At 36.1% G+C, this 72,089-nt stretch overlaps 1 non-coding gene across 1 annotated transcript; it reads left to right on the top strand.

Annotated features, from left to right (window-relative positions):
* The first annotated feature begins 35,868 nt into the window (after positions 1 to 35,868).
* On the top strand, positions 35,869 to 35,975 carry LOC121228536 (small nucleolar RNA R71). The gene has a single exon (XR_005926112.1). It is a non-coding gene; the product is annotated as a small nucleolar RNA R71 (small nucleolar RNA).
* Positions 35,976 to 72,089: the final 36,114 nt, after the last annotated feature.

Below are 72,089 nucleotides of genomic sequence, written 5' to 3'. Positions count from 1 at the left end.
CGTCGTGAATCTTTTCAAGTTCAGGGGGCAAAATCAATCGATACGCAACTGGACCAACTCGTTCGGAGATTTCGTACGGCCCAATGAATCTCGGACTCAACTTGCCCTTACAGCCAAATCTGAGTACCTTTTTCCAAGGCGAAACTTTAAGAAAGACTTTATCTCCCACCTGATATTCAATGTCTTTTCGTTTCAAATCCGCATACGATTTCTGACGATCTGTGGCTACCTTCAGACTTTCACGGATTACCTTTACTTTTTGTTCGGCATCTTTAATCAAATCAACTCCAAAAATTTTACTTTCACCGAGCTCGGTCCAAAACAATGGTGTATGGCATTTACGCCCGTACAAGGCCTCGTAAGGTGCCATCTTAATACTTGATTGAAAACTATTGTTGTAAGCGAATTCAATCAAAGGTAAATACCGTTCCCATGAACCACTAAACTCGAGGATGCAACATCTCAACATATCCTCAAGTATCTGAATTATCCGCTCGGATTGACCATCAGTTTGTGGATGAAAAGCGGTGCTAAAATGCAGCTTGGTACCCAAAGCTTCTTGCAATTTCTTCCAAAATCGCGAGGTGAATCTCGGATCTCTATCCGACACGATAGAAATAGGTACCCCGTGTAATCTCACAATCTGAGAAATATACAATTCAGCTAGTTTATCCAATGAAAAATCCGTATGTACGGGGATAAAGTGAGCCGACTTAGTCAGTCTCTCCACAACAATCCAAATCGCATCTTTCTTACTTGCCGATACTGGCAACCCAGATACGAAATCCATCGTGACTCGATCCCATTTCCATTCAGGTACCATGATTGGCTGGAGTAAACCCGTAGGCACTTGATGTTCCGCTTTTACTTGCTGACATATTAAACACTTCGAAACAAAATCGGAAATGTCTCGTTTCATACCATGCCACCAAAACTGGCGTCTCAGATCGTTGTACATTTTCGTACTCCCCGGGTGAATTGAAATTCGGCTACAATGGGCTTCGTTCAGAATCATCGAAATGAGTTCTGAATTTCTTGGAACACACAACCGACTTCTGAACCTCAAACAATCGTCATCATCAATTTGAAATTCGGATTCCATATTCGGAACACATTCAGCCCGTTTTGCAACCAATTCATCGTCGACTTTCTGAGCTTCACGAATTTGATGAATCAATAATGGTTTGGCCTTTAATTCAGCTACTAACACATTGTCGGGTAGAACAGACAAGTGTACATTCATCGCTCGTAAAGCAAACAGTGATTTCCGGCTTAAGGCGTCCGCAACCACATTAGCCTTTCCCGGGTGGTAATCAATGACAAGCTCATAATCTTTCAACAACTCAAGCCAACGTCTTTGTCGTAGATTTAAGTCTCTTTGAGTCATCAAATATTTGAGACTTTTGTGATCTGAAAATACATGGCACTTCTCACCAAATAAGTAATGTCGCCATATTTTCAAGGCGAATACGATGGCAGCTAATTCGAGATCATGGGTCGGATAATTTTTCTCATGTGGCTTTAATTGTCTCGACGCATAGGCCACAACTCGACCTTCTTGCATCAACACGCAACCTAACCCAAGTAGGGAGGCGTCACTATAGATGACAAACTCTTTGCCTGATTCGGGCTGCACTAAAATTGGGGCTTCAGTCAAATAAGTTTTCAGTTGATCAAAACTTTTCTGACATTTTTCCGTCCATTCGAACTTAATATCTTTTTGAAGTAGCTTCGTCATGGGTGTGGCTATCATCGAGAAACCTTTTACAAACCGTCGGTAGTAACCGGCAAGTCCCAAAAAGCTCCGAACCTCAGTAATATTTCTTGGAGGCTTCCAGTTAAGTATGGCTGAAATTTTGTTCGGGTCAACTCGAATACCCGATGCGGATACCACGTGGCCCAAGAAGCTAACCTCTCTTAACAAGAACTCACACTTACTGAACTTAGCATATAACTGCTTATCCCGTAAAATTTGCAACACTAATCTCAGGTGCTCAGCATGTTCGGTCTCATCTCTTGAATAGACCAAGATGTCATCAATAAACACAACTACGAACCGGTCCAAATACTGTCTGAAGATCCGATTCATCAAATCCATAAATACCGCAGGGGCATTAGTGAGCCCAAACGGCATCACTAAGAACTCGTAGTGGCCGTATCTCGTTCTGAAAGCAATTTTGGGTATATCCGAATCTCGAATTCGCAACTGATAATAACCCGATCTTAAATCTGTCTTTGAAAACACTGAGGCTCCCTTTAGTTGATCAAACAAATCATCAATACGCGGTAACGGATATTTATTCTTTATCGTCACTTTATTCAGCTGACGATAGTCAATGCACAACCTCATGGTTCCGTCCTTCTTTTTCACGAACAATGCTGGTGCACCCCAAGGTGAGAAACTTGGTCGAGCGAAACCTCTATCCGTCAACTCTTGCAACTGAGCTTTCAATTCTTTTAACTCGGTTAGTGCCATACGATACGGAGCTATCGAAATTGGCGTAGTTCCAGGTACAAGCTCAATACCAAACTCTACCTCCCGAACAGGTGGTAAACCCGGTAATTCTTCAGGAAAAATATCCAGGTATTCACAAACCACCGGCACAGATTCGGGTTTCTTTTCTAATTCTTTGTCATCAAGTACATACGCAAGGTATGCTTCGCACCCTTTTCTTACATATTTCTGGGCCAACATTGCTGATATTACAGCTGGCAACCCCTTTAAGTCCGTAGACTCAACTCAGATTATCTCGTTATTTGCGCACCTCAAATCAATAGTCTTGCTTTTGCAATTCACAACCGTATCATGCACGATCAACCAATCCAAACCAAGAATAACATCAAATTCATCAAACGACAAAAGCATCAAGTCCGCCAGAAAATAGGAATCTCGAATTACTAGGGGGCATTTCTTACACACTTTGTCGACAAGCACGTAACGACCCAAGGGATTTGACACCCGAATTACGAACTCAGTAGACTCAATAGGTAAAGTCTTACTGGATGCTAAGGTTTCGTATATATAAGAATGAGTAGAACCAGGGTCAATCAAAGCAATCACATTAGTATCAAAGAGAGTAAAAGTACCGGTAATAACATCTGGCGGGGAAGCATCCTCGCGTGCGCGTATAGCATAAGCTCTAGCAGGAGCACGAGCCTCAGATCTGGTCGTAGCATCTCTGGATCCTCTCTGACCACCACTAGCATTGCCCGTATTTCTGGATGGTCTACCTCGAGCAGTGGTAGCACCCGGTTTCCCGCTTTGATTTATATTCTGTTCAGACAACCTCGGGCAATCTTTAATGAAGTGGTCAACTGATCCGCACCTGTAACAGGAGCGATCATGGAATCTACAACTCCCCGAATGCCATTTACCACAATACTGGCACTCCGCTCTGTCCCGACGATCATTTCCAGCACTAGCGACCGAAGTGACTCGTGCACCCACAGGGGGTCGATCGCGATCTCGTCTAGAAAAGCCTGAAGTGTCTCTATATCGGCCTAAGCCATCTCTAAATTTCTTCGATGACTGTGGGAAGGGCTTCCCCGAAGACCTCTTACGAAACTCCCTTGCTCCCACCTTAGCTTTTCTTTTCTCCATACTGAGCTCCTCGGCCTTGCAAGCTCGCTCGACAAGTGCCACAAATTCTCGGATTTCCAAAATGCCTACATACAGCTTTATATCGTCATTCAGCCCATCCTCGAAACGTTTACACATCACGGCTTCTGAGGAAATGCATTCTCGTGCGTACCGGCTAAGCCTCACAAATTTTCGTTCATAGTCGATAACCGACATGGAACCTTGTTTGAGTTCAAGAAATTCCTTCCGTTTTTGGTCAATGAATCTCTGACTGATATACTTCTTTCGAAACTCGGTTTGGAAAAACTCCCAAGTTACTGGCTCTCTAGGCACAATAGAAGTCAACGTATTCCACCAATAGTAGGCAGAATCATGTAGTAAGGAGATAGTACACTTTCGGCACTCATCGGGTGTGCAAGATAGCTCGTCGAGTACCCAGATAGTGTTGTCCAACCAAAATTCAGCTTGCTCGGCATCATCGCTGTCCGTAGCTTTAAATTCAGTAGCCCCGTGTTTTCAGATTCTGTCAACTGGGGGCTTATTTGACCTTATTTGGTCAGTTGCTGGAGGTATTGTAGGTGCGGGGGTGGCATTAGTTGGGAATGGAGGTTGTGGAACAGCCGTATTAGTTCGAATGTATTGGTTGAACCAATCATTCATTACGCTATAGAAAGCTTGTCTAGCTTCATCATTTGGGTTACTAGCATTAGGTTGAGAGTCTGCCGGCGCTGTCCCTTGCGCGGGAGCAGGCGCTACACTATCAAGATCATCAGCTACCGCTCGATCGGGATCGGGATCCATTACTATAAATAAACACATTTGCAAATGTCAGAAATCACCACACTATCAAATAATCACATAAAATGGCATGTATAGCTAAACCCAACGCATTACGGTAGTCCTAGAATCGACTAAACCGTAGCTCTGATACCAATAAAATTGTAACACCCCGTACCCGAGTCCGTCGCCGGAGTCGGACACGAGGGGTTTGCAGACTTAAATCACTTCTTTGCACAATCCATTTTAAATTTTCCAGGCAAGCTGGCTAACTGCGTCACTGTCACCTTAAAAATCATATCTTGAGTTTCACAACTCGAAAATCAGCTTCGTTATTTTTCCCTGAAACTAGACTCATATATACATCTACAAATTTTTTTCTAGAATTTTTGGTAGGGCCAATTAGTACATTTTATTAGTTAAATCTCCCCTGTTACAGGGTGCGACTACACTGACCTTCATGCATTACGATTTGGATATCTCCCTGTACAGGGCTTCAATACTGATGCCGTTTGTTTCTATAGAAACTAGACTCAAAGAGAAATCTATAAATATATGGCATGACTTCTAAATGTCTCTGTTTAATTTATAATGAATTTCCAAAGTCAGATCAGGGGATCCAGAAACCGTTCTGATCCTGTCTCACAAAAACTTTAGCATCTCATAATATACTGTTCATATGAATGTTTCGTTACTTTCCTATGAAAATAGATTCATCAAGGTTCGATTACATAATTTATTCACTATTTAATTCCATTCCTACTATTTTTAGTGATTTTTCACATCCACATCACTGCTGCTGCCAGCATCTATTTTTAAGGTAAACTTTACCTATTTCATGATCCTCCATGGATCAACTAGAGTTTGTCATACATATTCCAAAGGTGATCAAGAATAACCCTTCCCATGGCTAACCGTTACCAACATTTCCATACCTCTCGACGGACAACATACAAAACAATTATAATGCTAGGATCAAAGTATATTTAAGCCATTTTCGCATGGCTATCCAAATTTACAATAAACCGAAGGGTACATGACCAACAACAAAAGGGTAGTCCTATACATGCCATTTCAAAGTTCAACCAAAATTGTACCAAAAGAGGGCTTTGATAGTGTGGGCGACTTCGACTTCAAAATCCCGAGTCCGATAGCTGAAGAACCAAAATCTATAAAACAGAGAATCAAAGAAACGGAGTAAGCATTAAATGCTTAGTAAGTTTTGAGCAAAGAATTTAGACACAACCAAAGTATAGCATTCATGAAGCTAAACAGATAATTTCATATGCACAAATTTTCAATATCATACTTACTTCACATTACCAACCCTTATATTCATACACAAAGATTAACTTAGCCAAAGGCCGGTAGCTCATTTATCAACTGAGCGAATACTTATTTGTAAGGGCTCAACTAATTCAAAGCACATACGAAACATACCTCAATGTTGGGATGTTACAAGCGTATTAAGTGAAATTTTTACAGCAAGATCGTTCATTCCCGAATCACGTACCTTTGGAATTTAACCGGATATAGCTACTCGTTCAAATGCCTTCGGGACATAGCCCGGTTATAGTAACTCGCACAAATGCCTTCGGGACTTAACCCAGATTTAGTAACTCGCACCAATGCCTTCGGGCTTAGCCCGGAATTAGTATCTGGCACAAATGCCTTCGGATCTTAGTCCGGATATGGTCACTTAGCACAAAGCCTTCGGGACTTAGCCCGGACATCATTCGAATAACCATGCACATTTAACAATAAATCATGACACATTCGTATTTCATTTTCATTAGCAAAACTCAAACACAAGACACTTATCACTCTTGCAATTTCGGCTCAATAGCCACACACAAAGAGCATGATTTTGATTTGCTTAAAACATGATCTAATCAAATCATAATTTAAGCTCTATTACTCAAGAACTTACCTCGGATGTTGTCGAACGATTTCGATGGCTATTCGACCACTTTTTCCTTCCCTTTATCGGATTTAGATCCCCTTTGCTCTTGAGCTTAATTAAACAAATAAATTGATTTAATCATTTGAGCATCGAAAAGAGGAACACAAGGCACTTAGCCCATATTTATACATTAGACATTAAAGTCACATACATGTGAAATCATGCATCAACTCAACATATTAACCCACACTCCCTTTTAGCCGATTGTCCTAACCAAGATAAAGGCATCAATATGCTTGCCTCTAACCGAATGCATGCAACACAAATCTTCTCATGTGGCCGAGTATGCATGTATATGTTGAGGCCAATTATATTCTTAATACTTCCCACAAGTATGGTTACTTGTATTGGTTATATACCGTTTCGTTTCAAATTCAAAACTCGGCTAATACGCATTTATACACTAGTAATCAAATACTAACATTTTGCATTTTATCTTACTACCATTTCACATCAACTTTCTACCATGGCCGAATGCATCAAGACACCATTTACCCTTATATTTACCATAGCTGAAAACCTTACTCATTCCAAAAATTCAAATCTCAACTTGGTCACAAAAATAACTTGATATCTCACCAACACAACATCAACACCAAGCAAGAATGATGCATCCATGGCCGAGTGTCATTTCCATCACATAGCAAGATTTAGACCATAGGCTAGGTAGAACTCAAGCTAACAACTAAAACATGCATGCATCTCATGGAACATCATCAAACATACCTAAGCCTAGTTACATGCATGGCCGAACCTCTTCAACCTTTCTTCTTCCTTCCTCCTTAAAATTTTCGGCCAAGGATGAACCAAAGGATGAACACTTTTTTTTGTTTTTCTTTCCTTCAACTCACGGCAATGGGGGGACAATCACACACATCCTTTCTTTTCTTTTTTTTGTTTCTCATCCTACTAACACTAATATTTTATTGCCCATGCTCTTTATTTTATTAATCCTTACATAATGCACTACCCCAACATGTTTATGACATGTTTTTAGCCATAACATCTTGTCCACCCATGCTCTTTATTTTATTAATCCTTACATAATGCACTACCCCAACATGTTTATGACATGTTTTTAGCCATAATATCTTGTCCACCCATGCTCATGGCTGGCCACTACATATTAGGGGGGAAATTGACATGCAAGTCCTCCCTTTTGATTACATGCACTATTAGGTCCTTGTAGATTAGCCTATCACATTTCAAAAATGTCACCCATAAGTCCTTTTGACTAAATTCACATGCAATTTACTAAATCGAAGCCTAAAACTTTCACACCTTCATAATCACATATTTTAGACAATAAATATCACATTCAAATAATTTGGTGACTCGGTTTAGCGGTCCCGAAACCTCTTTCTGACTAGGGTCACTTTAGGGCTGTCACAGAGTGATCTTGCTGTAATAATTTAAATTGATACGCTCGTAAAACCCAACGATGAGGTGCGTTTCGTATATGCATTAGGGTGGTGATTCCGTTTAAATAATATTCGCTCAGTAAATTAATGAGCTTCCGGCCTTGGCTAAGTTGATCTTTTGTGTATGAATATAAGGATTGGTAATGTGAAGAAAGTATGATATTGAGAATTTGTGCATATGAGATTATCCGTTTAGCCATATGATTGCTATACTTTGGTTGTGTCTAATTTCATGGCTCAATCTTACTAAGCATTAAATGCTTACTCCGTTTCTTTGATTCTCTGTTTTATAGATTTTGGGTTCGTCAGCTATCGGACTCGGGATTATTGAAGTTGAAGTCTCCCACACTATCAAAGCCCCTTTTTGGTACACTTTTGGTTGAACTTTGAAATGGCATGTATAGGACTACCCTTTTTGTTGTTGGTCATGGACCCTTTGGTTTTGTATAAATTTGGATAGCCATGCGAAAATGGCTTATATACACTTTGAGCTTAATATTATAATCGTCTTGTATGATGTTCATTAAGAGGTATGGAAATGTTTGGGAACGATTAGCCATTGGAATGGTTAATCATGATCATATTTTGTGCTATATATGCTAAAGGGCTAGTTGAATCATGGAAACTATGTAATAGGTAAAGTTTACCCTAAAGGCTGATGCTGGTAGCAGCAGTGATGTGGATGTGAAAAATCACTAAAAATAGTAGGAATGGAATTAAATAGTGAATAAATTATTTAATCGAACCTTGATGAATCTATTTTCATATGAAAGTAACGGAACGGTCATATGAACAGTATATTATGAGATGTTAAAGTTTTCGTGAAACAGGGCCAGAACTGTTTCTGGATTCCCTGTTCCGACTTTGGAAATTCATTATAAATTAACCAGAGATAATTAGAAGTCATGCCTTACATTTATAGATTCCTTGTTGAGTCTAATTTCATTATAAACAAACGGCATCAGTATTGAAGCCCTGTACAGGGAGATATCCAAGTCGTAATGCGCAAAGATCAGTGTAGTCGAACCCTAAAACAGGGGGGATTTTAACTAATAAACTGTACTAATTGGCTCGACCAAAAATTCTAGAAAACAATTTGTAGATGAACATATGAGTCTAGTTTTAGGAAAAATTTACGAAACTGGTTTTCGAGTTTTGAAACTCAAGATATGATTTTTAAGGCGACAGTGATGCAGTAACCAGCTTGTCTGGAAAATTTTCAAATGGACTGTGAAAATAAATGTATTCTGTCTGTTAGCACCTCGTGTTCGACTCCGGAAACGGTCTCGGGTACGGGGTGTTACATGGGTTTTCAAAAGGTAAATGGTTTTCAATTGCTATGCCACGTAACTGGTTTCAAAAGCTTCCGCAACGAACAATGTTTTAAAGCGCAATAATGATTTTGTACAAGACATGTTTTGCTGAATGAACCTGTAATTTAACAAATAAATTAAATAAGATAGCTTTTCATAAAGTTCACAAACAAGGTTTTAACACAAGCGAACTTTTCTAATAGAACTACATTTTTCAAAACTCACTCCAACGCAACATCACAGATGCAACCGAGTTTGGGGTGTTACATAATCGAAATCAGGGAAAGAATTTGTGATTTACAGTGATGTATCCTTAAGTGGATTGGGTTACGTACTTCTGCAATAAGGCAAGGTAGTAGCTTACGCTTCGCGACAACTGAATCCCCATGAGAAGAATTATCCAATGCATGATCTAGAATTGGCTGCCATTGTATTTGCTTTAAAGATTTGGCGACATTATCTGTTTGGGGAGAAATGCCATGTTTATACAGACCATAAAAGTCTTAAGTATATGATGACCCAAAAGGAGTCGAATTTGAGGCAGCGAAGATGGCTTGAATTGTTAAAAGACTATGAGCTTGTGATAGATTATCACCCGGGAAAGACAAATGTGGTCGCTGATGCCCTGAGCAGGAGGTCTTTATTTTCCTTGAGAGCTATGAACACACAGCTAACCTTGTTTAATGACGGTGTAATTCTAGCAAAGGTGAGGGCTAGACTGTCTTTTCTACAACAAATTTATGATGCTCAGAAAACTGATAAAGAGTTACAAGAAAAGAAAGCTCAATGTGAGTTGAACAGTGAACTAGATTTTCGGAAAGATTCTGATGGTTGTCTGAGGTTCCGTGGTAGAATTTGTGTTTCGAAGAATACTAATTTGATTCAGAATATTTTATATGAGGCTCATAACGGATGTATGTCAATTCACCTGGGTAGCACGAAAATGTACAATGATTTAAAGAAAATGTATTGGTGGAATAGTATGAAAAAAGATATATTCGAGTTTGTATCGAGGTGCTTAATTTGTCAGCAAGTAAAGGTCAAACACCAGGTACCTTCAGGTTTGCTTCAACCTATTTTGCTTCCCGAATGGAAATGGGACCGAATTACCATGGATTTTGGGATAGGTTTACCATTGACACCAAGAAAGAAAGATGTCGTTTGGGTGGTAGTTGACAAGTTGACTAAATCGGCTCATTTTATACCAGTACGCATTGATTATTCTTGATAAGTTGGTTGAATTGTATGTTTCTGAATTTGTAAGACTTCACAGAGTACCTTTGTCAATTATTTCGGGTAGAGATCTGAGGTTCACGTCATGATTTTGGAAACAATTACAAAAGGCTTTGGGCACGAAACTAAACTTTAGTATCGCTTTTCACCCGTAGATTGATTGACAAACTAAATGAGTAATTCAAACCTTGGAAGACATGCTCCGATGCTATGTATTGGAATTCCAAGGTAGTTGGGAAAAGTACTTACCGCTAGTTGAATTTGCCTACAACAACAGTTATTAATCAAGCTTGAAAATGGCACCTTATGAGGCATTCTATGGACGTAAATGTCATACACCTTTGCATTGGACTGAACTTAAGGAGAATAAGATTCATTGAGTTGATTTGGCTAAAGAAATCGAAGAAAAGGTGAAGGTAATTCGTGATTGTTTTAAAGTGGCATCGGATAGACAAAAGTAGTATACGAATTTGAAAATAAAAGAAATTGAGTATCAAGTCAGTGATAAAGTATTCTTGAAAGTATCTCCATGGAAAAAGGTTTTGAGATTTGGCAAAAAAGGGCAAGTTGATTTAGCAAAAAGGGCAAGTTGAGTCCTTGTTTTATAGGACTGTATCAGATTATCGAAAGGATAGGTCCGGGCATATCGATTGGCTTTGCCGTCTCAGATAGAAAAGATTCACTATGTATTTCACGTGTCCATGTTGCGTCGATATTGATCTGATCCCTCACATGTGATCGCTCCAACAGAGGTTGAAATTTGACCAGATATGACTTATGGTAAGGAGCCGGTTAAGATCTTGGCTCGAGAAGTCAAGCAATTAAGAAACAAAAGTATTGCTCTTATGAAGGTCTTGCGGGAAAAAATAGGGTTGAAGAAGCTACATGGGAGTCAGAAGAGGCAATGAGGAAACAATTACCGGTAAGATTTCCGGGGACGAAAATCCCTAAAAGGGGAGAGTTGTAACATCTCGAATTAGGGCCTAGTCAGAATAGTGGTTTCGAGACCACAAATTCGATATAGAAATAATGATTTTATGATTATTATGAGGTCTATGATATGTATGCATGCTTGTGTAAAAGTTTCAGGAAGAAATTTTATGCATAAAACGTCTAATTGAACTTTAAAGACCAAATTGAATAAGATGAAAAACTTGTGTTCTAGAAGCTTTTAGCATGAAATTTCTTTATATTATAATTTGACCAATTTCTAAAAGTTTGGACAAAAATGGACATGTATAGGAAAAAATTGAAAGAAAGGCCTTAAGGACATTTTGGTCATTTGGTAAATAAAAGAATAAAAAGGGAAAATAAGTCAAAATTTGTGTCCATCTTCCTCCCCCATTATCGAAAATTTCAAGGAGTCATAGCTAGGGTTTTGTTCATCTTTTCAAGCTCAATAGTAAGTGTTCCCTAGCCTGTTTTTGATGTTCTTTACGTTTTTGAAGTCCTCATAGCTTGATTTACCTATTTTCGCCCTTATTTTGAAATAGGGTTTATGTATGAAAATTTACCCATGTCTGACATGCATGTATTTTGATGATTTATAGAGGAATATGAGAGTTTGGTGTGTGATAAACATCTTTTATAGGATGATTTTTCATGAAAACCACTAAAAATGACTAAATTGAAAAAGGTGTAGAATAAGTGATAAACATCTAATTTTGATGAAAATATGGGTTGTTATGAGTATAATGAAAATTCTGCTAGGCTTGGGTAACAAAGAAAATGCATGCATTTCATTTTACGAGCCTAGGGAATAAATTGTAAATAAGTTAAAAGTTACGGGTAAAAGAGTAATTTTGTTAAAGTATGAATTATGAATCGATTTGAACAATTTGATTATTAAACAAGTTACATTTGGCATTATAGATCAAAAAAACATGATTCGGGTCTTGACCAAGGGAAGAATAAAGTTTTTGACGAATAGGGTCGTTTATCATCATTTTGTATCGAGGTAAGTACATGGGCAAATAATGTGACAATATATTATGTTTCGATGTGTTGATATTATGTAGAAAATATTTCATTATTGTTATGTATGTTATGCCTAATGATGGTGTTGTAAGCACGAATGATATTATGGTCGTTATCCACGACATCACGAGTAACTGTAATGGAGACGTTATGTACACGTGAGAAAGAATCTCGTTTGAACCTTAGGAATAGTTTAGGATACAAGTGACATGTCACTAAAAATTTAGAAATTCGAACTCATTGAGTTGGTCTGGGTTCGTGATATATATATGGCATCTGAACTCATTGAGTTGGTCTGAGTTCATGATGGATGCAATACATGTAATTGTGTTTTGGACGCTTGTCTTGTACGTGTTCTACCGGTGGCTAGGTAGTCTTGAGTGCGTCAGATACCTGACAACTTGTGTGAGCAGTCCGTGTAGTTACACCTTGACCGATAGCTTATGTAAGCAGGCCCGTGAGTAGCTCCATTGCAAGCGTTACATATTATGAGGTAGCTTTGACTACATATGTATATGTGGCACTTCTGTGCAAGTTTTCTGTATATCCAATTGTATTCTGAGTGTTCAATAGGTAATGCAATGGATGAGGTGATGAAAGTCCCAATGAGGGCATGTTAAAAAGGTATGATCATATGATATATTACGGGTAAGTACAGGTATGTACACTAAACTATCGAGCAATGCCTTGATAAAGGATAAATTGTGATGAGCAAGTATATATATATGAACACATGATAAATAAGTCAAAATGCTTGAACGATGAGTGATCTTTATGGTTATGTTATTATGTCTTGGTATGATAATTTCTTACAAACATTGCATATTATTTATATGTGGGCTTAGTAAGCTTTAATGCCTACCCCCTTTCCTTTCCATCCGTTGTCGTTCCACCAAGCTAGCTCGGGGATCAGAAGCTGTCGAAGTATTCGATCACACTATCAAAAGAATATTGGGTATAGTGAATTTTATAACTTGATTATGGCATATATAGGGGACTTGGTTTTTTTGTGATATGTGTCATGCTAATTTGGCCAAGTGTAAAGGCCTCTAATATTGATGATTCATTTTGTAATGGCCATGTGACATGGCTTATATTTGATTATTGGGTTCTAATCTAATTACCCATGCATGCATGTGCTGGTGTCTTTATGATGTGATAGGTTATTGCTTGGTGAATGAATGATGAAGTATGAATTAGATGCTAGAAGATAAGAAATGACTTAATAGCTTAAGATGATCATGGTTATGAAGATGTATTATAGAAATTGGATAACAAATTTGGTTATGCATGAATTTGTGTGGAATGCCTTTAAATGGTGTGACTAATTGCATGTGCTTTAGGATGATATTTTGAAGGCATGAAAATGCCATGGCATTGAATATTGAGTGTTTAAATATGATATGTTGCATGCTATGAAACATGTTGAGTATGTGCATGAGTGAGGGTGGAAATTGGCTTAGAAACTAGCCTCTAAATTGTCCACACGGGGTAGACACACGGGCATGTGTCTAGGCCGTGTGTGACACACGGTCTGCCCCCATAGGCGTGTTGCATTGTCGTTTGTCCCCTGCACCCTAGTTTTACAAGTCAGTATGCCTAGTAGTAAACACACGGGCTAAGACACGGGCATGTGTCTTGGCTGTGTGAGAAACTCGGCCTACCCATACGGGCATGTGCTCTGGCGATGTGAAATCTACACCATTTTATGAAAAATTCATTTATTTTTAATGTACCACATAGTCTGGACACATGGGCGTGTGATACGGTCGTGTGACCCTATTTTGATGATAACGTCATAGTCAGAGAGTTAAACGGGTTGAGGACACGGGCGTGTCCCAAGCCACAAGGGTGTGTATGACCACAGGGCCTACCCCCACGGGCGTGTGACTCTACAAAATATGGAAATTGTTAAGTTGCCCAAAGTTTTTGAAAGTTCTCGGTTTAGTCCGGAACCACCCCTAATGTATTTAGACCTCATAGGCCCATGTAAGGGACAAATTGCATATGTATGAACGAAATGGATTTGAAGAAAAATTTTATAGTTCGATTTTGCATGAATATCTGAGTACAAGTCTGGTAATGCCTCGTTCCCTGTCCCGACGTTAGACACGAGTAAGGGGTGTTACACCATACCTCGGGGTGCATGTTTGTCTAAAATTAAATGGAAATTAATTTTGTAAAATGTAAATGATGGTTAGATCATTTAAAAGTGTTGGATATTAAGAAATTGATACTAATATAATGGGTGCATAGATTTCAGGATGAAAATTTTGAGGCATAAATTGTTTAAGATCATAAATTGTTTAGGATGTAATTGGAGTAGATTCGATGTACATAAAGTTGTTCAGATTGTTGTTGCATTTGATACGTGGGATTGACGATTGGATCAGGTATAGGATGCTACAAATATAGTCCAACAACTAAAACTAAAATTTGATAATTTTACTGTATAATGTAAAAAGAAGAAGAAAAGAGGAAGAAAGGTTCATTTATGTGCCAACATGGAAATCTTTTGGATTTTTTCTTTTTAATTTGTATTTTCATTTTATATGTAGTTATATGGATCACTAGTCGTTATACTGATATATACTTGGACAGGAGATATTTATTAGTGTTGGTAACTTCTCCTCAGAACTTCGAAAGAGGAATAGAGAAGTATATGGGTACATTGGTAGAAGGAAACAAGATCTTGCAAGGCGTATTGGCAAAATCCAAGTCGCACTTGATAGGAAGTGTTCAAGATTTCTATTAGAGCTAGAATTGAAGCTAAAAATTGCGTATGAAAAGGTCATTGATGATGAAGAATCTTTATGGCAGCAAAAATAAAAAATTGAATGGATTCAACAAGGAGACTGGAATACTAATTATTTTGACACTAAAACTTTGAGAATGAGGAATTTCAAAAAAATTTCTACTTTAAAAGTTAACAGTGATTAGTGTTTTAAGGATGAGGCCCTTTAACAGGAAGCGATTTGGTTTCATAAATCACTCTATTCTCTAGATAATCAAAGCCAAGTATTTTTTTCCCTTGCCTAGGCTTTCCCAAGGATCGATATGGAGGATTTGGAGATTATGACTAGGGAGGTGACCATTAAAGAGATTCATAGCATTCTTTTTAATATGGGTCCACTGAAGGCCCCAAGTTCAAATAGCTTTCATGCGTTATTCTACCAGAATCAGTGGGAGTCTATTGGGCAGGATGTGTTCTCTTGGGTTTAGGGAATTTTTGTGGGTGGTTCTATTAATTGTTCAATTAATAAAACCTTGTTGGTATTTATTCCAAAATTCAAAAGCTCGGAATCCTTACCCAATCCTTACTCAATTTTTTTCCCATTAACCTTTTTAATGGTTTGTACAAGATAACCACTAAGATTATTGCTACCTGATTTAAGCATGTGTTTCCTAGACTTATTGCTCAGAAGTCAGTTTTTGCTATAGGGAGACAAATTATTGATAATATTATTATTGCCCAATAGGTAGTTCATTCTATGAAGAATAAGAGAGGAGCAAAAGGGTGAATGGAAATCAAGGTTGATCTAGAAAAGGCTTATGACAGACTAAAATGGGACTTCATCGAAGACACTTTAACTGGTGCAGGTATTCCTTACTCCTTGTCTAGGATTATTATGGAATGCATTTCTACTATTTCTATATAGATTGTCTAGAATGAAACCCTTACGGAGGAATTTATATCGAAAAGAGGAATCCGTTAGGGATGCCCTGTTTCCCTGTATTTGTTTGTTCTTTGCATGGAGAGATTGGATCAACTTATCCATAAAGAATTTAAGGATAATTCTTGTAGGCCTATTTCCCTTATTAAAAATGGCCTAGATTTGTCACACCTATTCTTTGCTGATGACCTTTTGCTATTTATAGAAGTGGATGTGAATCAGGCTCAGATGGTGAGAAAAGTTCTTGATTTGTTCGAGGCAGCTTCGGGTCACAAAGTAAATTCTAGTAAGAAAAAGGTTTTCTTTTCTAATAATATTCGACCTCTTGTTAAAGGTGAAATTTTTAGAACTCTTGGTTTTGCTGAGATGAATGACTTGAAGTCTTACTTGGGCATGCTATTGCTACATCAAAAGGTTACAACTAGCACTTTTAAGTTTATAGTTGATAAAATCAGGGGAAAGTTAGACAATTGGAATGCGTAAATGTTGTCCATGGCATAGAGAGTCACTCTGGCAAGGCCGGTCCTCATGGCGAACCCCAACTATTTTTGTAAATTGTTAGAATCCTTGTTAGTATTTATGCTAAGATTGAAAGAATTACAAGGGGCTTTATTTGGAGAAAAGATCTAGAAAGGTATGGGATGTCCTTAGTAAAATGGTCGGATTATTGTCAACCCCTCAATAATGGAGTCTTGGACATCAGAATCTTAAGGAGCAAAATGAATCATTTTTGCTTAAGTTGGGTTTTAATCTGCTCACTAATAAGTAAGCACTGTGGGTTAAGATCCGTAGAACGAAATATAAGTTTATGGAGGTTTGCCCTAATGATATATCAAGAAGATTATGTTCCTTTGTTTGGAGATCCTTATACAAAGTCTGGCAAATCCTTCGACAGAACCTTACTTGGTCAGTGGGAGATGGTAGTCTTATAAAGGTTTGGACCGACAATTGGGTCCTAGAGATAAGGCCTTTAATTAATTTCTATCACAGCATTGGAAATTTGGAAATGAATACAATGTTAAAGGAGATCTCTTTTAACTAATTGTAGCTGGGATTGGAATTTTCCTAGCCTATTTTTGGATAACAGTATCTTGCCTTATATTGCGGCAGTTCAACCGCCAAACCCTTTAATTGGTAATAATGAGTTGATATCTACATAGTCTGACCATGGTAAGCTTACTGTTAAATCTACTTATATTTTTCTCAAGCAAAATTATCTCAATCCGAAAGATAGCAAATGGAAGCTCATTTGGTCTTTTATTGGACCCCAAAGAGTAAGACATTTTTTATAGTTAGATCATAAAGAACGGCTAATGACCAATGCTAAACGATGTAGGAGAGGGCTTGTAAGTGACCCATAATATGCAAGTTGTAAAAATGTTGAAGAATCTATTACTCATGTTCAACGGATTGTGACAATGCACAATAAGTATGGAAATAGGTAGTCTCTTCAAGATTTTTGGGGCAATTTTTTGTCACTCATTTGGTGGAGTGGATTTCGATGAACTTGAAAAATGAATTGGGCTTGGTGATTACAGAAGTTGACTGGCAATCCTTTTTATGAAAAGCAAAGGAATCTATAGGTGTTTTAAGGGGAAAGTTTTAATAGCACTTATATTCTTCATTCAGCGTGGTCTTGGGCAAGCACTATTAAACATATTTCTAAAACCCCCGTGAGTGGTTCTAAGATGCAGAGATGAGATCAAGGTTGGAAACCCCTCTAGGGGGCTTCAAAAAGATAATCATTAAATAGGTCGTGTGGGCAATTGTATAGGGACCTCACTTTGAGAATTCTTGAGCTTTATGGAAGGCCGTAGAGGGCAATCATTAAATAGATTCCAATAGAAGTTAATGTAGCTACTCATATGCTAGCAGGGAGGATGAAAGCATACCTTTATATCCCCATAGTTTGCTAGGAACCCCATGAAGTGATTCTTGATCACTTAAAGACAGATAGTTATTTTATGCATAATGATGCTGAAATAATGATGCAATTATTTTGGGTGTTCTCTACCAAAAAAAAATAGATTAATTATATTATAATCATCGTACAAATGAACTCTTTCCCTATTTTTGTCTAACAATTTAGAAAACATCAATTTAATCGATTCCTTCTTGTATATTCAAATAAGATTTGCTATCTTTTAATAATTTAACTTTTTTTTCTTCAAAAGGCTTCAGGGACACCCTTAGTAAAAAATAAAAAGTAATAATTGAGCCCTTTAAAAATAGGTTTTAATGATGCAAAAAATTAATTAGATTATTCTGTTAATAAAAGTTGTTCATTGTTTGATATGACAATTAATGGTAGTGACCAGATTGGTGGTAACTATTAGAAGATGACACATGGTATGTCACTTGGAAGGTTGCTGACGAGGCATGCCTCCTTAGCAAAAATAAAAATAAATTTATTTTTTAAAAATAAAAATAAATTTATTTTTTAAAAATAAAAATATTAATAAAAATATGTACTTGTAATAAACTTCGACAAATGGTTGTTTAGATATCATTTGTCTAGATTTATTCTATATGAGTGTAAAACTATAAAAAAAAATATAAAAATCTTAAAACTTGTTAACAATTATTTGAAAAATGTAAAAAATTCCAAAAAATTCAAATATGAGAAAATTAAAATTTAAAAATATATTTTTATTCTAATTTCAATGATATTAACATAAAGATATCATTTAATTTTTACAATATTTAAAAGTGAAATGAGTTTATAATTTTTTCGTTTACAATTATTAATCTTTTTATAATTTTTAAAATTATAATTTTGCATTTATCTAAAATGAATTTAGACAAATGGTTGTCCTAATTCAATAAACATGGGCAACCATGTGTCCACATTATTTCCAAATATATATTTTTATTATTTTTAAAACATAATTTTTTAAAATTTTGCTAACGTGACATGTCATGTTTTGTCTCCTGGTAGTTATCTTTATTAACGGTCAAATAAGTCAACTAACAATTTTCGATAATGAAAAGACTTATTTAATTTTTTTATTCATTAAACACTCAACAAAGCACACTTTTTTTTTAAAGTTGAATTGATTTTTTTTTTCAATTTTTACTAATGACTTTACTGTTAGATTTTAAGTGTCATCTTTTACTTGGCATCGGTTTCTACACACAATTTTATACCAACACTTGAAAAAACTTGCATGGCAAAATGAAATTGTTGCACACTGAAATCGGAAGTTTGGTTTATGAAATGTAAACTTCAATATGTTCGATTGATATTATTTATTAGTTTATGTTTATTTTTATTTATCAAGTATTATGTTTTTAAACTGAGTGTATTTAATATCATCTATCATTTTTTAAAATTAAATTGATATTGTATTATGTTTAAACTTTGTAAAATTAAATGGATACACTATTATGTTTAAACTTTGTAATCATAATATTTGGGAAACCCTATAGTTTTTTAATAAATTATCAGAAATAATTTAATGTAATTAAATTGATACATTGATGCAGGGTAAAACAATTAATTTATAATTAAACAGACATTAATAATTAATATAATTATACCATAATATTGAAATATAAATTAAAAATAATAATTCTTTAATTTATGAAAATGTATTTTAAATATTATATAATTATATTAAAATTTTATAAATTGATAATAATTTTTTTGTTAAAGTTTAAATTAAAATTTATTTTCAAAAATTAATTATGAGTATAAAAATACTTTTGAAAGTATATAAAAATAAATTCTAATACAACTGCTATTATTCAAATTTAATAATTAATACGTGTATAATAAACATACAAAGTTAATAATTATTGAAATTTATAAAATTTAAATTTAATGATTATATAAAATATATAGTGATATAATATATTAATTTAGTTATGTTATATACAATATTTCTATTAAAAGAAAATATCTATATCAAATTTTTGCTTTACATGAAACATATCATTGTGTAAAACTAAATTAATGATTAAGTTGAAGATAAAAATATTTATAACTTACAAAACATTAAAATTATTTGAATTCATCTAAGCCCAGCCAATCAAACGGATCAAAATTTAAGAAATTTCAAAACTAAAAATTTAAATTCAAAAGTTTTTGAATCTAAGAAAATCGTTGCATGAAAAAGTTCAAATTTAAAAATATGTGAACCAAAAATAATCCCATAGTTTCTTTTAGTTTTACATAACCTAATCTCGTTGTAATCCTAAATATAGCCGAATGCTATAGAAGATTTCGGAATCGGAAGTAGTAGTACCTATAATAATTTCTACCTCACTAGCTTGGCTTTTGCAATTAGTCATGGGGTTATTATTAATCTAACTAGCAACGAAATTAATCATATATATGACATTTAAAGCAAGATGTTCCTAGTAATCAATTTTCAATTTTCATTTATTACACAATTGTCTATAACAGTAGCAATGACCCTTAATTAGGGGAATTGCCTTAATACTACTTGTAACTTGGTAAATCATATTATTACATTAAGGTAATCCAATCAGTTGAGGGAAATGATTTCAAAAAAAAAAAATTAACTCTCACGTGCTAAAAGTACATATTTTCAATTTTTAGCGAAGAGAGAAAAAGAAAACAAAAAACACTAGAGGAGAGAAAGAGGAACCAGAAAATTGTATATTTTGGTCAAAAGAAAATGTCATTTTGGAGTTTTATCAACAATTTTATTGTGTAGGTGGGGATCCAATATTTTTTGAATTCTTGTGTAAGAAATTACAAAAGAAATTCTTTCAACAAAGATGTGAATTAGGAAGGATTGATCGACAAAATATGAACCAGAGATTGAATCTTAATATACTTCAGAACAATACATTTTTGTTACCGCGAGATGTATTGGCAACTGCGGATCGTTTAAGTAGAATGAAATTTGGAATGGGTATACTTGACGATATGAATCATTTGAAAAATAAGCATAATCGTTCTCTAGCAGATCTCTTACAAGATCAATTCAAATTGCCATTGGTTCGTTTAGGAAATGTAGTCAGAGGAATTATATGCAGAGCAATTAGGCATGATTTAATACCGACTCCTCAGAATTTGGTAACTTCGACTCCATTAACAACTACTTATGAATCCTTTTGCGGATTACATTATTTCGGAAACCTAATAACTCAATCGTATGGATATGTAAAATACAGGATTTCCAATCCTAGCAGGAAAGGGAGGGAAGAAAATACTCAATTTAAAGTGAGTAAACCGAATTTCATACTCGATCTCATAGATACATATGGAATTTTGTGAAAAATTGTATTTGATGAAAGTCGTACGTATAGTTTGGAGGGAGATCTTTCATATCTTTCGAGATCCACCCTACAATATGGGGTCAAAAAGCAAAAATAAATGATTTTAACCCTTATAAAAATAAAATGGATTCTTGAACCCCTTTCATGCTCATGTCATGTCGAGGTACTGCAAAAGAAAAATCCGTAAAACCTGATCTAATTTATCGAAATCGATTAGTTAACGTGTTGGTTAACCTTATTCTGAAACACAAAAAAAAAATCATTGGCTTATCAAATTATCTATCGAGCCTTGAAAAAAATTCAACAAAAGACAGAACCAAATCCACTAGTTGTTTTACATCAAGCAATACGTGGAGTAACTCCCAATATAGTAATAAAAGCAAGACGTGTAGGCGGATCGTCTCATCAAGTTTCAATTGAAATAGGATCCACACAAGGTTTTTGGTAACTTTTTTTTATTTTTTTATTCAGTCTATTATATTAAGGTCATTATTTGATACACAGTTATGAAGTTTTTAAAACTTTACAAATAAGTTAAGGATATGACAAGTGTTATATTTGTTTATATATATTTTTAAATTTTTATACTACACCATATAATATACTTGTCAAATTCTTAATCGGCTTAAATAATAAAAGGTTACTTAAACTATACATTTTTTCAAATTGGTATCGGAACCTTTTTTTATCATAAGTAATATTTAAACTAAACTTCGTTACCTAAATTACCTAAAAAGTTAACCATGGTTAAAATAATTTCTTAACCAATTATTTCGTGACACGACACTTTTAAATTAAAAAACTAAAAAGGTTAAATATTATTTCCTTACATAATTACTTAAAAACACATTCATCTATTTTATTCGTCACACAATAAAGTGACAATAAATTCAAGAACCCGTCATAAACCTCATCCAAATTTAATTTCCGACAATAGAACCTAAAATTTAGTAAGCTTATTTTCCACTTTCACCTCAATTTCAATCCCTTTCTTACCCAAATTCAAAATCTATGTATTATTTTCTTAAAAATAACATTCTCCATTCTTTAAGATATTGATGTATCAAAGGTATCTAATAATTTTATTTTTTTTAAATGCATTGAAAGAGAAGAAAAAAATGGTAATTGAAGGAGAGAGTGTAAAAATATATAGAAAAAAAATTAATTTAACTAAATTTGATTTTTATAATTTAATTTAATTTAAAATTTTTTATTTATATGTTAATTTAAACGTGTCATGTATCATAAAATTATTGATTAAGAGATTGTTTTTTAACAATTAACTTTTTAGAATAATTTAGACAATAAACTATACTTAAAGTATCACTTGTAAAAAAAAAAGTTTGTACCTTATTTTTATGTTGAATCATATATTAATTGTTTTAACTGTTGTGTTGTCTTACATAAAATCATACATTCGGAATTATTAGATATATTTGACATTAATACTCAAATAACTTTCGATTTTGTGTCACATGTCATATTTGTGATCTCATTTTACTTTTCCACGTCACAATAATATTTAAGGTATTAAATTTTTATATAAATTTTTACACATTCATAATTATTTCATATAGATTTTCACATGTTATTTTCATGCCTTATTATTTTTTAATTATTCTCACATGTTTTTTTTATATTTTACAATCATATTATATAGGGAACTATAAGATCTAATTCATGTTATTCAAACTAGATTTATACTAAATCCTAAACCTTAAATAATTAAGTTCATGTATTAAAAAAAAGTTTATGTTCTTACTAGTTCTTTAAGATTATCTCCATAATAATTTAATTCAAAGGGCATAGGAATTATCATTGCAACTGCTTAGAATGTTTTCAAGAGTTAATATAAAACGCATGCATCATCTTTAATGCATATCGTATGTTGCAAAATAAGTTTTTCATATGTTAGCTTTGTAACCTCCTAACCTGGCCTAGACATTAGAACTGAATTTAAAAAATTCGTTAGTCACCAAAATGGCCCAATAAGCTATTGGAGTTTTGTAAACAATCATTTTTAAAAAATTGATTATTTTAGAAGAAAACTTGGTTAATCATTGAATTACCTATTACTCAAAATTATAATTATGATTTAGCAACGAAAAAATTTATATCTATTAATGTTTTTAATAAAAACCAAGGTTCATACATAACTTACTTAATAATTATATTTAAGCATCCTAAAATTTTAAATTCAATGTCATGCAATATATAAAAACAAAAATCTAATTATAATTATCATGCCACAATTCAAAATTTAAAGCAATTACAGTCTCTGAATAATAAAATATAAAAAAATAAGTCTAAAATATTTTAATAAAAATAAAGACCGAGACCCTCTAGATGCCAAGTTAGCTTCCTAACTTGGTGGGTTATCTATAAGGATGAAAATTAAAGGAGTGAACTATGAAGCTTAGTCTAAGTTCTATCACAAGAAAATCAGCGCAACCGATTGATATACAAAATCACAACATTTAGAGTAATTCACACCAGCATTTTCAGAATATCGGATCAACACAATACACATACACATATGCACTTAGTTGCAAATTCTTGTGTTTACATTGATGGTATGTCTTTTATGGATTTGGTTATTTTGGGAAGTGTATGTTATAAGTTATTTTGGTTTAGGTTGATGTATGGTATAATGTGGTAGCTAAGGATAATGTTTCTTGATGTTGAAAGAATGAAATGTATCGCTTCATGGGTTGAATGCAAGTTTTATGATGTTTAAACTGTGGTGTTAATTAGGGCACATTGGTTAGGCACATAAGTTGTAGGCAAGTAGCATGTTTTGACTTGTTTGAAGGTGTTTTTGGCAATATTCAAATGGTGGTTTTAGGCTTGGCTTGATACCCAAGATAGGTTTAAAATATGTCTTATTTTATAAGCAAATTTTAGTGCACATGGTTTGAGACACAGGCTGTCACACAGTTGTGTGTCACACACAGCCTATCCACATGGTCCTATGTCTTATTTATTTTCACTGCAGGTTGGCCCACACGGGCATAGAGAATTACACAGCCCTGTGACCCTAAGCCACATAGGCATAGAGAGTTATATAGCTTGGCGACACAACCGTGTAACCCTGTGCTACACGGTTGTGTGATTTTATGTTACATTGGTAGAGTAAGTTACACGATTTGCATACACTATCTTATTTCTAAGCCACACAGTCTGGGCTCTGCCACACAGCCATGTAACCTCTATTTCCAAAATTTTGAATTTTTTCCTAATTTTTCTAAAATTTTTTGAATTGATTCCAAAATGTTTCCAACCTATTTTTAAGGCCCCGTAGACTCGGTGTAACACCTTAAATTTCTTAATTTTGTTTCTATGAATTGTGACACAAATATGTATTTACTTCCGTGGTTAAGTGTTCTGGGTGTGTACATGAGGTGTTGGGTTCAAGTTCCACTCTCTAGAAAATTCTGTCATTTTGATCGTAGCCTTATCTTTGGTGGTCTGGGTTATATTTCATCTTTAGAAAACTCATATTAGAATGAGTCCGTTGGTTCAAGTGGTAAGGTGTTAGCTTACCTTAAGGTCTCATGTTCAATTCCCTGTGAGAGCGTAAATTATATTTTTGCTTCGGTTGTCTGATAGAGGTTCAGTGGAGTTAGGAGTCTGAGGTAGTTGGTTGTGATTAGTGTGTCAGATTTGGTGGGATAAGGTGGTTAGTGGTTAATGGGGGAGTAAGGATTATGTGTAATTTTATTTTATTTTATTTTCCATTTCTCAAAAAAAATTCTAACATTAGTTCTTCTCTCCCTTTTCTTTTCCTTTTTGTTTTTTCTTCTTGTATTTTGTCTCTACTTCGTTTGACAATAAATTGTTGATGGTCGTGTAACTAACTAAAAATTTGACTTAAGGCAAGCGCACCTATCGGACAGTAGTATAGTTATGGTGAGATCGAAAATATCATATCCACGAGGGCTAAAAGTACTAGTAATTACTATCTTTTTATTATCTAGCCTAAGAATTAAAGTGTGTTTTTAAACTAAATTAATTTTCTAATTTAACTCAGATTATGATAGAGAAGAAAGTTGGAAAATACTTTAGATAAAACCAATGGAAGAGACAATACCCAAGAAAGAATCCACCTAGACTTCACTTATTACCTTTGACTTAGATGATTTATTCACTTGACTTATTCCGTAGAAATCATTGATTTATGTTATTATCCATTTCGAGACTAAAAAAAACTAACTCTAGGTTGATTAATTGAAATCTCTTTCTAATTAAAACTCCTATTGTCGTATTAACTCGATCTATGGATTCCCTTATTAGATTTGACTCTAATCCGGCAGATTTATGTCGTCCTATCCCTAGGAGTACATTCAACTCCGCTTAATTATGGATGATCTACTCTTAAACAAGGACTTTTGATCCATTGATTAAGGACACCAAAACCTAAATTAATACCCTAGAATATTAAAACAAGAATTTAGAACTCACAATTAAGAATAAGAATTAGTCTTTATCATATAATTCAAATAGTAATTAGATTCGTCATAGGTTTCATCTCCCCTAGGTATTTAGGAAGTTTAGTTCATAATAATAATGGAAAACATCTCAAAGTTTGGAAAACAACAAAAGATAAAGAAAACCAAAGAACTTCTAGGAAATTGGATGGAAATCTTCAGTCTTGATGTAGATCCTGGCTTCGAGGTGATTCCAATGGCTATTCGCGAGTATTTTCTGCCTCCAACTCTGTGTATTCCCCTTAATCCTCTTCTAAGGTGTTTATATAGGCTTTAAAATGCTTCAAAACTATCAAAAGTGCCCTTTTCTGAATAGAACTAGGCTTGGGCTCGACAAGGACACGGCTGTGTGCCAACACCGTGTGAAAGTGCTCAGGCTGTGTGCAATACCGAGTTGGTTCTTAGTCAACACGGCAATGACACACGGGCGTGTAGTCTACCCGTGTGTCACACACGGGCGTGTGGATTACCTGTGTGGAAGTGCCTAGGCCGTGTGCAACACTGATTTAGGCCAATTTGTCCGTTTTTGGCTCGTTTCTTGCTCTTTTTGCTATCCTAAGCTCTCCTAAGTATAAAGCATGAAATTAAAGGATTTGGAGCATCGAATTCAATAAAACAAGGAAAAATCATCATAAATATGTCAAGCATGGGGTAAAAAATATGTATATCTTCCGGTTTATCAAATATCCCCACACTTAAGCATTTGCTTGTCCTCAAGCAAAGTCTTCAACTCACAATTAAAATAAGTTCTTTTCAACTTATAATTCTTACTAATAATGTTCGAAATAATCCATAAGTAATCATACGTTAAGAGCTTAACTATAGGAACATTAAAGTTTCAAACAATCTAAATCGAGCATTTCAATCATAAAATTATAGGTATCCCCCTTTATCTAAGTAATCAACTTTAATTCCAAATCGACAAGGTTGACATCCTCACTATTGATTCCCTCAAATCACTCAAAGTGTTTAGGGTTTAATAATTAAGTACTCAATAGTCAAACATGGAAAGTTATTACCATATGCTTGCATGAAAATCAAACCTCCACCACTATAATGAAATAATACACAAATCAAAAGGTCTTTAACAGGGTTGTAATGGGGCTTGGGTTAAAGGTGTGGATAAAGGCTGAAAAAGAGGGTTAGATCAAGATTAATTGAACTAAATTACCAAATTTAGAAGAGTAAGGGTAAGTGCTGAACTATAAGAGAGTGTTAGAATTTGGACCATCTAAAGCAAAAATGTGAACTTTTTCATAACAAAACAACTTTAACTCATCCAAGCTCTTTAGAACAATATGTAACTGTATGAATATAAATATACATCTTTTTTTTAGAATAAGAACAAATAATGGAACATACATAATAAGAATTAATTCAACAACTGGAATGAACGAAAAAGAAAAAAGGTAACTAATCAAATTAAATCTCGATAAAAAAGGTCAATAAAAAGGGAAAATTTCTTAATGAATCAAAAAGGGTTAAGTTATGGGTTAATTTTAAGGGAAGAATTCCAAAAATAATAGTTAAGACTCAAAGGGGTTCACTAGGGGTCAATCATGTGGGTAGGCTTTTTATGGGGTAGATGGGTTAAAACCTAGGTGCCTTTATCATTTTTGTATATCAAATCAAAGGTATGGTCTCAACATGTATAATCAATGCAATTTCTAGAATAACAAATCAATGTTGACACACTCATAACCAATAAAATCAATGAGCAAGAAAGATATATGCTGAGCAAGAAAGATATATGCTCTAAAAGGCTCAAAATCTCATGAAAATTATGGGTATTTGATGCCAATTCTATAAATTCAAAACTTCAAGATAACACCTCAATTCAGGGAAACAACCTAGCAATTTTATTTCTCATAAGTCAACTCATCATGCTTGATTCCTTAATTTCTTAAAGTTTAAACAATTAATGCACAATTACCTATGGTTTAATTCAAAACATATCAATAAAAATCATAGATCAATCAGAATTTACTCTAATAATGATATAAGAAAATTATTTAAGAATAAGATAAGATAAAAAATTCAGGGATTTTCTGATAATCACATAAATATCCTCCCCACACTTAAGGTGTACATTGTCCTCAATGTATAGAGATAGATAATAGCAATATAAGCATAAGATTAGAAGAGAGGGGGAGAATAGAAACTGCCTTGAATTTGGATGTAATCCTTGGAAGGGCGGAAACAGGTTTAGAAGCATTGAAAGTGATGTGTATGTGACATGTAGATAGAGGTGAAGGTGGTGGTAGAGGTTGGGTTCCACAATCACAGTGCCCAACAAAGAGGTTATCGTGGTGGTCGGTGTCGTGGGGGCTATGGTCGTGGTCGAGCAGGACATGGCAGTTATGGATGATTGTATGTGTATGCCTTAGTGGTACCCATCGACTGAACCTTTTGAAACTGCGATGCCATTGATAATATTTAAGGGATTTATATGTATATGGTTATTAGGATTAGTAATAATAAAATAACTAGATAAAGGAAAATTCAAATTATACTAATAACAGTCTTGTAAGTAATGGATAATGAAAGTGCAAAAGAAATGCCAAAATAAAAATAAAATAAAAGGAAAAGCGATTTAAAAATTAGATGGACTCAATAGTCCTTGTCGGCACCTAGATCGTCCAGTGGTGGTGCTGGAGGTGATATGTGAAAATGTTGGCAAATTTGTTGTAGTGTCGATGCTATCGAATCGCTGAGTGCAATACTGCTCAAAGCGATTAAGGTGGTCAGAAACTTTAGATATTGAAGCAGCTGCATGAACTGGTCGGTGGCTCGGTGGTGGCTGTAATGGTGGGTCCTCCTGAAATGTAGGGATATCGTCAGGAATATCCTCGACATCATCCTCATCGGTAGCTCGTGCAAGTCGGTACTGAGGAGGGTCGAACCCACGACGACGCTCAATCATTCGTAGATGGAACATACTTTGGATGCCCTGTGGGGACATCTGGCCAATGAGAGTGAGTGATGAAGATAGTGCCACTGTATTTAGGAGCCCAAAGTAGTGCGCTAGACGAGTCACATATTGGCCTAGGCTGATGACTCCGTTCCGATCTCGCTCGGTTTGATGGCTAAAGGCAAAGGAAATGAATTAGGTGAGGTAAAAAATGTGCCCCTACCTCATGCTCCACAGGAAGTATGCATCGTGAGTGTTCACTACACGAGTGCTCTCTCATCTCCCTGTTAAAGTGTGTACCAAAAGAGCATGGAGATATCGCAGAGCTGGAGCTAGTGCCGATGCCTTGGAACGGCTGGGGTCATAGATGCCTATAGCAGGCATCATGGCATTCCAACATGATGAAGGCGCATAGTGGATATGGCAGTGAAGGTGAGGAAAGGTTTTAGCTTCTATGAACTCGTTCGTATATAGTCCTAAGGCGACGCCAAATTCTGGGACACTCAGCTACTGTACTAGACCACTAAGACGGAATTGGACTGTTGCTAGGTCATCATACTCCGCCATAACTGTTTGCATGTGAAATGTCGAGCATAATTCCAAAGTGAGCTCTAGATACGTCGTCTCGATGATGTTAAAGAATTGGTCCTATAGAGCGGTAGCTAAGAGGGCTCGAACCAAATCAGCTAGATGGACCTGCTCTAGTGCGGTCCAACCAATGCAACGGCCCACACCTAGGGGTCGGGCCCGTAGTATTTGGAATAGTTCTTCCCGGGGTCCTGGTGGAAATTGGAGGAATGGGTGTAGTATCTCAGCGGTGGGGCCAGAGGAAGATGTCGCTCCTTTTCATTTTTTCGAGGCAGGAACTATAGTTTTCTTGCCTTTTGGGTTTGTCATTGTGTTCCTGCAAAAGCAATCATAGAATTCAGTTAGAAGAATCAACACAATAGGCAAACGAATAAGAAATAATCATCCAAATTCAGCTCAATCAACAAATAAAATAAGTAGAATGTGAATGCCTAGTAGAAAACTAAATAAATGATCACTAGATATATAAATAAATGAGAAAGCAGAATATGAATAACATCAAAAGACTATGACCCTAAAAAAATGAACGCAAAATAGTGCTAATGTCCAAGACTAAATGGAGCATAGACATGGAGTTATCAATACTAAACAGAATAAGGATTAACTAAGCAATAATAAACAATAAAACAATAAAACACTAAAACAAAATAAAACAATAAGAACAAAATAGTAAAATAATAAATAAGTAAATATGAATAATAAGAAATAATACTAATAAGAATGAAATAAATAAGTAAAAATGGAGAAAATTAGTAACCAACGATGGGTGGTGGTTGGAATGTGCGGGCCTATCGACGGTTGGTGTAGGCGTGAGTGGAGAGGGATAAAGGAGTGTTGGAGCTGCTCGTGAGGTTCCAAATGGGGCTACGGGGTGGTTTTGTTTGGGGCGACGATAGGGGTGAGGGGGGAAAAAGAAGGAAGAGGGAGAAGGAGAAGGGAGTTTGTGGGTGAAGGGAAAAGGTTTAAATGGTAAAAAAAAGGGGAAAAAGGGAAAGAAAGATGAAGGAAAAGAAAGGAGGAAAAAGGGTGGCTGGAGGAAGAAGATGATGAATAGTAAATGGGATAGGAAAAAAATTAGGGCTAGGGGTAATTAAAAAGGGGCCACGGTCATGTAAGCCTCATTTTGGGCCATACAGCCGTGGCCCATGCCCGTGTGGTAATTTATCATCCCATGTTTTTTGTGAAATCGTGGTCAGGTTCGTACACGAGCTCTTCGCCACACCCGTGTGTCTGGGTCGTGTGGTTCGTACGGTTAAATCGCACAGTCGTGTACACATTCGTTCGCTTCTACCACGCCCGTGCTGGATTCTCCACGCCTGTGTTCATGGTTTATGCTTATGAGTTGATGTTTCAAGTCAGTATTGCACATGGCCGACGGACACATTCATGTCTCTAGGCCGTGTGACCCACACGGCCACATCGCATGGCCATGTGGTGCTCCCTTCATTTCTCCCACACCCGTTTCCCATCCAAAATGCCCGTGTCCATTAGTTAAGATTGTGCACAACCCTTAAGCACGGCCGTGGATTTCACCTGTCTTCTATCCTAACTTTGTTTATTGTTTCAATTTTTGGGCAAGTCTTCACACGGCCTCACACACACCCGTATATCAGGCCGTGTGGCTCCCACGGCCGACTCGCAAGGCTGTGGTGTTTTATCTTAGGCTGTGTCTCTACTGAATTTTTGTGAAAATTAAGGTGCAATTTTACCACGGTCTGGGACACACCGTGTCCCTTAACCGTGGGCTTCACATGGCCGTGGCTCCCTTGTCGTGGCCCGTGGGCCTTTGTTTTGGGAAAAATGTGAGTCCTATTTCAGCACGGCCTTGGCCACGCACGTGGCTCTAGTCCATGTTCAGGATTGTCGATCATCTCATTAAAATGCTCAAGATTTACACAGTTCCAATCATGCCCGTGTCTTCATCCCGTATCTGTCACACGACCTAGGACACGCCCGTAGGTCCAGGCCGTATTCGCCCTTATCAAATGTCAAAATTACCTGCAGTTGAACTATGAACAGTTAAAGAAAAAGTCAACCCTATTTAGTGAGGTTAGTGCTTGGGTTGCCTCTCAAAAAGCGCTTATTTAAAATCTAAGCTCGACTTTCCCTGTGACATATTTAGACAGGTTCGTGGAGGCGTAGCTCCTCTCTATTATCCTTAAAATCCTCACCGTTATAAAGTTTAAGACGATGTCCATTTACCTTGAAGGTGTTGTGAGTTGGATGACTTACTTCTACTGTGCCATATGAAAAAGCAGTTTGGACGACGAATGGACCTAACCATCATGATTTTAGCTTTCCAGGAGATAATTTCAGCGTTGAGTTGTATAGCAAGACAAGATCTCCAACTTCAAATTCCTTGTGTTGCTTTAAACGAACATCATAGCGGAGTTTCATGACTTCCTTCTATAGGCGTGAATTCTTATCTGCATTAGTTCGCCACTCATCTAACTCGTTCAACTGCATCAACCTGTTTTCACTTGCAAGTTTGAGATCGAAGTTTAGAAACTTTATGGCCCAGAATGTCTTGTGTTCTAACTCAAACGGTAGATGACAACTTTTTCCATAAACAAGTCTGTAAGGGGATCTTCCTATAGGGGATTTTAAAAGCAGTTCTATAAGCCTAGAAAACATCATCTACTTTCATTGCCCAATCTTTCCTGTTTGATTCTACTGTCTTTTCTAGGATACGTTTAAGTTCTCGGTTTGCTACTTCGACTTGTATACTAGTTTGAGGATGGTAAGGTGTAGTTGTTCTATGGTGAACTCCGTATTTCTTAAGGGTCTTATCAAATTGGGCATTACAAAAATGAGTACCCCTATCACTAATAATTGCTTTAGGTGTTCCAAATAGAGAGAAGAGTTTCTTAAGGAATCATACTACCATTCTAGCATCATTAGTAGGTAAAGCTTGGGCTTCCACCCATTGGACATATAATCGACGGCTACTAAGATGTATTTATTCCCAAATGAACTAGGGAATGAACCCATAAAATTGATACCCCAAATGTCAAATATTTCACATGAAAGCATGTACATTTGGGGCATTTCGTCACGTTTAGAGATATTACCTATTCGTTGGCATTTATCGCAAGTAGCAACATACATGTTGGTGTCTTTGAATAGTGTAGGCCAATAAAAACCTGATTCGAGTGTTTTATGTGCAGTCTTATTTCCACTGTGATGTCCCCCAGTCGGTCCTGAGTTGCAATGCTCCAATATTTTAAATACTTCTGACCTTGTAATGCATCTCCTAATGACTTGATCTGCACATATAAGAAAAGAAAAGGGTCTTCCCAAAAGTAGTTTTTCACGTCAGTAAAGAATCACTTCTTTTAATGATGTGTCAACCCTTTTGGGATAACGTTAGCGGCTAAAAAATTAGCAATGTCTGCAAACCAAGGTACTTCAGAATCAGATATAGCAAAGAATTGTTCTTCAGGGAGCAAATCATTTATTTCAACTTCATCTAGCTCTTTGGTACTTGAATTTTCAAGCCTGGAAAGATGATCAGCCGCGAGATTTTTAACTCCTTTCTTATCCTGAATCTCTAAGTCAAATTTCTGCAATAACAGAATCCATCGAATGAGTCAAGGTTTTGCATTAGTCTTAGTTAAAAGGTAGCGAAGAACAGACTGGTCAGTATTAATGACAACTTTAGACAATATTAGATATGGCCTAAATTTATCGAATGCAAAAAGCATAGCTAGTAGCTCTTTCTCCGTGGTGGTATAGTTTTCTTGTGCGGCTGTCAAAGTTTTGCTAGCATAATTGCTAGGTTGAAAATGCTTGTCTCTTCGTTGTCCCAAAACTGCACCTACTGCAAAGTCTCTCGCATCGCACATTAGTTCGAAAGGTAAATTCCAATCAAGTGCGATTATAATTGGAGCATTAATCAATTTATCCTTTAAAGTATTAAACGCTTCTAAACATTCCTGATCGAAATAAAAAGGCACATCTTTTTCTAGTAATTTAGTCAAAGGCTTAGCTATTTTAGAAAAGTCTTTAATAAATTTCAATCCCTTTACTAGAAATTTTATGTCCTAACACAATACCTTCTTGAACCATAAAGTGACATTTTTCCCAGTTAAGTACAAGGTTCGTTTCCTCACATTTTATTAGAACTCGTTCTAAGTTTTTAAGGAAAAGATGGAAAGAGTTACCAAATACCGAGAATTCGTCCATAAATACGTCCACGATGTCTTCTATGAGTTTGTCAAAAATGGCCATCATGCAGCACTAAAAAGTAGTAGGAGCATTGCATAATCAAAAAGGCATTCTATGATAAGCAAATGTACCGTATGGACCTGTAAATGTCGTCTTTTCTTGATCTTCAGGAGCTATTAGGATTTGAAAATAACCAGAGAGTCTGTCTAAAAAGCAGTAGTACATGTGCCCTGACACTATTTCCAACATTTGGTCAATGAATGGCAGGGGGAAGTGATATTTTCTTGTGGCATCATTCAGCTTCCTATAGTCAATGCAAACTCTCCAACCTGTGACTGTCCTTGTTGGGATTAATTCATTCTACTCATTGGCTACAACAGTCATGCCTCCTTTCTTAGGAACAACCTGCACTAGACTTACCCAAGAACTGTCAGAAATAGGACAAATAATTCCAGCATCTAGGAGTTTAATTACCTCAGCTTTAACAACTTCTTTCATGTTGCAGTTCAGTCATCTTTGAGCTTGCACACATGGCTTATATTCATCTTCCATTAAATTTTGTAGGTGCAAAAAAGAAGGGCTGATCCTTTTAATGTCAGAAAATTTCCAAGCTATAGCCCTTTTATGCTCTCTTAATACTTAGAGTTATTCCTCTTTCTCCTTGGGTTGTAAGTTAGAAGCAATAATCACTGGTAATGTAGAATTATTTCCAAGGAATGCGTATTCCAACTGGTTTGGCAATTGTTTAAGCTCTAATTTAGGAGGTTCTTCAATAGAGGGTTTTTGCTTAAGTTCATCGTTTACCTTAATACCCTCATATTCCACTTGTCTTGGGAAGGGTTTATTGGAATTTAGTTCATCTTTTATCTTACCTATCTCAGAATCATCATCATCTACCTCCTCTCATTGAGAAAGACACAGTTCCAACGTGTCCTTATGTACAATTTCCTGAAAAGAATCTTGAGTAGCATGATCAATAGAGTCAATAAAATAACATGAGTCATCCTATTCCCTAGAAAATATCATGGCATCATAAATTTTAAAAATAATCTCTTTGTCACCTACTCTAAGCACAAGTTTACCATCACCCACATCAATAATAGCCCTAGCGGTGGCTAAAAATGGACGACCTAAGATTAAATGCACTTCAATATCTTCATCCACGTCAAGCATAACGAAATCAATAGGGAATATAAATTTATCTACTTTTACAAGTACGTCCTCTATAATACCCCTAGGACATTTAACAGATCTATGAGCTAGTTGAATACTCATCCTAGTGGGTTTAGGTTCCCCAAGACCAAGTTGTTTAAACATTTTATATGGCATCAGATTAATGCTAGCACCTAAATCAGCTAGTGCCTTATCAACATTCAAACTACCAATTAAGCAGGGAACAGTAAAACTTCCTAGATCTTTCAGTTTGGTTGGTAGTTTATTTTGGAGTATGGCCGAGCACTACTCGTTAAGTTCCACTGTAGATAAGTCTTCAAACTTCCTTTTATTTTTTAAAATCTCCTTTAAAAATTTTGCATATGTAGGCATCTGTGATATAGCTTCAACAAAAGGTAAGTTAATATGCAGTTGTTTAAAACGTTCAAGAAATTTACCGAATTGTGCATTCATGTGGTCTTTCTTCAACTTTTTTGGATATGGGATTGGTGGTTTGTATTCCTTTGGCATTGGATTGTCATTATTTTCGGGTTTTCCCTCATCTCTTTTGGTTCTATCAGCTTCTTGTGGTAGCTTATTTTCAAATTTAGCTAACACTTTTCTACTCCTTAGTATAACTTCTTTTACATATTCTTTTGGATTGGGTTCGGTGTTACTAGGTAGACTTCTTGGTGGTCTCTCTGAAATCATCTTAGCCAACTGTCCAATTTGATTCTGGAGCCATTGGATCGATGCTTGCTGATTTTTAAGTGCAGTTTTAGTGTTCTAAAAACTGGTTTCCACTACTAAAATAAATTTTGTCATCATCTCCTCATTGTTCAGCTTTTTCTCTTACTGGTAAGGTTGTTGTTGGAAGCTTGGAGGGGGTGGTGATCTCTGATTCCATTGGCCTCCCCATGAGAAATTTGGGTGGTTCCTCCAACCTACATTTTAAGTATTACTATAAAGATTATTTTGAGGTCGAGGATTATTACCCATATAATTCATTTGTTCGTTCTCCATGTTGTGGCCATAGGGTGGGTATTCTGAATTGCTTGTTCCACCTCCACTTGCATCGCACTGCATTACTGGATGAACCTATGAAGAACCAAGTAACCCATCAATTTTTCTATTCAAAAATTTTACCTTATTAGAGAGCATAGTAACTGAATCAACATTAAACACGCCGGCCGCTTTCGTCGGCTTTGTGCTCATGACTTGCCACTGATAATTATTCAATGTCATCCCTTCTATAAATTCATATGCCTCTTCAGGTGTCTTATTATTAATAGCCCCACTAGCAGTTGCGTCAATCATCTATCTAGTCGAAGGATTTAGGCTGTTGTGAAAAGTTTGAACCTGTAGCCAAAGTGGGGGCCTATGGTGAGGGCACCTTCTCAATAGATCCTTGTATCTCTCCCATGCATCATAGAGTGTTTCTAAATCCATCTGCACAAAAGAAGAAATATCATTCCTTAGTTTAGTTGTTTTAGCCGACAGGAAATATTTAAGCAAAAACTTTTCGGGCATTTGTTCCCAAGTGGTGATTGATCCTTGTGGTAAAGAGTTCAACCACTATTTAGCCTTATTCCTCAATGAAAAGGGAAATAACCGAAGGCGAATGGCATCGTCAGAAATGCCACTGATCTTAAAGATGTCGCAGAATTCCAGAAAGTTTGCTAAATGAGTCTTCGTATCCTCGTCCTGCAAACCAACAAACTGAACAAACTATTATATCATTCAAATCGTGTTAGGTTTCAGTTCAAAATTATTTGCAGCAATAGCAGGTCTAACTATACTCGATTCAGCTCCTGTTAAACTAGGTTTAGATAATCAAATAGAGTACGAGGAGCAGGATTCTAATTTACTGGGTCTGCAATAGCCACAGGAGGTAACTGATTATTTTGATTATCAGCCATCTCCTCGGTTGTGGTTTGAATATCGTCCTCTTGTCATTCCTCTATGTATCGTAGGCTTTGCCTTATTTCTCTTTCGTTTCTGCGAGCTATGCTTTCAATCTCACTATCAAAAAGTAAAGGTCCTGGCGGGTTTCTTCTAGTCATAAATTATAAAACCTGCAAGAAGTAAATAAAAGAAAATTTAGTGATATAAAAAAATTAAAATTAAATTAATCTGCAATAAAATAAATAACTAAACTAATAAAAATTAAACGTTCCTAATATTTTAATCCCCAACAACGGCGCCAAAAACTTGATGGTTGTATAACTAACTAAAAATTCAACTTAAGGCAAGCGTACCTATCAAACAGTAGTATAGTTATGGTGAGACCAGAAATATCGTATCCACGAGGACTAAAAGTACTAGTAATTACTATCTTTTTATTATCTAGCCTAAGAATTAAAGTGTGTTTTTAAAGTAAATTAATTTTCTAATTTAACTAAGATTATGAAAGAGATGAAAGTTGGAAAATACTTTAGAAAAAACAAATAGAGAAGACAATACCCAAGAAAGAATCCACCTAGACTTCACTTATTACCTTTGACTTAGATGATTTATTCACTTGACTTATTCCGTAAAAATCCCTGATTTATGTTATTATTCCTTTCGAGACTAAAAACAACTAACTCTAGGTTGATTAATTGAAATCTCTTTCTAATTAAAACCGCTATTGGCGCATTAACTCGGCCTATGGATTCCCTTATTAGATTTGACTCTAATTCGGCAGATTTATGTCGTCCTATCTCTAGGAGTGCATTCAACTCCGCTTAATTATGGATGATCTACTTTTAAACAAGGACTTTTGCTCCACTAATTAAGCACATCAAAACCAGAATTAATACCCTAGAATATTAAAACAAGAATTTAGAACTCACAATTAAGAATAAGAATAAGTCTTTATCATTTAATTCAAATAGTAATAAGATTCGTCATAAGGTTCATCTCCCTTAGGTATTTAGGGAGTTTAGTTCATAATAATAATGGAAAACATCTCAAAGTTTGGAAAACAACAAAACATCAAGAAAACCAAAGAACTTCTAGGAAATTAGATGGAAATCTTCAATCTTGATGTAGATCTTGGCTCCGAGGTGTTTCCAATGGCTATTCGCGAGTATCTTCTGCCTCCAACTATGTGTGTCCCCCTTAATCCTCTTCAAAGGTGTTTATATAGGCTTTAAAATGCTTCAAAACTCTCAAAAGTTCCCTTTTCTGAATAGAACTAGGCTTGGGCTCGACAGGGACACGGCCGTGTGCCACGCCCGTGTGAAGGTGCTCAGGCCTTGTGCAATACTAAGTTGGTTCTTAGTCGACACGGCCATGACACACGGGCATGTAGTCTACCCGTGTGTCACACACGGGCGTGTGGATTACTCGTGTGGAAGTGCCTAGGCCTTGTGCAACACTGATTTAGGCCCAATTTGTAACACCCCGTACCCGAGACTGTTGCCGGAGTCGAACACGAGGTGCTAACGGACTTAATTCCTTACTTAAACAGCTCAAACAATTCATTTTTAAAATTTCCAGACGAGCTGGCTAACTACATCACAGTCACTCTAAAAATCATATCTCGAGTTCCAAAACTCGAAATCCAATTCCCTAAATTTTTCCTGAAATTAGACTCATACATATATTTACTAAATTTTTTTCTAGAATTTTTGGTCGGGCCAATTAGTATAGTTTATTAGTTAAAGTCTCCCCTATTTCAGGGTTCGACTACTCTGACCTTCATACATTATGACTTAGATATCTCCCTGTACAGGGCTTCAATACTTATGCCATTTGTTTCTAATCAAACTAGACTCAAAAAGGAATCTGTACATATAAAGCATGACTTCTAATTATCTCTGGTTAATTTATGGTGAATTTCCAAAGTCAGAATAGGGGATCCAGAAATAGCTCTGGCCCTATTTCATGAAAACTTAAACATCTCATAAAATACGGCTCATATGGTCATTTCGTTTCTTTCATATGAAAATAGACTCATCAAGATTTGATTAAATAATTTATTCATTATTTAATTCCATTTCTACTATTTTTAGTGATTTTTCAAATTCACATTGCTGCTACTATCAGCATCTATTTTAAGGTAAATTTTACCTATTTCATAGTTTTCCATGAATCAACTAATAATTTGACATACATTATTTCCAAGTATAATCACGATTAGCCATGACATACGTAGCACCAATAGGACCATGATTGGCCATTCCAATGGCTAATCATTACCAAACATTTCCACAGCACTTAATAACCATATCATAAGACCATATATACAAAATGATCATAATGTTATAATCAAAATATACAAGCCATTTTCGCATGGCTATACGAATATACATTACGAAAAGATACTTAATTAACAACAAGGGTCAGCCCTATACATGCGATTATCAAGTTCAACTGAAGAGTACCAAAAAGTGGCTTAGATAGTGTGGATGACTTCGACTTTGACACCTCCGAGTCCGATAGCTGACGAACAAAATCTATAATACAGATAATTTAAGCAACAGAGTAAGCGTTTCGATGCTTAGTAAGTTGATAAGTAAGGAACTCATTTGAAACAAAAACACAAAAGAAATAGCATTCATAAGGATAAATAAATGCCTATGCACAAGATCACGTATTCGTTTTAATTTACACTTTTATCAATAGGTTTATACATTCGAAGTCAAACTTAACTAAATTTCATTTGATTCAATTTCATGTAGCTCGAGTGAGCTATAGACTTCATATAATCCTAAGAAATGGCTGGAAGAGCATTATTCGATTATGTAATCACAACTGACACTGTACCAAATTTTTCCAATGTATATACAATCCATACATGGTCATATTAGGGATTATGAGCACATTAATCGGAATTATTACGACAGAGTCGCACCTTTCCAAACATAAATACCTTCGGAATTTGGCTCGGATGTAACAACCAGCACAAATGCCTTCAGGACTTAACCTGGTTATAATAACCCACACGAATGCCTTCGGGACTTAACCCCGTTATAATAACCCGCACGAATGCCTTCGAGACTTAACCCGGTTATAGTAACCCGCACGAATGCCTTCGGGACTTAACTCAGTTATATTTTTTTCCAGCTCATAGCCTGTGGACCTTTAGTCCGGATAGATTCTATCAATATACATATCATCATTCACATTTCAACTCCAAAGTTATACTCAAATTCACATGTTCATAACACCATTACAGCTTAACTCCAAATGATCCTCACTATGAATCGCATACCCACATTAATTAATGAACAGTTTTATTCAAGTGCCAACCAAAATTTCGATTCATTTACCATAGTCTTATAGGCATCTTTAATTATGTATACTAGAAGAGCCTACTTAAAAACTTACCTCGGTATATTGAAACGGTTGTGGATTGATTACTTTATTGCTTTCTCCTTTCCCCGATCTAACTTTGATCCCCCTTGCTCTTGAGCTTAATGAATACAAGTAGAAGTATTCAATATTTTTACCAATAATGTTTACTTGTTAGTCACATTCGGCAATCACATATCAAACTCATTTTACTCATGTGGCCGATTATACTTGGTCATACATACACATAATCAAAAATAAATTCCAAAATTTTCACATCATTTATGTACTAAGCCGAATTAACTTACCAAGTTCATATACATTCTTCAATAATTCCTTCTTTGAACAAACACATATTCGGCTAAAACAATGAAAATTTTAGCAGCTTTTAATTTAACACCTAATCAATTATAACACCTCTAAGCATTCTTTTCATTTTACCAACTCTAACCACATGCATTACTCAAGCATAACATTTTCATATTCGGCAATAGTATCAAACTTAGTAGCCGATTCTTCCCACTTTGTATCTATGCACCTATTTGATCATTAGTTTAGTTCAAACACCCATACACCAAGATTCATCCAATTTAACATGAAACAAAAACCTAAATCCTCAATAGCTACTATGGCCGAAAGTTCTAGTCTTCCCAAAATCAAAATTCCTAACATGGGTTACCTAAAGAACTTGGTAACTAGTTCAATTTTATCTAAAATTTCAAGAATAAACATGAATTTCATACTTTAATGAAGACTTGAAATGGCCGAATGGCTCCTTTCCTCCCAACTCCTCTTTACTTTCGGCCTTTTGGAATGAACAAGGTGAACACTTTGTTGTTTTCACCCACTTTCTATATTTTCTTTTCATTAATGCATGATATTATGCCATTTAGTTAATTAAAGTTAATAGAAAATTCATATTTTATTATATAATTTGTAGCATGGCCGGCCACTACCTATAGTTTGGCTAATTTGACATGCAAGTACAAGCACTTTCCAACATATATTAATAGGCCACTTTAGCATTTGCCTAGCACATTTCTAAATTTTCTCATACAAGTCCTATTTAATAAATTTCACATACTATATACAAAATTTAAGCATGAATTTTTTTTTCACACATGCATATTCATATATAATAAGCATCAAATATGACTGTTAATTATTTTTATGACTCGGTTTTGTGGTCCCGAAACCACTTTCCGACGAGGGTCAATTTAGGGCTGTCACAATTCTCCCCCACTTAAGAAATTTTCGTCCCCGAAAATCTTACCGGTAAATAGATTTAGGTATCGTTCTTTAATAGAGTTCTCGGTTTCCCAAGTAGCTTCTTCGATCCCATGTTTGAGCCATAACACCTTTACTAACGGAACCCTTTTGTTTCGCAACTCTTTCACCTCGCGAGCTAGGATTCGAATCGGTTCTTCTTCATAACTCAAATCAGGTTTAATTTCAACCTCTGATGGATTAATTCTGTGCGATGGATCGGATCTATAACGTCGAAGCATCGAGACATGAAAAATGTTGTGAATCTTTTCAAGTTCAGGGGGTAGAATCAATATGTATGCGACTGGCCCAATTCGTTCGGATATCTCATACGGCCTGATGAATCTCGGACTCAATTTGCCTTTACGGCCAAATCTGAGCACCTTTTTCCAAGGTGAAACTTTAAGAAACACTTTGTCTCCGACCTGATATCCAATGTGTTTTCGCTTTAAATCTGCATACGGCCTCTGACGATCTGAAGCTGCTTTCAGACTTTCATGGATTACTTTTACTTTCTGCTCAGCATCTTTAATCAAATCAACCCCGAAGATTTTATTTTCACTAAGCTCGGTCCAAAACAACGGTGTACTGCATTTACGACCATACAGAGCCTCGTAAGGTGCCATCTTAATGCTTGACTGAAAACTATTGCTGTAAGCGAATTCAATCAAAGGTAAATACCGCTCCCATGAACCACTAAACTCAAGGATGCAACATCTCAACATATCCTCGAGTATCTGAATTATCCGCTCGGATTGACCATCAGTCTGGGGATGAAAAGCAGTGTTAAAAGGCAACTTAGTACCCAAAGCTTCTTGCAATTTCTTCCAAAATCGCAAGGTGAACCTCGGATCTCTATCCGACACAATAGAAATAGGTACCCCGTGTAATCTTGCAATCTGAGAAACATACAATTTAGCTAGTTTATCTAGTGAATAATCTGTACGTATGGGAATAAAATGAGTCGACTTAGTCAGTCTATCAACAACAACCCAAATCGCATCTTTCTTACTTGCCGACAATGGCAACCCAGATACAAAATCCATCGTGACTCGATCCCATTTCCATTCAGGTATCATGATCGGCTGAAGTAAACCTGTAGGCACTTGATGTTCCGCTTTCACTTGTTGACATATTAAACACTTCGAAACAAAATCGGATATGTCTCGTTTCATACCATGCCACCAAAATTGACGTCTCAGATCGTTGTACATCTTCGTACTCCCCGGGTGAATTGACATTCGGCTACAATGAGCTTCGTTCAGAATCATCGAGATAAGTTCTGAATTTCTTGGAACACACAAACGACTTCTGAACCTCAAACAATCGTCATCATCAATTTGAAACTCTGATTCCATATTCGAAACACATTCAGCCCGTTTTGCAACCAATTCATCATCGACTTTCTGAGCTTCACGAATTTGATGAATCAACAATGGTTTGGCCTTTAATTCTGCTACTAACACATTATCGGATAGAACGGACAAGTGTACATTCATCGCTCGTAAAGCAAATAGTGATTTACGACTTAAAGCATCCGCAACCACATTAGCCTTTCCCGAGTGATAGTCAATGACAAGCTCATAATCTTTTAAAAACTCAAGCCAACGTCTTTGTCGCAGATTCAAATCTCTTTGAGTCATCAAATATTTGAGACTTTTGTGATTCGAAAATACGTGGCACCTCTCACCAAATAAGTAATGTCGCCATATTTTCAAAGCGAATATGATGGCAGCTAGTTCGAGATCATGGGTTGGATAATTTTTCTCATGTGGCTTCAATTGTCTCGACGCATAAGCTACAACTCGACCTTCTTGCATCAATACACAACCCAACTCGAGTAAGGATGCATCACTGTAAATGACAAACTCTTTGCCTGATTCGGGCTGCACTAGTACTGGAGCTTCAGTCAAATAAGTTTTTAGTTGATCGAAACTTTTCTGACATTTTTCTGTCCATTCAAACTTAACATCTTTCTGAAGTAGTTTCGTTATTGGTGTGGCTATCATCGAGAAACCCTTTACAAACCGTCTGTAGTAACCGGCAAGTCCCAAAAAGCTTCGAACCTCAGTAATATTTCTCAGAGGCTTCCACTCAAGTATGGCTGAAATTTTGCTCGGATGAACTCGAATACCCGATGCAGATACCACATGACCCAAAAAGCTAACCTCTCTTAACCAGAACTCACACTTACTAAACTTAGCATATAACTGCTTATCCCGTAAAATCTGTAACACTAATCCCAGGTGTTCAGCATGACCGGTTTCATTTCTCGAATAGACCAAAATATCATCGATAAACACAACTAAAAACCGATCCAAATATGGTCTGAAGATCCGATTCACCAAATCCATAAATACCGCAGGGGCATTAGTGAGCCCAAACGACATCACTAAGAACTCGTAGTGACCGTATCTCGTTCTAAAAGCAGTTTTGGGTATATCCGAATCTCGAATTCGCAACTGATAATATCCTGATCTCAAATCTATCTTTGAAAATACAGAGGCTCCCTTCAGTTGATCGAACAAATCATCAATATGCGGTAACGGATATTTATTCCTTATTGTCATTTTATTCAGCTGACGATAGTCAATGCACAGTCTCATGGTTCCGTACTTCTTTTTCACAAATAATACTGGTGCACCCCAAGGTGAAAAACTCGGTCGAGCAAAACCTCTATCCGTCAACTCTTGCAACTGAGTTTTCAATTCTTTCAATTTCGTTGGTGCCATACGATACGGAGCTATCGAAATCGATGTAGTCCCAGGTACAAGTTCAATGCCAAACTCTACCTCCCGAACAGGTGGTAACCCCGGTAATTCTTCGGGAAAAACATCTGAATATTCACAAACCACTGGTACCGATTCAAGTTTCTTTTCTTATTCTTTATTATAAAGTACGTATGCAAGATACGCTTCATACCCCTTTCTCACATATTTTTGAGCCAACATCGAGGATATTATTGCTGGTAATCCGTTCCAATTAGTAGACTCAACTCGGATTATCTCATTATTTGCACATCTCAAATCGATGGTCTTACTTTTGCAATTTATAAATGCATCATGTACGGTCAACCAATCCATCCCGAGGATAACATCAAATTCCTCAAACGGTAAAAGCATCAAATCGGTCGGAAAACAGGAACCTCGAATTACTAGGGGACATTTCTTACACACCTTATTAACAAGCACATAATGACCCAAGGGATTTGACACTCTAATAACGAACTCAGTAGACTCAACAGGTAAAGTCTTACTGAATGCTAAAGTCTCACATATATATGAATGAGTAGAACCAGGGTCAATCAAAGCAATCACATCAGTATCAAAGAGAGTGAATGTACCGGTAATAACATCAGGCGAAGAAGCATCCTCGCGTGCACGTATAGCATAAGCTCTAGCACGAGCACGAGCCTCAGATCTGGTGGTAACATCTCTAGATCCTCTCTGACTGCCACTAGCATTCCCCGAATTTATAGATGGTCTACCTCGAGCAGTAGTAGCACCCAGTTTCCCACTCTGATTTACATTCTGTTCAGACAGTCTCGGGCAATCCTTGATAAAGTGGTCAGCTGATCCGCACTTATAACAGGAGCGGTCATGGAATCTACAACTCCCCGAATGCCATTTATCGCAATACTGGCACTCCGTCCTGTCCCGACGATCATTTCCAACACTGGCAACCGAAGTGACTCGCGTACTCACAGGGGGTCGATCACGATCTCATCTGGAAAAGCCCAAAGTGTCTTTAGATCGGCCTGGATCACTTTTAAATTTCTTCGATGATTGTTGAAAGGGCTTTCCCGAAGACCTCTTACGAAATTCTCTTGCTTCCACTTCAGCTTTTCTTTTCTCCTTATTGAGCTCTTCGACTTTGCAAGCTCGTTCAACAAGTACTACAAATTCTCTAATTTCAAGAATGCCAACATACAGTTTTATATCTTCGTTCAACCCGTCCTCGAAGCGTTTACACATGATAGCCTCGGACGAAACACATTCCTGAGCGTATCTACTAAGTCTAACACACTTTCGCTCATAATAGTAACTGACATAGAACCCTGCTTAAGCTCAAGAAATTCTTTCCGTTTCTGATCGATGAATCTTTGGCTGATATATTTCTTGCGGAACTCGGTTTGAAAGAATTCCCAAGTAACCCGTTCTCTCGGCACGACGGAAACCAAAGTATTCCACCAATAGTAGGCAGAGTCACGTAACAGAGATATAACACATTTTAAACATTCATCAGGTGTGCACGATAATTCATCGAACACACGAACGGTATTATCAAGCCAAAACTCAGCCTGCTCAGCATCATCACTGTCAGTAGCCTTGAACTCAGTAGCCCCATGCTTTCGAATCCTATCAACCGGGGGCTTGTTCAACCTCGACGGGTCAACTCCAGGAGATATTACAAGTGCAGGTTTGTATTAGTCGGGGGTGGGGGTTGTGGGACAGCCGTATTAGTTCGAATATACTGACTGAACCAATCATTCATCACGCTATAAGAAGCCTGCCTAGCTTCATCATTCTGATTACTAGCAATAGGTTGAGAGTCCACCGGTACCGTCCCATGTGCGAGAGCAGGCGCTACACTCTCAACATCATCAGCTACCGCTCGGTTAGGATCAGGATCCATTACTATAAATAAACACATTTTTAACTGTCAGAAATCACCACACTTTCAGATAAACACATAATGGCATGTATAGCTATTCCCCTACGTATTACGGTAGTCCTAGAATCGACTAAACCGTAGCTCTGATACCAATTAAATGTAACACCCCGTACCCGAGACCATTTCCAGAGTCGAACACGAGGTGCTAACGGACTTAATTCCTTACTTAAACAGCTCATACAATTCATTTTTAAAATTTCTAGACGAGCTGGCTAACTGCATCACAGTCACTCTAAAAATCATATCTCGAGTTGCAAAACTCGAAATCCAATTCTGTAAATTTTTCCTGAAACTATACTCATACATATATTTACTAATTTTTTTCTAGAATTTTTGGTCAGGCCAATTAGTACAGTTTTTTAGTTAAATTCTCCCCTGTTTTAGGTTCGACTACTCTGACCTTCACGCATTACGACTTACATATCTCCCTGTACAGGGCTTCAATACTTATTGCATTTATTTATAATGAAACTAGACTCAAAAAGGAATCTATACATATAAAGAATGACTTCTAATTATCTCTGCTTAATTTATGGTGAATTTCCAAAGTTAGAACAGGGGATCCAAAAATTACTCTGACCCTATTTCACTAAAACTTAAACATCTCATAAAATATGGCTCATATGGTAGTTTCGTTTCTTTCATATGAAAATAGACTCATAAAGATTCAATTACATAATTTATTCATTATTTAATTCCATTTCTACTATTTTTAGTGATTTTTCAAATTCACATCACTGCTGCTGTCAGCATCTATTTTAAGGTAAATTTTACCTATTTCATAGTTTTCCATGAATCAACTAGTAATTTGACATACATTATTTCCAAGTATAATCACGATTAGCCATGACATACGTAGCACCAATAGGACCATGATTGGCCATTCCAATGGCTAATCATTACCAAACATTTCCACACCACTTAATAACCATATCATAAGACCATATATACAAAATGATCATAATGTTATACTCAAAATATACAAGCCATTTTCGCATGGCTATACGAATATACATTACCAAAAGATACTTAATTAACAACAAGGGTCAGCCCTATACATGCCATTATCAAGTTCAACTGAAGAGTACCAAAAAGTGGCTTAGATAGTGTGGATGACTTCGACTTTGACACCTCCGAGTCCGATAGCTGACGAACAAAACCTATAATACAGAGAATTTAAGCAACAGAGTAAGCGTTTCGATGCTCAGTAAGTTTGTAAGTAAGGAACTCATTTGAAACAAAAACAAAAAAGAAATAGCATTCATAAGGATAAATAAATGCCTATGCACAAGATCACGTATTCGTTTTAATTTACACTTTTATCAATAGGTTTATACATTCGAAGTCAAACTTAACTAAATTTCATTTGATTCAATTTCATGTAGCTCGAGTGAGCTATAGACTTCATATAATCCTAAGAAATGGCCGGAAGAGCATTATTCGATTATGTAATCACAACTGACACTGTACCAAATTTTTCCAATGTATATACGATCCATACATGGTCATATTAGGGATTATGAGCACATTAATCGGAATTATTACGACAGAGTCGCACCTTTCCAAACATAAATACCTTCAGAATTTGGCTCAGATGTAACAACCAGCACAAATGCCTTCGGGACTTAACCCGGTTATAATAACCCACACGAATGCCTTCGGGACTTAACCCGGTTATAATAACCCACACGAATGCCTTCGGGACTTAACCCGGTTATAGTAACCGGGACGAATGCCTTCGGGACTTAACCCGGTTATATTTTTTTCTAGCTCATAGCCTGCGAACCTTTAGTCCAGATAGATTCTATCAATATACATATCATCATTCACATTTCAACTCCAAAGTTATACTCAAATTCACATGTTCATAACACCATTACAGCTTAACTCCAAATGATCCTCACTATGAATCGCATACCCACATTAATTAATGAACAATTTTATTCAAGTGCCAACCAAAAATTTCGATTCATTTACCATATTCTTATAGGCATCTTTAATTATGTATACTAGAAGAGCCTACTTAAAAACTTACCTCGGTATATTGAAACGATTGTGGATTGATTACTCTATTGCTTTCTCCTTTCCCCGATCTAACTTTGATCCCCCTTGCTCTTGAGCTTAATGAATACAAGTAGAAGTATTCAATATTTTTACCAATAATGTTTACTTGTTAGTCACATTCGGCAATCACATATCAAACTCATTTTACTCATGTGGCCGATTATACTTGGTCATACATACACATAATCAAAAATAAATTCCAAAATTTTCACATCATTTATGTACTAAGCCGAATTAACTTGCCAAGTTCATATACATTCTTCAATAATTCCTTCTTTGAACAAACACATATTCGGCTAAAACAATGAAAATTTTAGCAGCTTTTAATTTAACACCTAATCAATTATAATACCTCTAAGAATTCTTTTCATTTTACCAACTCTAACCACATGCATTACTCAAGCATAACATTTTCATATTCGGCAATAGTATCAAACTTAGTAGCTGATTCTTCCCACTTTGTATCTATGCACCTATTTGATCATTAGTTTAGTTCAAACACCCATACACCAAGATTCATCCAATTTAACATGAAACAAAAACCTAAATCCTCAATAGCTACTACGGCCGAAAGTTCTAGTCTTCCCAAAATCAAAATTCCTAACATGGGTTACCTAAAGAACTTGGTAACTAGTTCAATTTTATCTAAAATTTCAAGAATAAACATGAATTTCATACCTTAATGAAGACTTGAAATGGTCGAATGGCTCCTCTCCTCCCAACTCCCCTTCATTTTCGGCCTTTTGGAATGAACAAGGTGAACACTTTGTTGTTTTCACCCACTTTCTATATTTTCTTTTCATTAATGCATGATATTATGCCATTTAGCTAATTAAAGTTAATAGAAAATTCATATTTTATTATATAATTTGTAGCATGGCCGGCCACTACCTATAGTTTGGCTAATTTGACATGCAAGTACAAGCACTTTCCAACATATATTAATAGGCCACTTTAGCATTTGCCTAGCACATTTCTATATTTTCTCATACAAGTCCTATTTAATAAATTTCACATACTATATACAAAATTTAAGCATGAATTTTTTTTTCACACATGCATATTCATATATAATAAGCATCAAATATGACTGTTAATTATTTTTATGACTCAGTTTTGTGGTCCCGAAACCACTTTCCGACTAGGGTCAATTTAGGGCTGTCACACAATTTGTCCATTTTTGGCCCATTTCTTGCTCTTTTTACTATTGCTCTTTTTACTATCCTAAGCTCTCTTGAGTATAAAGTATGAAATTAAAGGCTTAGGAGTATCGAATTCAATAAAACAAGGAAAAATCATCATAAATATGTCACGCATGGGGTAGAAAATATGTATATCTTACGGTTTATCAACTGTGCCAATCGTTTCGTTGTGGTTTTTTGATGCTTCCACTTTCATTCGGGTAAGTTTTAAAGATTCATTTTAGGTCGCTTTTCTTTTCTTCTGAATTCGCATAGTGGTGTAGTTAAGGAAGTTATTTTTATTTCTACAAATCTATGGCGTAGGTGAAGGTGTTGAAACAGCGGACTTTGCTCCAACGGCTTGATTCGAGGTTGTGGTTATCTTTGTTAGCGTTAAGTCGGTATATGTGTTTTTGGTTAAATCGTGTTAGATTCGTAAATTGATTGATAAATCGGTGTTTGGGGTATCATTTTTGGGTCTTGAAGGTCTTAGGATTGCTTCTGTGTAAAAAAAACCAAGTGTGTAACGAGAACATGAGAAAACAAGGTTCGGTGAAAGTAGAAAAAGTTGCTTGTCGATGCTACACTTGGTGTGACGGACAAGTGTGTGGCCTTTTGGGCCAGACGATCTAATCCAAGCTAGGCATATGGGTAACTTGGATATGCCACATGGGCGTGTGAGCTTTGGGCTAGACCATGTAGGCCAGATGGGCAAGGCCAATTTGGGTGTGTAAGCCCACACTGGTATGTTGTCCCAAAGGTCTGAAATTTTTCCTAGGGTCGCATAAGTCATTTCCATCAGCCACGAGCCTTTTGTAGGGTCGATAAGGGGAAATAAACCCTAATGCATGATACCCCCCGTCTGATAAACTGATTTGAGATTAAAAAATTTATATGTATGATTTGTCTGTTTTGTAAAAGCATGTATGATTATGTATGTGAACATGCGAGACAAGTTTATTCTGTATATCTGCATCTGTTATCTGTAATTATCATATGTATCTGTATATGGGGTAGGATTTGTGTAACAACTCGATTTTGGGGCTAGTCAGAATAATGGTCTCGGGACCACAAATCCAAAGTCAGAGAAATTATTTTATTATTACTTTGGAGTCATAGCATGTTTATAATAGTACATGAAAAATTTGGTGAGCTAATTTTGACATTTGTGAGTCCAATTTCAAAAAAGGACTGAATCACGGAAAATGTAAAAGTCCTAAATTTATAGCCAAAGGTGTCAATTAGCTAAAGAATAAAAATTAGGGGATTTTAAAGGGCTATTTGGCCCCCAAACCTTGGCTTGGCTGGCCATAGCAGACAAGGGTTTTGAAAAGTCAATGTTAGGTAATATGATAGCCTAAGTGAATAAAATAAAGAAAGAAAGAGATATCATCTTTTTCATTGTTTTTTTTCCACCGATTTTTGAGCCATTCTTAGGGGTTTTAAGCTTCAAAAATTTCAGCAACTTGAAGTGCTCACAAGTAAGTGATTTCCATGTCCTTTATTGATGATTTTTGTATTTTTGAGAACCTTGAAGCTTGAGCTTTCAAATGAAGGGTTTATTTTGCAAAATGGTTGAAAGTTCAGGGTTTTTTCATGAGAGCATTTATGGTGTTTTTTGAAATTTTATGGAAGAATATGAGTCTTAGTTGTGTAACAGATAACATTTGTGAAAGGTGCTAGCATGAAAACACCTAAAGGGATTATTTTGCATAAGTTGCAAAATAAGTGATAAATGTGTTTAAATAGAGAGAATTTGGGTTGCTATAAGAGTAAAAAAAGTTCAGATATGGTTGTGATACAAAGAAATCAGTTTTCAAGCATAAGGGTAAAATGGTCACTTTGTCAAAGTTTAGGGGCAAAATGGTCATTTTACCAAAGATTTGAAATTTTGATTTGCCTAATTGAATTTAGTGACTAAATGAGTATATTTTGCTATTATAGATCAAGAATTGTCAAATCTGAACCTAGACCGGGGGAAAGCCAAGCAAATTGACTAAACCGACTAGTCGTATATGTTTTGTAATCTAAAGTAAGTTGTATGTAAATAATACAACTACATTGCTACTATATGTATTTAAATTTTCATTTAATAGATATGGCATGAATTGCTTGATTGTGGAATTGAGAATGTGTAAAGATCATTGAGATAATAGAATTCCCATTGGAACCTTAGGAAATAAATTGGATATTTTTGCCATGACATTTGGGTCACTGGTGTGAGCTAGTGTAAGACATGTCTGGGACATGCATCGGGCACATTATGAGTGCCAGTGTAAGACCATGTCTGGGACATGGCATCGGCATTGAGACGAGTGCAAGTGTAACACATGTCTGGGACACGCATCAGCCACGAGATGTGTCAGCGTAAGACCATGTCAGAGACATAGCATCGGCACGGACATACAAAAGCTAGTATAAGAAAATGTCTGGGACATGGAATCGGCCTCGATGATAATAGCCAATGTAAGACCATGTCTGGGATATGACATCGGCAACTTACCCCATGTTTGAGGCTATGGGATATCCGATAGTGCTCCGAATGGTTCAACAATGAGAGTTATGATTTTAGATTATTGAAGAAAAGCATAACCCTGTGGTGACTGGTACAGGTACCTAATTGGTACGTATGAAATGTGAGCTCATTATATAATATGTGACTTGTATGGATGGTAACGAGTAAGTTGTACTTATGCCCACCTTTGTGTTATGAGCATGTTGATTTTTGATGAATTGTTGTTGCATAATTATTTATGTGCAACTTACTAAGCTTTATGCTTACTCCCTCTCCTTTTCTTTTCCTTACAGTGCTACCTATCTAGCTCAAGGATCACCGGAAGTCATAGATATTGATCACACTATCAACCGAAGCATTCGGTATAGTTGGATTTATATTTTTGATTATGGCATGTACAGGACTTAGACTTATGTTTTGTGTCTTTGAGAACTGACCAATTGTGATGGCTTGGGTTGGGAATCCTTCATTTTTTATTAAGCCATTGAATGATAGTTAACATTCATTTTGATTTATAAAAGATATATTTTCATGGTTGAATGTATACCTATTGTGGCTGATTTGGTATTCGATTTGTGAGTGTTTTGGTATTGGTTGGTGATTGTATGAATCTAAGTATGTAAGGGTGGCAAAGAGGCTTGGAAATAGCCTTATATTGTCCACACCAGTAGACACACGGTCTACCATATGGGCGTGTAGTTCGGTTGTGTTTCCCCTGCACGTAAAAATTTCAAGTCAGTATGCATGGTAATAAACACACAGGCAGAGACACGGCCATTGTCTCAGCCGTGTAGAGGACACGGTCTAATACACGGGCGTGTGCCATGACCGTGTGTCATTTTGGGAATTCTGACGTCAGAAACAGAATGTCCTTGTTTTTTCACACGAGCTAGAACATGGGCGTGTCGTGGCCGTGTGAGGGACACAGGCCATTGATAAGGGCGTGTGTCCGGCCGTGTGAAAACACCTGTAGGTGTGAATTAGAAATTAATTCCACATGGGTAAGGGACACGGGCATGTCCCTAGGTGCCTAGGCCGTGTGAGCCACACGGGCCATTAGCACGACCATGTCGAGATGGTCACATGGGGGTGTCACCCTTCCATACGGGCGTGTGCCCTGTGTTAAAGGCAAAAATTTTCATAGTTGGTTTAAGGACTCAAAATAGTCTCGATTAGTTTTTAATGGTTGATTGGGGACTTGTAAGCCCATAATAAGTATTTTAAAGTAGAAATAGAAAAAGTTTTAATTTGGGCCGAGTCTTGGTAGCTCGAGATTGTTTGTGTGCATGAGATTAAGTTAGGTAATGTCTTGTACTCCACCCTAGCGTGGGTTACGAGTATGGGCTGTTACATTTAGTAGTATCAGAGCTATGATTTAGCTGGTTCTAGGACTAACCTAGCGATAGTACGAGTCTAGCTATACGTGCCATAACTGTTTATTGATAGTGTGATGATTTCTGACGATTATAAATTATGTTTTCATATAGTAAATGGATCCTGATAGAGCCACGTAGGACAACGTGGAAAGTAATGCACTGGCTACCGCTGAAGGGACTGCGCTAGTAGAGAGTGAGCCTGTAACTATGGTCATTTTGTCAAAGTTTAGGGATAAAATGGTCATTTTGTCAAAGTTTAGGGGCAAAATGGTCATTTTACCGAAGATGTGAAATTTTGATTTGCCTAATTAAATTTAGTGACTAAATGAGTATATTTTGCTATTATAGATCAAGAATTGTCAAATCCGAACCTAGACCGAGGGAAACCTAAGCAAATTGACTAAACTAATTAGTTGTATACGTTTTGTAATCCGAGGTAAGTTGTATGTAAATAATACTACATTGCTACTATATGTATTTAAATTGTCATTTAATAGATATGGCATGAATTGTGAGATTGTGGAATTAAGAATGTGTAATGATCATTGAGATAGTAGAACTCCCGTTGGAACCTTAGGAAATAAATCAGATATTTTTTCCATGACATTTGGGTCACTGGTGTGAGCTAGTGTAAGACATGTCTGGGACATGCATCGGCCACATTATGGGAGCCAGTGTAAGACCATGTCTGGGACATGGCATAGGCATTGAGACGAGTGCTAGTGTAAGACATGTCTAGGCAATACATCGGCTATGAGATGTGTCAGCATAAGACCATGTCCGGGACATGGCATCGGCACGGATATGCGAGAGCTAGTATAAGACCATGTCTGGGACATGGCATCGGCCTCGATGATAATAGCCAGTGTAAGACCATGTCTGAGACATGGCATCGGTAACTTACCCAATGTTTGAGGCTATAGGATATTTGATAGTGCTCTGAATGGTTCGACGCAAAAGTTATGATTTTAGATTAATGAAAAAAAGTATAACCTTGTGGTGAGTGGTACAGGTACCTAATTGGTACATATGAAATGTGAACTCATTATATAATATGTGACTTGTACGGATGGTAACGAGTAAGTTGTGCTTATGCCCACCTTTGTGTTATGAGCATGTTGATTTTTGATGAATTGTTGTTGTATAATTATTTATGTGCAACTTACTACGCTTTATCCGTACTCCCTCTCCATTTCTTTTCCTTACAGTGCCGCCTATCTAGCTCAAGGACCACAGGAAGTCAGAGATATCGATCACACTATCAACCAAAGCATTCAGTATAGTTGGATTTATATTTTTTATTATGGCATATATATGACTTAGGCTTATGTTTTGTGTCTTTGAGAACTGGCCATTGTGATGGCTTGGGTTAGGAATCCTTCATTTTGAATTAAGCCATTGAATGATAGTTAACATTCATTTTGATTTATAAAAGATGTATTTTCATGATTGAATGAATGTCTATTGTGGCTGATTTGGTATTCGATTTCGGAGTGTTTTGGTGTTGTTGGTAATTGTATGAATCTGAGTATCTAAGGGTGGCAAAGAGGCTTGGTAAATAGCCTTATATTATCCATACGGGTAGACACACGGCCTACCCTATGGACATGTAGTTCGGCCGTGTGTCCCCTGTACGTAAAAATTTCAAGTCAGTATGCATGGTAATAAACACACGGGCAGAGACACAGCCATGTGGAGGAAATGGTCTAGTACACGGGCGTGTGTCACGGCCGTGTGTCATTTTGGGAATGCTGACGTCAGAAATAGAATGTCAATGTTTTTTCACACGGGCTAAAATACAGGCATGTCGTGGCCGTGTGAGGGACATGGGCCATTAACACAATCGTGTGCTTGGCCGTGTAAAAACACCTGTAGGTGTGAATTAGAAATTAATTCCACACGGGTAAGGGAAACGGACGTGTCCCTAGGTGCCTTGGTTGTGTGAGCTACACGGGCCATTAGCACGACCATGTCGAGGCGGTCACACGGGCGTGTTACCCTTCCACACGGGCGTGTGCCCTGTGTTAAAGGAAAAAAAATTCATAGTTGGTTTAAGGACTCATAATAGTCTCGATTAGTTTCTAATGGTTGATTTGGGACTTGTAGGCCCATAATAAGTATTTTAAAGTAGAAATTGAAAAGTTTTAATTTGGACCGAGTCTTGGTGGCTCGAGATTGTTTATGTGCACGAGATTATGTTAGGTAATGTCTTGTACTCCGCCCTAGCGTGGGTTACGGGTATGGGGTGTTACAATTTGTATATGTGGAGGAAGTGTTCTGTAAGGCGACATATCGCCAATATACTGGCACCTTGTCTGCATACTATTCTGATAAGTGTCATACAGTCACTATGTGGTGTGTAGGGATGGGTGTGTGTTTTATACCCCACATGGAGTGTTGGGATGGATGGAGGTAGTCTGTAGAGGACAGGGGTAGGAATTTGTATATCTGTATATTCTGAAAATCTGGTTCTGATATGATCTGACTCTGCTAGGGACTTATGTCTGCTTCTGTTCTAAAATATTGGAAATCTAAATTTTATGCATGTATATTTCCGTGAGTTACACACTGAGTGTATAAAACTCACTTCTGTTTTTCTATTCTGATCAGGTAATCCTTAGACATAAGCGGGTCGATGCGATGGAGACTCAGCCGTGACCACTAGTATATAAACTATCTTTTAATTATTGGTTATATATTTTTAATTCTGGTTTTTTTTAGAGTTTTGTAACTTTTGGACTCTCCAGACTTTTAGACTGCTTGTTTTTAACTTTTGGGATTTGGATGCACTTATGATTTCTAAATTGTGATGATTGACAAAGACTTGATTTTACAAAAACAAATGCTTTCTAAAAACACGAACTAGTTTTTCGAGATATAACTATTTTAAAGACTTCCACTGCAAATTATGTTTTGGTGAAGGAACGAAATAAAGAAAGTTTCAGTAATGAATATAGAAATAAATAACTTTTGTAGAACTCAGACTTTTCTTAACAAGTAACTATACAAGGTTTTCATTGAAGTGAAATTAGTTTCAAAACCCTTCTACGTAACACTCTCTGATTCAGCCATAATGTCTAGGTCGAGTCTGGGGTGTTATATTTAGTGATATCAGAGCCAAGTTACAAAATTCAAGCTGTGAATTTTGGGTTCCAAAATTGTGTTTGAAAAAAGATTGTGTGCAAAAAAAATTTGTTTCTTTTTTAGTAAAGTGTACGGTACACCCAGTCTCTAGCGTCGATCCTATAAGTACTTTTAAACTTATAAATACTATAGCTAGAATTTTCTAAAACTATACTAATTTAGTTAGAAACTGAGAGTTCTGAAATATTTTTTAAACTTCTAATAAATATCTGAAGCATAAAACATTTGCTAATAAACATTGAAACTCATGCATAAAATTTCGTAATGTTGACAAAACTTGAAAAACGATGAGCGCTCGTGGAACTCGCAGTTGTGGTATTCGTAGGCGCGATGGGTGCCATAGGGGGACTCAAGCTGATTCTTCTTCTTTAGGAAGTATGCCAAACTAGATACGAGTGAGACACTGGTTTCACTTGCTACTGAGACTGGGTCTCAAAGTCGCTCGGCTGGGGATGACACATTGCCCCAAGCTATGTTGAGAGTTTTGGAGAGGGTCGCTGGACCCTATTCTGGATCTAGGGGTTGTGGGCCGGTAACTAAAAGACTCTGGTCCAATGGTGCTGAACTATTTAGGGGTGTCACTGAAGTCGCCCCTACCATGGTTAAGTAGTGGTTGGAGGCCAACGAGAGAATAATGAATAACATCAATTGCACTCCTAAGCAAAATTTGAAGGGTGCAATTTTTTTACTTCGCAATAAGGCATATCAGTTGTTGTTATCAGTTGGGGAGGGTACTTAACTAGATAGTCTTAATTGGGACTATTTCAAGAGTACTTTTCAGAGGAAATGTATGGGAGTGAGTTATGTGGATGCTCGCAAAATGTGAGTTCATGAATCTCACACAAGGGGATAGAACCGTAGCCGAGTATAAGGCTGAATTTCTAAGATTGAGCCGCTACGCTCGAGGCGTGGTGGCATCCGAATACGAGAAGTGTGTACGCTTCGAAGATGGTTTGATAGACATTCTGAGGGTTTTGATAGCTCAGCAAAGGGAGCGAGAGTTCGTCATTCTAGTGAACAAAGCGAAGATCGTCGAAGAGGTTAAATGCATTGAGAGTCGAAACTAATATCGTGAGAGAGGTAAGAATAAGAAGGAGTGGAAGCCCTCTAATTCTAATCAGATGCCTAAGAAACGAGTCAGACCTGATGGACCTATTAGAGTGGGAGTTCCAATTACTCCTACTGGGGTTCAGGCATGCAATGACTGTGGTAGGCGTCATTCGGGTGAGTGTTGGAAGAGATTAGGGGCATGTTTGCATTGTGGGTCATTGGATCATCGAATTAGAGAGTGTCCATAGCGTTCTAATCAGATGCAAGCTTTAGGTCCAGGTTTTGTTCAGCCTCAAAGGGCAATACAGGAGCGACCTAGGGGCCGTGGTCTAGCTAAGGGTGGTAATGGTTTGGGTAGAGGACAGTGCGCACCGGGTAGAGGTGCTAATCAGACTGAGGTGAGGTAGCTTGTACTAGTTTATGCTACTTGACACTGATAGGACAGAGCTGCTCCTGATGTGATTATGTATAGGTTCCTTATTTATGATATTTTGTATGTTGCATTGATAGATATAAGGTCAACTCACTCGTATGTAGCTAGTACTGTCTTTGGAAACTTGGAGATTACTGTTGAGAGTACTTCTAGTGAGATTTTTATACTGAGTCCATTGAGTCAATTTTTCTGGGTTAATAGACTGTTTAGGAATGTACCGCTAGAAGTTCAAGGGGCTGTGTTTCCAGCAAATCTAATGGAGCTATAGTTTGGAGAGTTCGACTTGATCTTGGGTATAGATTGGTTAGTAGAGTACCGAGTCAGTATGGATTGTATGACTAAGAGGGTTGATTCGAGAACTAAGGATGATGTGGAAGTGGTTGTGATCGAAGAGTATCGAGATTATTTATCCAATGTAATCTCCACTCTAGAAGACGAAAAACTGGTTTAGAAAGGGTGTGAAGCGTATCTGGCCTTGGTAAGTGTTTCAGTTTCTAGGGACTCTTCTGTCGAGAACAACAGAACAGTGAAGAACTTTCTGGATGTATTTCTTGATGAGCTACCAGATTTACCTTCGAATTAGGAAGTTGAGTTTGGCATTGAACTTCTGCCAGGTACAGCTTTAGTGTCCATCGCTCCTTATCGAATGGTACCAAATGAGCTTACGGAGCTTAAGGCTCAACTTCAAGAACTTTTGGATTGTGGGTCCATCCGTCCTAGTGTGTCTCCGTTGGGGCACTGATTTTGTTCGTAAAGAAAAAAGACAATACCTGAGGATGTGTATCGATTACTGACAGTTGAATAAGCTGACTGTGAAGAATAAGTACCTCCTTTCGAGGATTAATGACCTATTCGATCAGTTTTGTGGAGCTTCAATATTCTTGAAGATAAATCTCCGCTCAGGGTATCATCAGCTCAGGGTTGAGGAGGTTGCTATTCATAAGCTGGCTTTTAGGACTCGTTATGGGCACTACGAGTTCCTAGTTATGCCTTTTGGTTTGACGAATGCTCCAGCTGCATTCATACATCTGATGAACAGGGTTTTTCAACAGTATCTGGATCAATAAGTCGTAGTCTTTGTTGACGATATTCTAGTGTACTCTAAGACCGAGGATCAGCATGATGAGTATTTTAGAGTAGTGCTTCAGATACTCCGAGAGAAACAACTCTACATTAAGTTGAGCAAATGTGAGTTCTAGTTACCAGAAGTAACATTTCTAGGGAGCGTGGTTTCTGCTGAGGGGATCCGAGTTGATCCTAAGAAGATTGAGGCTATGCTTGATTGGAAATAGCCTAAGAATGTTTTTGATATTCGTAGTTTTCTAGGTTTTGTGGGTTAGTATCGGAGGTTTGTTGAGGGGTTCTTGTTGATTGCGGCTCTTCTAACTAAGCTTCTTTGTAAGAATGTTCCCTTTGTTTGGACTGATGCACAGCAATCGAGCTTTGAGAAGCTCATGTTTGTTCTAACTCAGGCTCTTATTCTGATACAGCTTGAATCTGGTAAACAGTTTGTAGTTTACAGTGATGCGTTGCACGTCGGTTTAGGATGTGTACTAATGCAAGATGGTAAGGTTATGGCTTATGCATCCCAACAGCTTAACTCACATGACGAAACTATTCGACGCATGATCTAGAGTTAGCTGACGTGGTGTTTACTTTAAAGATCTAGAGGCACTATATGTATGGTGAGAGGTGTATCATCTATACCGATTACAAGAGCCTCAAGTACATCATTACTCAAAAGGAGTTGAATCTTAGGCAATGTAAATAGATTGAGTTGTTCAAGGATTACGACTGTACGATAAAGTATTATCTTGGTAAGGCTAATGTGGTGGTCGATGCTCTCAGTCATAGAGAGATGTCTGATCTAAGAGTAATGTTTGCTCATCTCAGTTTATTTGATGATGGAAGTCTGTTAGCAAAATTGCAAGTTAAACCGACTTGGATTGATCATATTCGAGATAAACATTTGGGGGATAATTCTCTGGTTCTGGGTTTCTGTCAGGTTAAGAGTGGCAGTACGTCTGATTTTGGCCTGAATAATAATGGGGTTTTGTGTTTTCGAGGACAGGTTTGTGTACCAAATGACAGCAATTTGAGATAGTCGATTCTGAAGGAAGCGCATAGTAGTCATTATGCTATACATACCGGTGGAAATAAGATGTATCGGGATCTCCGTGAACTATACTGGTGGTCAAGTTTGACACGAGAGGTAACAGATTTCGTTGCTCGTTGTTTGACGTGCCAGCAAGTTAAGGTTGAGCACCAATTACCTTTGGGTTTGCTCTAACCTGTTAAGATTCCCTTATGGAAATGGGAATGTGTTACGATGGACTTCATTAGTGGGTTGCCTTTAACACCTACTAAGAAGGATTTTGTATAGGTCATCGTGGCTCAATTGACCAAGTCTGCCCATTTTATTCCTGTTCGGATGGATTTTTCTCTATAGATGTTTGCTAGGCTCTACATTTTTTAGATTTTGAGGCTTCATGGGATTCCGATTTTAATAATTTCTTATAGAGATCCTCATTTCACTTTTCAGTTTTGGAAGAAACTCCATGAAGCTCTGGATTCGAGATTGGACTTCAGTACTGCGTTCCGTCCTCAGACCAATGGTTAATCTAAGAGGGTGATTATATACTAGAGGATATGCTTTGGAGTTGTGTGATTGATTTTTCAGGTAGCTGGGAGGATTTTCTATGGTTAGCTGAGTTTGCCTACAACAACAGTTTTTAGTCTAGCATCCAGATGACACCTTATAAGGCTCTGTATAGTTGTAAGTGTCGCATTCCACTGTATTGGACTGAGTTGGGTAAGCGACGAGTTTTGGGTCCTAAGTTGTTTTTTAAGATTAAGGAAAAAGTTAAACTGATACAGGATCATCTTAAGGTAGCTTCTAATAGACAGAAGTCTTATGCGGACCTAAAAAAGAGAAATATCGAGTATTCTGCGAGTGACTTCAAGTTTCTTAAGGTATCTCCATGGAAGAAAGTTTTTTGGTTCGGATGTAAGGGTAAGTTGAGCCTTAGGTTCATTGGGCCATATCAGATTCTAAAGCATGTGGGACCAGTCACTTATCAGTTAGAGCTACCTCTAAAGTTAGACTGAATCCATGATGCGTTTCACATTTCTATCTTGAGGCGGTACCAGTCAGATCCATCTCACGTTGTTTCGATTGAGGAGATCGAGGTTAGATCAAACTTGACATATGAAGAGGAGTCAATTCAAATTTTGGATCGAGACATAAAGATTCTGAGGAGGAAGTCTATTCCTTTAGTTAAAGTTTTGTGGCAGAATCATGGTGCTGAGGAAGCCACTTGGGAACTAGAGAACTCGATACGTCACCAGTATCCTCATCTATTCAGATTAGGTAAATTTTGAGGCTGAATTTTCTTTAGTACAGTAGAGTTGTAACGCCCTAAATTTCTTAATTTTTTCTGTGAATTGTGACACAAATGTGTATTTGCTTCAGTGGTTAAGTCTTTTGGGTGTGTGTATGAGGTCTTTCAAGTCCCACTCTCTAGAAAATTCTATCATTTTGATCCTAGTCTTATCTTTGATAGGTTAGGTTATATTTTATCTTTAGCAAACTCATATCAGAATGAGCTTGTTGGTTCAAGTGGTAAGTGTTAGCTTACCTTAAGGTCTCGTGTTCAATTCCTTGTGAGAGCGTAGATGATATTTTTCCTTCAGTTGTCTGATAGAGGTTTGGTTGAGTTGGGACTCTGAGGTAGTTGGATGTGGTTAGTGTGTTAGATTTGGTCAGATAAGGTGTTAGTGGTTAGTGGTTAGTGGGGGAGTGAGGATTATGTGTAATTTTAATTTAACATAATCTAATTTTATTTTCCCTTTCTCAAAAAAAATTTAGAAGTTCGTTCTTCTATCCCTTTCCTTTTCCTCTTTGTTTCTTCTTCTTGTCTTTTCTCTCTACTCTGTTTGCCAATCGACTGTGCCAATCGTTTTGTTGTGGTTTTTCAATGGTTCCTCTTTTATTTGGGTAAGTTTTCAAGATTCGTTTTGGGTCACTTTCTTTTTCTTTTGAATTCGTGTAGTGATGTAGTTAATGAAGTTATTTTTCTTTCTATGAATCTGTGAAGCCGGTGAAACAGCGAACTTTGCTCCAACGGCTAGATTTGAGGTTGTGGACGTCTTTGTTAGTGGTAAGTCAGTATATGTGTTTTTGGTTAAATCATGTTAGATTTGTAAATTAATTGCTAAATCGGTATTTGGGTATCATTTTTATGTTTTGGAGGTCTCAGGATTGCATCCGCGTTAAAAATGAACCAGGTGTGTAAAAAAAACACGAGAAATTGAGGTTCAAAGAAATTTGAAAAAGTGGCTTGTCGACGCTACATAAGCGTGTTCTCGGCCTTGTGATAAGAAAGTGTGTGGCCGTGTGGGCCACACGGGCTAGGCCAAGTTAGGCGTGTAGGCCCACACGGGTATACGACACAAGTGTGTGAGCTTTGGGCCAGGCCGTGTGGGCCTAAAGGTCTGAAATTTTTCCTAGGGTCACATAAGTTGTTCCGATCAATCGTAGGCCTTCCATGGGGTCAGTAAGAAAAAGATAACCCGAATGCATGTTACCTCCCTAGTCTGATAAACTAGTTTGAGATTAAGAAATTGATATGTATGATTTGTCTGTTTTGTAAACGAATGTATGATTTATGTATGTGAGTATGCGAGACATGTTAATTCTGTATATTTGCATCTGTTATCTATATTTGTCATCTATATCTGTATATGGGGTGGGATTTGTATATGTGGAGGAAGTGTTCTATGAGGTGACATATCGTCGATATACTGGCAGCTTGTTTGCATACTATTTTGACAAGTGTCATACAGTCACTATGTGGTGTGTAAGGATGGGTGGGTGTCTTATACCCCACATGGTGTGTTGGGATGGACGGAGATGGTGTGTAGAGGATGGGGGTAGGAATCTGTATATTTGTATGTTCTGAAAATCTGATTCTGATATGATCTGACTCTGCTAGGGACTTATGTCCTCTTCTGTTCTAAAATACTGGAAATCTGAATTTTATGCATGTCTATTTCCGTGACTTACACACTAAGTTTATAAAACTCACATATGATTGTCTGCTCTAATCAGGTAATCCTCATACATAAATGGGTCGGTGCGACGAAGGCTTAACGGTGACCACCAGTAGATAGCTATCTTCTAATAATTGGTTATATATTTTTCATTCTAGTATTTCTTTATAGTTTTTAAATTTTGGACTCTCTGGACTTTCAGATTATTTGTTTTTAACTTTCTGGATTCGGATGCGCTTATAATATCTTAATTGCGATGATTGACAAAAACTTGATTTTAAGCAAACAAATGTTTTCTAAAAACACGAACTATTTTTTCGAGATATAACAATTTTTAAGACTTCCACTATAAATTATGTTATGGTAAAGGAACGAAATAACGACAGTTTTAGTAATGAATATGGAAATAAATAACTTTTGCAGAACTCAAACTTTTTCTTAACAAGTAACTATACAAGGTTTTCATTGAAGTGGCATTAGTTTCAAAACCCTTCTTCGTAACACTCCCTGATTCGGCCATAACGTCTAGGCCGGGTTTGGGGTGTTACACTCAATTTAAGGCTCATAAGTGTATTTTTATTATAAATCAAATATGTTTTTCATTATTGTAATTATACTTGAATAATTATTTCTATTTAATGTTAAATGATTATAATTATACTGTAATATCTTGAAACCGTAATATGGCGACAAAGACAGGTTATGTGTGTTACACTCTGCCATATTGGCGGTGGAGTTCTCGACATAGCCCTCTTCAAGGATAGGGTTCTAACCTTGGACAGTGGATGGCTCAACAAGTGCAGCCCTACGCAGCCTACCCCTACTTCATTTACCTTAGGTGTTCATTTTATTTGCAAAATTTTAATATCTTGAAGTATATCAACAGTTTTCAAACAATATAAGCATTAGTTATCCTCCTAAATGTTCACAATATAAAATTTACAGTTTGTCTAAAGATTTCAAAAGTAGCAATAACTAAAGTAGGACCGACATCAGAGTCTCGAGTTTAGTTTCTTACAAAAAATCATTTATTTTAAAAAACATTGTGGCATGGTCTTTTTTTTTCCTAAAACACCCCTTTAATGCATGCCTGTAAACTCATTTAAATTTTTACGATCCTAGTTTAGAAAATTTGGGCTCTGATACCACCAAATGTAACACCCCTAACCAGGCTTAGATGTTAAACAGAATTGAAAAGAATACATTAGCCCTTGAAATGGCCCTGTAAGCTATCGGAGTTTTAAAAATAGTCATTTTAAAACATTTGATTATCTTAGAAGAAAACTTGGTTAATCACTAAATTACCTATTATTCAAAATTCTAATTATAGTTTAGTAGTGGAAAAGTAATATCTATTAATATTTTTAATAAAAATCGAGGTTTATCCATAACTTACTTAATAATCATATCTAAGCATCCTAAAATTTTAAATTAAATGTCATGAAATATAAACACAAAACCCGAATTTTAAGTTCTATGCCACAATTCGAAATTTAAAGCAATTACAATCTTTAAATAATAAAATATCAAATAATAAGTCTAAAATATTTTTTAAAAAGAAAAGCTGAGCCGAGACCCTCCGGATGCTGAGTCTGCGTCCTAACTTGGTGGGTTGTTTGTAAGGATGAAAATTAAAGGAGTGAGCTTTGAAGCTTACTGTGAGTTCCATCACAAGAAAATCAACGCAACCGACTGATATACAAAATCACATTACATAGAATAATTCACAATAGTACTTTCGGAATATCATATCAACATAATGCACATATACATAACGTCCCTCCCTATGCAATGCTTATAACAAAGTTTATGGGTAAACCAGCAGAGTTTGTAGAATATCAGACTGCTAGAACTTCTTCATTTTCAAAATGTCCCTCCCCATGCAATACTTATAACAGATAAAAGAGAACGAATAATATGCTATCAACAGAACATCAAGTCAATAATAAATGTGTTCTTCTTTTAATCACTATAGCAACAAAGCATGCTTATCATTGATTCGAATTAACTCTAAGAATAAGGCATTTTGTACGTACAATCACAAATAGAGATACAATAGGTATATATACATATTTCACATTACATGCATGTATGTATTAATAATTTAGTTAATCAAGGTATGGATTCTAACATTTTCATATCATCATAGTCTCAATTGAATAAAATTAAGCACTAAAATTGTTTAGGAATCATTTAGGGACTAAAATGAGCAAAACATAAATTTTTGTATAAAACTATAAAATCTGAAAAATAGGGGCATATGGTCGTGTGGTGCGGGCATGTGGGATGAAATAGGCCGTACAAAGAGGTTACACAGTCGTTTGGTTAGGTTGTGTAACAAACTTATACCATGTGAAAATTGCAAAATCAAGGTATAGGGAAGACACAACCGTGTAGAGGGTCTTATGCCATGTGAGAATCGAATATTATAGGGTTTTAGGGGGACATGGTCGTTTAAGGGGGTTGTGTGACCCATAGACCCATGTGGCTAGCTGTGTGGCCCTATTCCGAGGCGCGATTTTCCCAGATCTATAACATCTCAAACCCGACATAGAAGTTTTAATCGAATCATGAAGAGTTACCCCAATATATTAAAAACTGATTTCAATAAATATTCAGAAAACACTCAAACTTTTACTTGATTGGTAATGGAAAATCTTTTAGGGGTTTAATTTTTAAAACTAAAATCCATTAACTCGACTTAAGTGATTTTGTAGTTTCACGTTAGAGGTTATCAATTACCGATGAGACTATCAAAACCAAGACAAGTTTAGAACCAGATTACAAATTGAAAGGACCAAAACTTTTTTATATCAATGTAAGACAATCCGAGCTCCACACGTCGTCTGGTCCTAAATAAGAGCGTTACCTAAACAAACAGATATAAGGCTAAGGGGTGAGTTACAAAGCATAGTGTAAAACCAACCCCAAATACAAATCAATAGAACAAAAACATATAAATTCAAATAACGCAGAGAACTTAATAGTGATCATATAACTAGAACGACACAGATCACATAACTAGAATGACACAGATTGTTTAACCAAAACAGAGCGGATCAAAATATCATAAAGATTTTCATAATTATAGTACAATAGAACACCACCAAAATAGGATAGAAAAGAACAGAGCAGAATAGAACAACGCAGAATGTAGATTTATGTCGATGCAATCTTTCCAAAACAATTCAGAATGTAGATTTATTGGAAACATCCTACCTAACTCCGCTACACACTAAAATAGAGTTCCCCAAAACTCGTCCAACTGAATCACACCAACAGATAGCTATGGACAGTGCCACCTGAATTTGCAGTCACAACTGCTAGACCAGATATATGTGGTCCAGCCACTACAGTACAACCAAGCTACTAGAACAGAATTGTGGATAAACCACCAGATAATGCAGATCATTAAAATGCTAGAAACTTCCTCCTTTCACACCAACCCAAAACCCATGCAATGTGTCATGGCATGCATATACAGAATCATAGTGATGAGCATGTAAGTTATGTTATCATTCAATAACAAAATCAGTAGACATGAGAGACCATGTTTTGTAAAACAGACTTATTAAACCTCAACAAATCATATTAGATTTGTCATGAATTCATATGCATGGTTATTAATCAGAATTGAAATTAGTATCAATCAATTTAACATATTCTAATATCACATATTGTTAATCAATAGAATGAAGTAGAGGTGTACCAACAAACTTAACAGAATACAAAACGTACTTGGGTAAGGCACATACCTTAACGCGTCTAAATAGAGGCACATTATGCATTAGCAACTTATCATTACTTAAATTATATTAGAATAGAAATACATATAGATAGTAGATTATACACTAATGAGTCAACAAATATTGAGGTTTATAGCTTAATATAGATCGTATACACCCTACAGAAGGCCTACGTTCGATGCAAACGATGATCACGAGCCTAAGGAAAATTTTAGAATCTTAACCCACGCGCCCCTATAGATCCACACAGCTTGGTTAGTTGGCCCATGTGGTCCACAGGGCGTGTGCCCTTTTTATTATCACACACTGCCCAACACGGTCTAGTACACGGCTGTGTGACCCAAAATAATTAGTTACGCGGCCTGGACACATGGTTGTGTCCTTAACCCATGTGACCCTAAACAGTGCCTTACACAGTCTACCACACAACCTGGCACACGACCATGTGGCATCGAAGGCCCTGCTTTCCAACATTCACAAATCATAGAAATTCGAGTTTCTGGTACTCACCTGATACAAATTCGATTCAAAAGAAACATGGATGAATTTTCGTCCCTAACATGACATTACAACGACAAATCAGAAAACTTATTTGCAATCAAATCGCTAAGGTTAGTGTCCAAAATTGAACTTACATCGAAGAACTTTGGACACAAAAACGTAAATCGTAACTTACCGACAAAAAAATGGAACTAGAAAGGAGAAGTCCCACCCCGCACAAAATCAGTTTAACATAACATAGCAAAAAGAAAGTTAACTTGAAGAAACAAAATCAAAATGAGGAAAAAAAGAAACAGAGAACAAGAATAGAAATAAAAAAATAGAAATTAACGTCCAAGCAAGGGAAGTTTCTGGGAAAAGTTTGATTAACTAATAAAATGAAACTACCCCAAAAGATTGTTTAGTAAAAACGTTTCCATAGTTTTCACCGAAATTCGAACATAATACCAAAAGATATACAGACATTTAATCACTGAACCAACAGGCTCATTCTTGATATCAATTGCACATAATTAACCTATAAACTAAATGTTCAAAGGTAAGAGTGTAATAAAAAATAGAAAAATTTCAAGAAACAAGGTTCCAACCCAGAACCTGGCATACTCAAACACAACACCTAACCACTGAACAAGATTAACTTGTCAAAATTTTTGAAATCTTAATTTACAAATTGAAAGATAACCACACTTGGTTTCACAACTCAATTTCTTCTAGCCCAATTTTTGGGATGTTACAAAATCACTTGTAAAACAACACACATCTTTCACTGAGATCTCAAACGATATCCCTCACATTCAAATTTGGTCCAATGTACGTGAACGAGTCCTACAAACGACTTTTATACACGGGTTAAAGTTTGTTCTCAAGATTTATCAAGATTTTTAGGAGTTTCGGGAAGAAACTATAAAAGATTGATTAATCGGATGAATGATTGGTGTCTAGATAAAGATTGATTAATCGGATGAATGATTGGTGTCTAGATAAAGATATTACAAAATAAGAAATTCATTTGACGAAGTAAGGGAACTTAAAGGTTCTTGGAAAATTTAGAGATGTGTTTGACGACTACTCCCTAAGTAGATAAAAAACACGATGGTATGGAAGGTGATTCAATTCAAGAACAAAATAATTATCAGTAATGGAGAAATGTATTTAATGAAAAAGAAGAGGATGAAGAAAAATATGAGAATAAATAAGGAAAGGGAAACAGAATTCTAATTAGGGTTTGATAAGAAACAAAAAACTATGTCTAATTGGGAAAGATTGAACTAAATATCTAGGTTTTACAAACTTTAAAGGGATTGCATGGCAATTTACCCATGCTGCCAAAATTAAAAGGAAAATAGGGGAGAATGGAATGGCTTGAACTTAGGAATGTAAGGGGAAAGAGAGAATGCTTAATCATTTGGGCTGTTTCCCATCCTTATTAGGTTTCTGCTCCAAATATTATCTATTTTGGTATGGTTTTTGTCATGGTTTTTTGAAAGTAAAAAGAAAAGAAATGGGAGAGGAGTGGAGTGGATAAAACCTAGGAGCTTTAGGGAGTGTTCTAACTACTTAATCATTAGGCCTAAGTCATTTCTTTGTTATTTATTTCATCTAGCCCTATATATTTTGCTGTGTTACAAGCTTAATACACAGATAATTAATGGATAATAATTTAATTTATAGTTGGAAAAATGGCACAAACTCCATTAATCAATACCCTAACTAATAACAAATTGAACAAAAATAACTACATAAAATATAACAGGACTATTCATATTGTTCTAAGTTGTTGCAAAAAGAAATACAATAGTCCTTGATACTAAGTGCCCTAGTTTAACATTCCAAAATTTCCAACAAAACACATAGCAATATTCTGATAGAGGATATAGTGAATTTTGAAGAAATATTGTCAGATAAAGTACTTTTTATGGAAGTAAACTGATTTCGGATATAAGAACTATGAAAAAAAAATTAGAAGTGAAAATGTAATAAGATGACTAAATCACAAATTTTAAAAAGTTCAAAGATTAAAATGCAAATTCAACCAAAAAGGAAAATAATAGTTTTTATTGACTATTTGGAATGGGAATAAATTGGAATGGTTGAAAATCAATTTTGGGACTAAATCAGAAAGATCAAGCAGTACAGAGACTAAATTATAAATTTCTTGATTTTATTGAGAGAAAGGGAAAATATGTAATTCTAACCAGCTATGGATGTATATTAAATACTATAAGTGAATTATGAGATTTGGGAGTAACAATTGTCTATTATCAAGAAGAAATTGTACAAATAGTAAAAAGAAAAAAGGAAAAATAATAAATCTTCCATAAAAGGTAATTTGGTCATTTCTCAAGTATTTCATGATGTAAATATTATTTGGATGATATATTTGACATAACAAGTTTATTGGGATCATTCGAAAATTTGGTCTCAATTAGTGAGCTTGGCCTTTAAATTTTTGTTTACTGGTTAGGAGGCTCATTTGTGAGATTTTTAAAGGAAAGAAAAGAGGAAAAATGAACCCCTATCAACTCTCAATTGTTGTTGCCGACTAAATTTCTTCTCCAAGCAGCCTCTCTCTTTTTTCTTCACTCTTCATACTTTTTTCTTGAGATTTTTCAAGAATCTCAACACCCAAATGTAACATCCCTCACCCAACCCAATCATCGAATACAAGTTACAGGATGCTACAGTCATTTTCGGAACAACTACCGTCAAATTCACAGTAAAATAATTATTTTAAAAAATTAATCATGCAAACAAACGCTTTAAAAACACGGGATATCATAAACAACCAATTTTTGAGTCTTATATGAACCTACATATGCTCTAAAGTAAGCCCAAGATTGAACAATGATCAAATTACAAGATTTTCAAAATTTCAGGTCAATGTCGCGATGTGAAGGAGTGCCTCATCGTGACGTGACACACTGAGTTGGCTTGTTGTGATGACGGGGTTCTTTATCATGTTGTGGCTTGAAATCCACATCTCGTCGTGATGACCATCGCTTGACGTCACAACATGAACTCTATTTTTTATACAAACTAGGCCTTTTGGTTCCTATTTCAAACTAGCTAAACTATTTACATATTTGGTGCAAATTTTCACACTTGTACCTATACAAAACCAACCAAAACACATACCAAATCATTCATTCAACCATTTCAAAAATTAATCAATCAAATACGACTCAGTTTGGCACCATTTCATATCAATTCAACTTATACAACTCAACCCATTCAACAATACAATTAACCATTCCATACCATTTCACATTAAAAAAATGTTATTTCAATACTATTCATTTGGTCTCAACCAATAACTAAATCATGCATAAATACATATATAAACATTAATATTTCATGATTCAAACATTAGCCAAATTCGAGCCAAACTATCAAACCAAAGTTAACCCATATATTAACACTTATGTACATGCCACAAAACCAGACTTAATAGAAGGATAGTGTGAGCTTCTAGACGATCTGATTGACACATTTTACAAGTTGGAAATCTACAGGAAAAGAGAAAAACAACTGAGTAAGCATATTATATGCTTAGTAAGTCCATAGGCATTAAACAACAAGTTACCTCATTTTACAATTTAATTCAACAAGCTATTCAACTTGACAAATTTTCCTAAACATGGTAACCACGTATCAACAATGTGAGTTCATCATATAACCAATCCATATAGTAATTGAAACAATTCACATTTCTATTTGATTCACTACAATTCACATGCAATCAAAATTCAATATCATTTTCTAATTCAATCCACATTTAACCATTTTTAAAAGAAACTCATATCATTTTATTGTCATTTTTCATTAACCATTTAGTCTGATGAACTCTAGTGAACAAATTTGGATACATGGGTAACTACACCACACCAAGTTGCTCGTTAGAGCAATAACTACACTACATCAAGGCACAGAAGTGCAAAGCTCATTGGCAAACATATATAATCGTATAACAATACGTCCCTCCACCACACCGAGGTCTCCATAGATATAAAATTTGATAATCCACAACAACTGTTGGATTCCAATATAATCAGTAAGAAACTCTATGCAATCACCTATTTTGTATCATCACATATATCTTGTACCAATGCACAATTAACCTTATTGGCATGTCAATCGTATCCTATCATTTATTATGTTCGCTAAGGCATATAAAATTCATATAATCATTTTTTTACAATTTTGTTCACACCTCACATTTTCTATTAAATTGCAAACAATTCAAATTACAACCCATCATTCACAAATTCATATTTCAAATACATAAAAATTTAAAGACAATCATGCCATATGAACTTACCTGATTAAATAAGCAAAAAAGTTGAATTACAATGACTAATCGATAATTTTACCTTTTCCCCTGTTATCCTCAGTTTGGTTCAATTCTTGATCTATACGATAATTCATTTCAATTTATCAATTTCAAACAGTATATAACATCCTTATAAATGCATTAACAAGTCAAAATTTCATTTTTCAATGCCTCTAAAGTTTTACATTTTATTCAATTTAGTCCCTAAAATCAAAACTATTATTACTTTCAAATTTGAGCTTTGATTTGAAAATTGATATCAATTAATCCTTCTGTAACTCTTTATTATAAATAATTACAAAAATCTTACATCAATTTCTAAATTTATACACTTTAGTCCCTATGTTCAAAAACTATCAATTAAACTTTACAAACTAGTCCTTTTTCATTTCTAACCTTAAAATATAACAATTTAGTACCAAAAACTTCAAGAAATCAACCATGAAAACTTTTGAAAACTTTAACAATTTTACAAATTGGTACATGGGCTAGTTAAGTCAAGCTCCTACAACCTCAAAAACATAAAAATTACAAAAAAAAATTGACTTGATTGAACATACCAATTTTAGCCCAAAAGATTGAAGCTTTTGAAACCCTATTTTTCTTTTCAAATTTAGGGAGGAATACCTAGATTAGTAATTAACAAACCACAATTAACTTACCTAACATTTAATTAATTAAATTATAAACAAATTTAACCAAGTTCATTGACTCCAAAAAAGACCCACTTCATTTGTCTATTTACAAATGTCCCAATTGCTCAATTGGTCCTCCAATTAATTAAAAATTCATAGTGATTAACTTTTACCACTTTTACAATTTAGTCATTGTACCTTAATTAACTATCAATTTGAAAAAATTAAGGGACAAAACTTTAATTAACCTCTACACTAACTTTTTAAATATTAAATAATAAGATTTATGGACTTGAACATCGAAAATGGGTTTCAAAATCACTGTTTCCAACACCACTGAAAAACAGGT

The sequence above is a fragment of the Gossypium hirsutum genome, chromosome A04, assembly GCF_007990345.1.
Source record: "Gossypium hirsutum isolate 1008001.06 chromosome A04, Gossypium_hirsutum_v2.1, whole genome shotgun sequence".
Lineage (NCBI taxonomy): Eukaryota > Viridiplantae > Streptophyta > Magnoliopsida > Malvales > Malvaceae > Gossypium > Gossypium hirsutum.
The sequence above is the reverse complement of the archived record's forward strand: the minus strand, read 5'-3'. Positions and strand labels throughout refer to the sequence as shown.